The sequence below is a fragment of the Bos taurus genome, chromosome 13 (genome assembly GCF_002263795.3).
Source record: "Bos taurus isolate L1 Dominette 01449 registration number 42190680 breed Hereford chromosome 13, ARS-UCD2.0, whole genome shotgun sequence".
NCBI classification, from domain to species: Eukaryota; Metazoa; Chordata; class Mammalia; order Artiodactyla; family Bovidae; genus Bos; species Bos taurus.
The window spans coordinates 45,760,885-45,832,973 of record NC_037340.1 but is presented as its reverse complement, the minus strand read 5'-3'; the positions used below and the strand labels follow the sequence as shown (position 1 = coordinate 45,832,973).

The window sequence follows — 72,089 nt, the reverse complement described above, 5'->3', positions numbered from 1 at the left end:
CAGACTCTTGCAGGATATTTGTAACTCAAAAGTAGTAATTTGGTGTGGATGTAGATTTATCATTTCATGTTATATCATATCATAGATGATTATGGTGTTTCACTCACTTTCCATTATATAGTTTGGTTAGTTGTCACCTGATGTGATTCTTACTATTTAAATACTTTCCCTGGTATGAATGTATAAAAGTTAAAATGATGCCCAATTTGTAAAAAAAAAAAAAAAAAAGAAAATAGAGCATCAATTCTGTTGACCTAGACTATTGTTGAAAAGAAAAGATACATAGGAATGCATTTAGAAAAGGCCTATGGAAGATGTCTATGCAAAAAAGGAATGAATAATTTTATTTGAGAATTGAAGTCCTTGTATTGCTTCATGAGCTTTCATCTCTTGTGCTGTGATGGCAGTTTCAAGGCAAGGATAATAAGTAGTCTCTCATTCAACCTTGATTTACATTTTTACCTATATATGTTAGATTACAGCTTTGGGTTTGAGTGAGTAATGGCCAACAGCATGGACTCTGTTAGAAAGATCACTAGGGTTGTCCCTATTCCAATCTGGCTGGGGTCCTTCAGAAGGGAAACGGGGACTCACACACACACAGAGGGACGACCTCATGAGGGCACAGGGAGAAGATCATGTTTACACCTGAGGAGAGAGGCCTTGGAGGAAAGCAGCGCTGCTGAGTCCTTGGTCTCTGACTTCCAGCCTCTCGGCTGAAGGACTGTGTCTGCTGTTCAGCTCCCAGTCTGTGGTGCTTTGCAGCTCTGGCAAACTAATACAGATTGTGTTGCTTCCGAAAGCACACGGCAAGTCCTAGTCCCCAGAATGTGACCGTATTGGAAATAGGGTCTTCACAGAGATATTTGGAGACAGAAGCCAATGTGCACAGAGGGAAGGTCATGTGAAGACACAGAGGCACAGAGGCTGTGTGAGCACACAGTGGGGACCAGAGTGATGCAGCCATGAGCTGGGAGGCCAGGAGACCCCAGAAGCTGGAAGGAGCAAGGAAGGATGCGCCCCAAACCATCAGAAGTTCTGTCTCCTCTCTAATTGGCTTCCCCATGCCTTCTCTTCAGGCTTCCCTTGACATTGCCTGGGGGACACCTCTCCCCTCAGCTACACCCCCTGTGATGAGGGGCATGCAAACAGGTCATAAAAGGAGACCACCCCTGACTGACCATAAGTGGGTCCAAGGAGCAAAAATCTTTAGTAGAACACAAGCTGTTTTTCTCTCTTTGTGGATCATCCTTTATTTTTTATTTAGTTTTGAGGAATAGGGTATATTTTATTCTTGTGCCACATTCCCTGTTTCTATGAGAATCTGTATCGTCTTGGTTTCCCCTTACTGATTGTGTGTTGGTGCTGGTCTGGCAGGAATGAATTCCCATGCAGTTTTAAACCTGCCTGAATGTTTATGTAGATACTCAAAACATACGTGTTTTATTTCAGTTAGATGTGCTTATACAATTAGTGATAAATTATTGACCATTGAATACTAAGTTAATAAATGAGGGCTCTATATTGAAGCAGTCTGTACATTTTAAAAATACCCTCAATAATCAGCTCCAGGTTCTGCTATTGTCTTTCTTATAGTTACAGCAAGTGGTCTTAATGGTCATCTCTTTCCACTGTTATGCTTGTAGTTATATAAGTGGAGGTTAGTGAAAAATAAGTTGGGATATCATTATATTTGCATATAACTATACTTTTTTGCCAGTCGTGTCCTTTCTCTTGGTGTATGAGTTTTCCTCCTGGATTGTAACCCCTGCCTTTTCCCCTAACAGATGTGTTTACTTGTGTTGACACACAGAAAAAAACTTTTAAAAAGTCAAAGTGCTCACCTGGACCCTGGAGTACTGTCCATTCTTCTGATACTGACCTGTACCTTCCAGGTCAGATTTACTCAGACACCTGACTCTGGACACCTGAGTGACATTTTTCATCCTCTTGCAGCTTTTTCCTAATAAAATTAAGACCAGCACAGACACAATGGTGGGGAGAAATTTTATTTATTGTTATCACAACTTCCTATACCTCATTCCATTACCAATTGACTCAGATCAGTCCATCACTAATGAGTCACATGAGACATCTTGTGAAACAATCTGGGTATATTAATGACTTAATAAATAAACTTAAAAGCAACTAAAGTGTCCCTCTTTTCAATCATGTCTTCATTTTTCTAATGGAAGCTTTATTTGCAGATTTATAATTGCAGTGAGTTGGCTTTAATTAATAGAATAAATTTTAATGTAATTAATAAGCTGGATTCTTACTGGCACTCTCAGGTGATTATGTACTTTGAGTTGTAAAGATGCAATTTGCATGTTATTAAAATAATCAGAAGGACTTCAGCATTAGAACTAAGGTAACATTTAATTTTAGCTCACTGAAATCATTTTTGAGTCAGAGCAAGATGAATGCAGCTGGTCACATGGTTTATTGAGAAGTTATGGCCATGCAACCCATGAGTTTTTCACTTGGACTCTGAGGGGAGCCAGTAGACACCCTGGGCAGGGTCATCTTTCTCTTTGGGTATTCGCAAAGCTCTGAATTAAACTTTTCTTTGAAATTCACCCTCTTCCCCAAGTTGTCCTCCAGAGTTCTCGTGTTTTTAAAAATCATGATACAGACTTGTACTGGTGGAAGGCAGACATGGGCAGCTGTGATCGTACACCTTCTCAGAGGTGACCTTGAAAAGCAAGTGAGAAGCACTGAGAGGAGCTGTCAGGGTATCTCTGGCCCCAGTGTCATGTGTTTGGGGAAATTTCTCTGCAGTAAGAGTGCCTGCTGCAAGGCAGCCAGGCGTTGTCTGGACAGGTGGTCCACAGTTGAGACAGGTAAAATTTACAAGATTGTGTATAGAGAGGCTCATCTCCTCTTGTGCTATTACACATGGCAAAGGTTTGTGATTATTTTCACACGGGGCTCTCCGCTAGGGTATAGAGTTCTCTGAGGAAAGAAAATCATTTGTTCATCTTTATATCCTCAGTCCCTATGACGAGTCTGACATTCTTCTCAAAGGATGGATCAATGAATGAAAAATTGAACTCAAGCCAGTTTTGGTGCCAGGTTTATTTATGGATTCAGCAAGTGCTCATGGATTATTGAAGCTGATTGTACATTCACTATAGAGGTGAAATTAGACTCAGGGAAAAATAAAAACCTCAAAAAGCTAAGCTTTCGGCTGTTAAAAATTGAGTTATTTCCTATGTTTGATGCACTTCTATAATGTTCTCAACTGGTAAGTGTTGGCCACACTCTGGGGTGTGGTGATCACAGACAGTGGAAACCGGGTCTAGGGATTTCTGATGATAGGTTTGTTTTCCTTTCCAGTTTAGTCTAATGAGTCATCACTGGAAATTCACCCAAGGTAGTGGGGCTTCCTGGTGGCTCAGAAGGTAAAGAATTCATCTGCAATGTGGGAGACCTGGGTTCAATCCCTGGGTTGGGGAGATTCCTCTAGAGGAGGGCATGGCAACGCACTCCAGTATTCTTGCCTGGACAATCCGCATGGACAGAGGAGCCTGGTGGACTACAGTCCACATGGTCTCAAAGAGTCGGACGCAATTGAGTGACTGAGCACAAGCACAAGTGTGAGGACGTTAGCATGTGGCTGTTACAGAAAGGAAGGACGTATTTACCAGAAAGAAGGCCACCACCACCACCACACCACAACAAAGTTATACCCCAGCTGATTCTTAAAAGTGCGATCTCATTGTTTCAGCTGGGTATGACTGAGAGAGTTGCTCGTCCCTCCTGACCTGGGAAGAATCTGTGCCCAGTGGAAGCAGAGCTCCCTGAACCTCAGGCAGCGAAGGGCTGCTGAGACTGAGAGCAAAGAAAATCCCAAATCCCGAGCAAGGGTTCTGCCACAAAATTGAGTTGTTTTGTATTCAAATGATTTTTCTCTCATTTTAGTAAACTGAGCACAATGGATTAAAGTGGAATTAATTCAGTGATCCTTTCTTGAGCGCCTACTCTGTGCAATGCTCTGCAAACCTTGTAGGAAAACCAATAACCAAACCTGCACTCCTGGACCTTTGCCTGTGAATTTGGGAATAGTTTGATCTGATAGGCAGGGAGGAATGGCAAGGAGCCCGCTCTAAACCATAGATCGTGTAATTAGCGTGAAGCTCTTCTCTGGGCTGAAAAGTAATTGTTGGCAGGTGCACATACCACAGGCAATGCCAACATGCATAATGTTGAAGAATTATTATTCTTATTATCACAACTTCCCTCAGTAATTCTAACTGTCAAGTTTTGCTGAGTGATTATACAAAAATAGATAATGATATAGATGTGTTGAATTGTGCCTCTGGATAATTGCGTTGTCATATTAAACCATTAAAATACTGAGTTATTATTTGCAAATCTTTATGGACATAGAAAGATAAGCCTCTCACAGAACCTGGACCAAGGCAGGCTGTCATCCACACATGTTGGGTCACTCTGTGCTGCTGAGGGTGTGTTCATAGGAGGCATGCACACACTTCAGAATGCCGACCAAGCAGGGTACACACACCTCTGAAACTTCACAGTCAAGAACAGTCTACAGGGACCAGGTCAGCTGCACGGAGAGGAGAGGCAGAGCAAGGGGCCAAAGCTCCAAGCCTCTCCTCCCCAGTTATTAAAAAAAAAAAAAAAAAAAAAGAACAGTCTACATATAGAAAACATCCAGACATAGAACATAAGGAGAACTGAAGATCATGTTTATATTAAAAAGTCTTCTTTCTGTGCAAATTGCATGTTACAGACTCCAAAGAGATTGAACTTCATTGAATCTGAACAGGTTCATCTAAAAAAAAAACTTCATTCCTTTGTTCACAATATTTATTAGAAGTGTTCTGCTGTGCATGATGTAATGTTATTTTGTGAACCGTTAAGACAGACTAGTGTATTTTTTTTCTTGCTTGTAATTTTTTTCTGGAACCTCTCCAACTCAGTGTGTGTGTGTCTGTGTGTCTGTGTTACCCAGGACCCTGTGGTATAAATACTTAGATGTGAACTTGCCTACAAACATTTCTGCACAGCCAGAGGCCTTCAGAAGTGGAGGAAGTCTCCCCTCAGCAGTCTCCATGTCTTGAGTTGTCCTCTGTGCTCAGTGGATGAGATTCCACCTGGAGAACAGGGCTGGAGCCAGAAATCTTAGAAGGCGTTAGTCCTTGTGAAAGGAGCCATGAGGTAACAACTTAGGTGCTGAACTGCAGGAATCAGGACTCACTCATCCTCACACCCGATGTGCCCCTTTAACATCGACTCTGCATCTGCCCTCTCCCAGCCTCTGGCCACAGTCATTCCATCCTCTGCCTCTACGAGTTTGCCTACTTTTAGATAGCTCATATAAGTGAAGTCAGGCACTGTTTGGCCTTCAGTAACTGGCTTATTCCACTGAGCATAATGTCCTCCGTTGTAGCGTCTTCATGTCCTCACATGTGGTAGGATCCTTTCTTTCTTTTGAGGCTGAATAGTCCATCAGACTCTTTTACTGTCTGAGTCACCAGGGAAGCCCCCTGAATGTGGTGAGGGAGGGATAAGTTATGGCTTTGAGATTAGTAGATACAGAGTACTATAGAGATAAACAAGGTCCTACTGTATAGCACAGTGAACTGCATTCAATGTCTTATAATAAGGTATACAAATATACTATCTGGTATGTGTGTGTGTGTGTGTGTGTGTGTATACATATATATATATGTCAGATTCTTTTCAGTATGGTTTATGTGTATTAATATAACTGTCACTTTGTTGTATACCAGAAACTGACACAACACTAAAACAATGATACTTCAGTAGAGAAGTAGTTCAGTGTGTGAGTACAACCCATTTTCTCCATCAGTTCAGCTTCAGCCATCCACTGTGAAGTTGGGTTGCTTCTGCATCTCAGCTATTGTGAATAGCGCTGCAGTGAACACAGCGGTGCAGATATCTCTTTGAGATCCTGGTTCCAATTCTTTAGCTACATGTCTGCCTGGAAAGGGGATTGCTGGATGATGATAGTTTACTTTTAGTATTTTGTGGGATCTCCATACTGTTTACCATAGAAGCGGCAGCATTTTGCAATCTGCTCAACACTACACAAGAGTTCCAGTTACTTCACTTGCTGTCTCTGGGTTCTGTCCGTGCTCTACTGTTAAACTGGTGTCTCTGTGTGGGGACAAGGCTGAGGCCTCCTCCTCCAGCGTCCTGTGGATGCTGGGCTCGCCTCCACCTGCCTACTCTGTGGTGGGTCTGGAGTTTTGCAGCCTGAATGCGGTCAGAGGCCAAGTGACTGGGAGCCGCCTTCTGGGCATTTCCTTATTCATCTGACCTGAGATATGTTTTATGGCTATAAGTTATGTTTTTTGAATTAGTTGGATTATATAAAAATATATCTGTCTACCAGCCTAAATATTATTATTTGTTCTTGAAACAAAAGCAAGTAAACCATATGTCTAAATGCTTCAGAAGTTGTTTCTTTTTAAATTGGCCCATCTTGAATAACATATGTGTGTATAATCTTTATTAAGCGAGAACTAGGAAGTAACACTTTTTATGATGCCTTCACATATTGGTGTTTTCCAAATAGGAACGATTTATGTTGTCATAATATATTTATTTGGATTGGGAGATTATTACTCCTTGAAAAACACATGATTAGCACTCTGCTTACTTTAGAAGCCAAATGTGTTTCAAATGAATATATGAGTGGTAGAAAATAAATTATTATTTGAGTGGCTGGTACAAAAATTCATAAACACTATAAAAAATAATTGGGCTTAAGAAAATTCCTAAGCATGCTTTTGATGTCAGAACCTCTAATGAGGAATGTGTGTCCAGTTGCTAAATCATATTTGACTGTTTGTAACATCCATGGACTGAGGCTTCCCTGTCCTTCACTATTTCCTGGAGTTTGCTCAGATTCATGTCTGTTGAGACAGTGATGCTATTTAACCATCTCATCCTTTGCCAACTGCTTCTCCTCCTGCCCTCAATCTTTCCCAGCATCAGGGTCTTTTCCAGTGAGTCAGCCCTTTACCCCAGGTGGCCAAAGTATTGGAGCTTCAGCTTCAGCATCAGTTCTTCCAATGAATATTCAGGGTTGATTTCCTTAAGGATTTGACTGGTTGATCTCCTTGCAGTCCAAGAAGACTCTCAAGAGCCTTCTCCAGCATCACAGTTTGAAAGTATCAGTTCTTGCCCACTCAGCCTCCTTCATGGTCCTACTCTCATATCTGTACATGACTACTGGAAAAACCATACCTTTGACTACATAGAGCTTTGTCAGTGAAGTGATGTCTTTGCTTTTTAATATGGCTTCTAGGCTTGTCATAGCTTTTCTTTCAGGGAGCAAGCATCTTTTAATTTCATGGCTACAGTCACTGTTCACAGTGATTTTGGAGCCCAGGAAAATAAAATCTGTCACTGCTTCCACTTTTCCCCCTTATATTTGCCATGAAGTGATGGGACAGGACGCCATGATCTTAGTTTTTTGAATGTTTAATTCTAAGCCAGCTTTTTCACTCTCTTACACCCTCATCAATATGCTATTAAGTTCCTCTTCACTTCCTGCAATTAGAGTGGTATCATTTGCATATCTGAGGTTGTTGACATTTCACCCAGCAATCTTGATTCCAGCTTGTGATTCATCCAGCCTGGCATTTCTCATGATGTACTCTGCATACATAGTTAAATAATCAGGGTGACAATATACAGCCTTGTTCTACTCCTTTCCTAATTTTGAACCAGTCAGTTGTAAGTATTCAAAAAGGTTTTGCCAATCTAGTTCAATGAGCTCAATGAAATTTGTTGAACAATTAATCAATATTTTATAGAAATAAATACACTATAAAATTAGATATTTTAAAATATTAAAATGTGATGGTTTAAGCAAAAAGTTTAGAGAAGATCTTTAAGGGTGATAGACCTTAAAATATTCCATGAACACAAAGATATCACACCAAGAACAGAAAAACGTGCATTATTTTGCTTGGATAAGAGAACATGTGAGTGCCAGGACAGCTGTCTCATATGGACTGTGTATGAAACAGCAGTAGATTTTATTTCACATGTTTCCATGGAGGGAGGGTAATTTAAAGTCAGCATGTACAGGCTCATGCTTTTTAATACACATGGTCTTGAGATGAGCTGTGACCCCTCTGCTAACCTAGCAGGACTGAAAGCTGTTTATGGATAAGATTTAAACACTGAGTTAGTCATTAATCTTAAGGTCCCTTTCAATCATGAGAGAATCCAGTTTGATCAGTCCGTGCTATAAACACACCCAGAGGGGAGTCATCCTATGGCTGACGGTTCCAGGGTGGGTCACCAGGCAGCATTTATGCCCACCTGCTCATTCTGAGGCTAGTTTAGTGGCAAACACTCTGAGCTGACAAGATGCCTTTGGACATTTATAAATATATCATCTTACTATTTGTAGGATCTCATTCACAGATCTTTGGACAAGTAGAAACCATTATTCACCAAATTCCCCCTTTTGAGAGTTCATATTTCCAAACCTAAAAATGAAATGAAATTTAATACTTCAGTATTATTTTCTTCATCCTTAATTTTAATTACATCTAAGTGGGACAAAAAATCAGCCTTTAGGATCATACATGTAAGTTACATTTATTTCATATGGCAATGAAATCATCAATCAAATCTTTGAGCACTTCTTTCCATTCCAAAAGCAAGAAAAAGTCTTAATTGAGTTCTATTGTGCCTCTGGTGTGAAACAAAGAATTAAAATTCCAAGGCTTTGGGATAAAACTACAAACAGTGTCAAAACACAACAAAACATTGTCAAAGCAAACCTATGGAGACAGTATTAAGATGTCAAAATTAAAATGATGTCATTGTAAATTACAGTAGCACTTTTTAAAAATGAAGCATGAAGGCCTCTATTTATATGAGTGTACACTGCCACTCATTTCAAATTAATTGTTCTTGCCAGGTATGTAGGAGGGATGATAAATGTTCTAACTTCAGAGAATATACATTCCAAAAATAGTTAAGGCATTGCTAAAAGTGAGCTATGAAATTTCTGTCAATTTTGAGTTACTTGAAATCCATTTTATTCTTCAGTGTTATGTGTTCCTATTTTTTCCTGAGTCTGGATTCATGTGTTATGTACACAGGAAACTAAAAATTATTAATATGCCTGCCTTTATATCTTAGATCCTTGCACACAGCCTGGCACATTGTAGGGCATAAATAATGGGTTGTATAGTTGGTGAGTAAATGAATATACTAGTAAAATGGCATTATTTTATGACTTTGGAGCTAAACAGAATGTGAGAACTTATTATTAAAGGGAAATGCTTAATAATGGGAAATTTAGTAAACCTTGTCCAACTTTTTACCTTATTATTTTGTCATCAAGAACATTTCAACCATCTTCTAACTCATCCTCCTTAATTATTATCTGCTCAGTTCTTAAATGTATCTTCCATAGAGAAAGTATGTATGTCATCAGTTTAGTTCAGTCGCTCAGTCATGTCCGACTCTTTGTGACCCCATGGACTGCAGCATGCCAGGCTTCCCTATTCATCACCAACTCCCGGAGTTGACTCAAATTCATGTTCACTGAATCGGTGATGCCATCCAATCATCTCATCCTCTGTAATCCCCTTCTCCTCATGCCTTCAATCTTTTCCAGCATCAGGGCCTTTTCAAATGAATCAGCTCTTTCCATCAGGTGGCCAGAGTATTGGAGTTTCAGCTTCAACATCAGTCTTTCCAATGAACACCCAGGACCAATCTCCTTTAGGATGGATTGGTTGGATCTCCTTGCAGTCCAAGGACTCTTGAGAGTCTTCTCTAACAACCACAGTTCAAAAGTATCAGTTCTTCCACACTCAGCTTTCTTTATAGTCCAACTCTCACATCCATACATGACTACTGGAAAAACCGTAGCCTTGACTAGATGGACCTTTGTTGGCAAAATAATGTCTCTGCTTTTTAATATGCTGTCTAGGTTGGTCATAACTTTTCTTTCAAGGAGTAAGCATCTTTAAATTTCATGGCTGTAGTCACCATGTGTAGTGATTTTGGAGCCTAAAAAACAGTCTGCCACTGTTTCCACTGTTTCCCCATCTATTTTTCATGAAGTGATGTGACCGGATGCCATCATCTTAGTTTTCTGAATGTTGAGCTTTAAGCCAACTTTTTCACTCTCCTCTTTCACTTACATCAAGAGGCTCTTTAGTCCTTCACTTTCTGCCATAGGGTGGTGTCATCTGCATATCTGAGGTTATTGATATTTCTCCTGGCAATCTTGATTCCAGTTTGTGCTTCATCTAGCCCAGCATTTCTCATGATGTACTCTGCATATAAGTTAAATAAGCAGGGTGACAATATACAGCCTTGACAAACTCCTTTTCCTATTTGGAACCAGTCTGTTGTTCCATGTCCAGTTTTAACTATTGCTTCCTGACCTGCATACAGATTTCTCAAGAGGCAGGTCAGGTGGTCTGGTATTCCTATCTCTTGAAGAATTTTCCACAGTTTATTGTGATCCACACAGTCAAAGGCTTTGGCATAGTGAATAAAGCAGAAGTAGATGTTTTTCTGGAACTCTATTGCTTTTTTGATGATCCAGCAGATGTTGGCAATTTGATCTCTGGCTCCTCTGCCTTTTCCAAAACCAGCTTGAACATCTGGAAGTTCATGGTTCACGTATTATATGACATATTGATTATGTATGTCACAATCTCTCAGAAACTTTATATTTGGTGATGTTTGTGTCATGCCCTATAACAGAATTTTTTGAATTGATGATGTACAAACATTGATAATCCTAATAATTAAATGAATAATTCTTACTTTCATTGATTATATATTTTAAAGAAAATTATTTTCTGATATTGAAATTTTAAAACTCATAACTCTCAAAACTAAGCTGTAGAAATACATCATACTCTAAATACACCTGGTCGTTACTTCAGCTGTTATAATAAACATTGAGGTCATACTATTTGTGAGAATTATACCTTCTTCAGCACTGAATACACAAACATATGAATATATAATTATTGTTAATATCAATGTATTATAATAATATTGTAACTACATGATGTATATAATACAGAAAATATGTAATATATTTTAACATTCTTTATGGTATATATAGTTATATACATTATATTCCCATGACTTACTTAATAACTGGAAATTTGTACCTTTTGACTTCCTTCCCTCGGTGGACATGGAACATGCCCACCCACCCTGGCCTCAGTACTTTCTCATAATCCCTAATTGATAAAGCTGATCAGACGAGCACTGACCACCTGATCTCTTACGAAAAATGCAAAACAAAAGGCTGTGGAAACGAGCATCTGCCACAGCAATTTCATTTTAGTCCATTTGCTTAATGTGTTTTTGTTATTAAGACAGCAGATTTTAGACAGATTTAAGTGTAGTATCATTACATAACGTAGCAAAGCATGCTGTGCAAATGATGGAAAGTACAGTCTTATAAGCTAGATTTTATAAACCATAATAACCAAAGCTAGGAAAAAGACAAAAATCAAAGTTACTCATCAAAAGTGCATTTTAGATCCTGAAAAACACAGCTGTTATCAAATGTATTGCTTTTCTAACAGAACAGTGTATTCTAAGTTTGTTATGTGTGTTTTGTTCATTGCTTTAAAAAAAATAGATTCCCTGAAGCTTTTTATGTTACCTTTCCTTTTTTTATAGAGTTTAATTCTTAGCAAAGTTTTAGGTTCACAGAAAATCTGAGCACAAAGCACAAATGGTACTCACATACCCCTTCTCACACATGATCAGGTGCCACACGCCTGAGCGTGGTTCTGCTGCAGTTGGGGAAACTGCGTTGCTGCATCATCACTCAGAGTCCGTACTTTATGGAAGAGTCCACTCCTGGTGGTGTACATTCTGTGGGTTTGGACACGTGTATAATGACACACATCATACAGTGTCGATTCATTGCCCTGAAAATCCTGTGCATCACCTGTTTATCTCTTGGCAACCGCTGATCTTTCTACTGCCTCTGTAGTTGTGCCTTTTCCAGATGTCATAGAGGTGGAATGAGACAGTATGCAGCCTTCAGATAAGCGTTTAAGATTCTTCCATGTCTTATTATGGCTTGATGGCTCTTTTATTTTCGCACTAAATAATATTTCATTGTTTGGATATAGTGCAATTTATTTATAGAATCATGTACAGAGGAGCCTGGTGGGCTACAGTCCATGGGGTCTCAAAAGGGTCGAACATGACTTGGTGACTAAATAATAACAACAACCGAAGGACATTTTGGTCTCTTCCACATTTGAAAATTATGAATAAAGCTGCTATAAATATAAACATCCATGGCAGGTTTTGTGTGGACATGTCTTAAACTCTTTGGGTAAATACCAAGGAACACATTGCTGGATCATATGGTAAGATTATGTTTAGTTTGTAAGAAACCAACAAACTGTCTTCCAAAGTGGCTGCACCATTTTGTATCACCAGCCAACTGCTGGAATTTTTTTTCACTCCACAGCCTTGCCAGCATTTGGTGATGTCAGTGTTCCAAATTTTGGCCGTCCTAATTCAATTGTTAGTTGTCCCAGCACCATTTGTTAAAAGGACTGTCTTTGTTTCATTGGATTGTCTGCTCTTTTGTGAAAGACTAGTTGACTATATTTGTGTGGGTTTATTTCTTGGCTTTATATTCTGTTCCACTGATCTATTTGTCTATTCTTTTTGCCGGTATCACACTGTCGTGATTACAGCATCATGAAAGTAAGTCTTGAAGTTGGGTAGTGTGAGTCTTCCAACTGTTATCTTCTGCAATATTGTGTGGGGTATTCTGGGTCTTTTGCCTTGCCATGTAAACTTTAGAATCAATGTTAATATCCACAAAGTAACTTTCTAGAACTTCAATTGCATTAAATCAAATTGAGTGAAACTGAATCTTCTTATTCATGAATTCAGAATATCTCTTGATTTACTTATTTCTTCTTTTTTTTTTATCGGAGCTTTTTAGTTTTCCTTGTATAGCTTTCATATGCATTTTGTTAACTATACCTAAATATTTCATTTTTTTGATGCTAATGCAAATGGTATTGTGGTTTTAATGTCTTATTCCAACTGTTCTTTGCTGGTATGTAAGGAAGCAATTGACTTTTGTGCATCAACTTTGTATCCTGAAACACTGCTATAATTCCTCATTACACTAATTAATTGATTTATAAATGGTGAACCAACCTTGCATTCCTGGGATAAATCTCAGTTGGACATTTTTTCATTCATCTGCTTATATGTGTTAAAGTTGTTTGCATGTGTATTTATAAGAGGTATTAATTTATAGTTTTCCTTTGTTGTAATGTCTTTGTCTTGTTTGATAGTAGGTAAGTCTGGTAAAGAACCTTCCTGCCAATGCAGGAGACATAAGAGATGTGGGTTCAATCCCTAGAGTGGGAAGATCCCCTGGAGGAAGGCATGGCAACCCACTCCAGTATTATTGCTTGGAGAATCCTATGGACAATGGAGCCTGGTGGATTACAGTCCATAAGGTCGAAAAAAGTTGGACACCACTGAAGCGACTTAAATACATAAATATATATATATATTTACTCTACTTCTATCTTCTGAAACATACTGTAGAGAATTTGTATGATTTCTTCCTTAAGTCTTTGGAAAAATTCACCAATGAACTCATCTGGGAGTGGAACTTTCTATTTCAGAATTATATTAAAATAATTCATTTTCTTTTAGTATGTATTGACTTATTCAGACTGTTTTTGTTCTTGTGTGAATTGTAAAAGATCATGTCTTTCAAGAAATTGATTAATTCTGTCGCGGTTGTCAAATTTGTGGGGAAAGAGTTTTTTATAATAATCCTTTATGATTACTTTAATATCCACAGGGTGAGAAGTGTTGTATTCTCTTTGATTTCAGAGATTAGTTCTGTTATTTCTCTTTTAATATTAGTCAGGTAGCTAGAGGTTTATCAGTTTTATTATACTTCTCAAAGAGCTAGCTTTTGATTTTATTAATTTTCTCAATTGATTTCCTGTTTTCAGTTTTATTGATTCATGCTCCGATTTTTAATTTTCCTTTTTCTGTTTATTTTGGTTTTAACTTACTTTTCCATTTTCAGTTTCCTAAGGTAAAATTTTAATGATTGATTATAGATTTTCTCTTTACTAATTATGCAGTCAGTGCTATTAATTTTCCTCTAAGCACTGCTTTTGCTGCATCCCACATATTTTCATAGGTTATATCTTAATTTTCATGTAGTTCAAAATATTTCATTTAATTGAAGCTTCTCTTGAGATTTATTCTGTTATCCATGTGCTATTTAGAGGTGTATTGTTTAATCTACAAGCATTAGGACTTCTAACTACATTCTGTAGTTAATTTCCTATTTAATCCATTGATATCTGAAAGCACACACTATCATACAATGTGTTATTATTTTTGACTAGATAAAAGGTGGTTTTTGGACCAAAATGTGATCTACCTTAGTAAAAGTTAAATATGAGCTTGAGAAAAATGTACACTCTGCTGTCATCAGATGAAGTAATCTATAGATATTAATTTATCTAGTTCATTGATTATACTGTTCAGCTTAACTATTTCCTTACTAACCTTCTGACGTCTGAATTTATATTTCCATTACTGATAGTGGGGTGTTAAAAATCTCCAGCTATGATAATGGCTGCATTTATTTAGCTTTGCAATTCTATTAGTTTTTGCCTCTGTGTTTTAATTCTTGATTTTAGGCACATTTTTACATGTTAAAGACTGGTATGTCTTCTTGAATAATTGACTCCTCTATCATGTAATACCTGTCTTCTTCTTCCTTTTTTTTAACTTTGACATCTGCTGTGTTGCAAATTATATACCTTTCTTTTCTAAAATTTATTTTTAATTGAAGGATGATTGCTTTACAATATTGTGTTTCTTTAGATCAGTGTTATCGTGGTGTGTTTTTCTTCATCCAGTTAAGTTTTAATCTATATATATCTATTTAAACTAATTTCTTATAAACAACATTTTTGGTACTCTCCGACAGGCTCTGTATTTTAATTAGTGTTTAGACCATTGATGTTTAAAATAATTATTTATATGGTTGAGGTAATATCTACCGTATTTGTTAGTTTTTGTTTGCTGCCTTTGTTCTTTCTTTTATCATCTTTCACTTATTTTCTGTCTTCTATGACTTCAATGGAGCATTTTATATGATTCCATTTTCTTATTTACAGCAGTTATATTTCTACTTTTATTTTTATTAATGATTGCACTAGAATTTACTTATGCATTTCAACTAATCCAAGTCTGCTTTCAAATAACAATGTATTTCTTCATGAGTAGAGCAGATACCTTATAATGAAGGAATAGTTCTTGCTAGAAGGGAACATCCCTTCTACCATTGCTGTCCTTTATTTCACTTATCCATATTCTGTAATAATCAAATACATCGTTTATATTGTTTAGAACACAGTAATATGAAAAATTATTTTATTTTGCCTTCATTTAGTCTTTCTCTAACCCTTTTCCTTTCTTAAGGAATATTTTCTAATTTTGCAGTGATGGTGCTGATAACCGTGATGGTACTTCTGATGGTGATAAATGATAGTGTTGAGCATGAGTATGTGCATAATTCTTGTGATGTAAGTTAGATTCAGAGTGTTGAACTAAAGACAAGTAAGATATGTGCATCGTAATCTACCAAATAGGAGATACAGGAGGATGATTTGACAATTTTCATTTTCATATCACATTATGGTTTGGCATCTAGAAGACTTGACTGTAGTAGATTAGTGGGAAAATAACTCAGTTTAGGATAAAATTATTTCTCCTGTCCTGTAAACTTACTTATTATTTGTAGGATGTTGTTCTATGTTGTTATATTCAGAAATTAACTTCAAGCAAAATCAAGTGTTTTGTGAAAATCTGAATGATTATACCATGAATCTTAATACTTCCTAAGAAAAAAGTATCCCCTTTTTAGAGGAGAGTTAGAGGAGGGAGAAAGAAGTGAGTCAGTGAGCTTAGTCACTTATATTTTGTGGGGAAAAGCTACACGGCTTCAGGTGCATCAGCCTTCTCTGGGTTGTGGCTTGCTTCTTCAGAGGCTGAAGCACCTTTATCATTAACATGCTGCCTGTGCTTCATGCTTGACTTTTACATTATTGCTCTAGCTATTACCATGCATGCATTATTTATGTGGTTGGCTATCATGGAAAAAAGGCAAGCAATTTACTTGTCAAAACACATTAGAATGCATGACTTTAAATCAGAGTCGCATGGGTTGGTAAAAAGCTGTAATAAATGCACTTTGGCTAATATGTTAGTGTCGTCCAGTTTGAGGTCACTATTGACTGAGAAACCAATAACCATCCCTAGAACTCTTCTAGTTGAATAGCACTTCAGAATTTATACTTTTAATTGCTCGAGAGTAAACTCTGTTATTACAATTTTTCTTTCCATAGTTGAGTTTTAACATTAGAAAAGCAAGTGAGTGCAAATTAAATTCTTAATGACAGAAGTCTTGGAGTTAATTGTATTATTTATTTAGGCTTCAAACAGGATCTGAAATGCTTAAATAATAGAATTATGTCATATAGCTACGTGTTTCCCTTGCTTTTCTTGTCAGTTAACCATTTCCACTGTTGTAGTAATGAGAGCATCAGCATTACCTGATGCTCTCATTACTACACAGAAGTCCCCTTTTGTACCATAGCAAATGTTTAAGTAAATACCAGCCACCTTGCTAGTTCTCCAAGTGCTGGTAAGGCCAGCTTCAGACTTCATGGCTTTTGTAAGATGGCTGCCATGCCTAAGAGCAATTGGAAGAGGTCCCATCAGAGCAGTGGTTCAGAAACTTTATTTTTCTTAAAAATCATTCTGTGACAAGTGAGTTGGATTTTGAAGAGGTCAGCGTTATTAGAGGATGTTATCTTGTGCAGGGAAATAGTCAAGTCTGTGCTCAGCATAACTTTCTCCTGTCTGTTCGTTATCTGATATTGTCCAACATCTTACAATTCTAATAGGAGTCCAGAGAATTGGACTTTATGAGTGAAAGCAGTTGAAGAAGACAGAGGTTGACTCCTCAGGTGTCAAATATCATTTGAAATTAGTATCAGAGAAGAGACACCCTGAGTTCTTTTACTTCCATTTGCTTCCATTCACGTCTTTCCCATAGATTCACAGGCCACAGGATGTTATTTCATCAAAGTCCTACTTATTAGAAAAGATGGAGTAACGTGAGGTCCAGAGGAATTAAGTCACCCAACCCAACATTCTCAAGATCTGGGGACCCAGGCAAGACACAAGAACCATGTGTCTAGTGCTCTGATAAAAAACAAAACAAAAAAAAAAACCCTAGTCTTACAAGGCAAAGGGTTAGGAAAATACCTTTAGGACATCGTGACAGGGGAGTGGTTCTTCAGGCATTGTTCTTCCAGGTTGTTTTGATCTACCAAGATGGACTTGTAGGGCATGGACTAACCAAGAGGAATGAGGCTTTGGAGGACTGGAGCCAGCTTTTGAGGTTCGAGCCTTTCTGGAGGCTAATCTCCTATTAGATTCTTAAGATGTGTTGATGTGAGAGGCCAGAGTGCCTGATGATCAGACCTTCTGGAAACCCATGAAAATTTAACCAAAGTGATGATGGGTCTATAAACTGAAAACTAGAAGATGTTGATGAGAGAAATTGAGAATATACAAGAAGTGGAAAGATATATCATGTTCATGTATTAGAATTAATTTTGTTAAAATGTCCATCCACCCAAAGCACTTTAAAGATTCTATGCAGTCTCTATCAAAATTTTAAATGGCTTTTTTTTTTTTAAAGAAATAGAAAAACAATCCTAAAAACTTTTAAGTAGCCACGTGCTAAGTTGCTTCAGCCGTGTCTGACTCTTTACAACCCTGTGGACTGTAATCTGCCAGGTTCCCCTGTCCATAGCATTCTGCAGGCAAGAATACTAGAGTGGATTGCCGTGCCCTCTCCGGGGGATCTTCCTGACCCAGGGACTGAATCTGCATCTCCTGCATTGGTGTGTGTGTGTGCGTGTGTGTGTGTGTGTGTATGTGTTAGTTGCTCAGTTGTGTCCAACTCTTTGCAACCCCATAGACTTTAGCCTGCTAGGCTCCTCTGTCCACGGGATTCTTCAGGCAAGAGTACTGGAATCAATTGCCAGTTCCTTCTCCAGGGCATCTTCCTGAACCAGGGATCAAACTCTTGTCTCCCACATTGCAGGCAGATTCTCTCCCATCTGAGCCACCAGGGAAGCCCTACCTGCATTGTTAGGTGAGTTCTTTACCACTAGCACCAACTGAAAAGCTCTAAATAGCCAAAGCAGTCTTGAGAAAGAAAGACAAACCTGGAGGCATCACATTTCCTGATGCAAAGCTGTATACAAGTTATAGTAATCAAACCAGCATGGTGTTGGCTTAAAAATAGATGTGCAGATCAATGGAACAGAACAGAGAGCTGAGAAATAAACCCATGCATATGTGGTTAATTATTTCATGATGAACCAAAATTACTCAGTGGGGAACAATGTCTTCAATAAACGGTACTGGGAAAACTAGACCTTTATCTTACATCATATAAAAAGTCAACTCAAAATGGATTAAAGACTTGAATGTAAGACTTAAAATTCCTACAAAGAAACCATCAACAAAAATGAAAAAGCAGCCTCCAAATGGAAGAAAATAATCATAAACCATATGTTGGCTGTGGACTTATAATCCAAATATTCAAGGAATTTGAGGAGATATGTGCACCCTCATGTTCATGCAGCATTATTCACCTTAGTCAAGGTATGGGAGCAACCAATAAATAAACTGATAGAGAAATTTTGGAATATATGTACAATGGAATAATAGTTGACTATGAAAAGAAGGAAGTTCTGATTTTTATGACTGCAGGATGGACCTGGAGGGCATTATGCTCACTGAAGTAAGCCAGGCAAAGAAGGGTAACTACTGCATGGTATCACATATGTGAAATCTAAAAACAAAAAGCATAATTGAAGAAAACAGAGAGTAGAAAAGTGGCTGCTAGAGGCAAATAGGGAAAGACTTGTAAAAGGATACACAATTTCAATTATAAGTTGATCACGATCCGAGGATCTAGTGAAAAACATGACTAGATCTGCCTATAGTTGATAATGCTGAACTATAGTTGATAATGTAGAACTGAAGTTTGCTAAGAAATAGAAATTAAATTTTCTTTTTTGTTTGTTTTTTAATTTAAATTTATTTATTTTAATTGGAGGCTAATTACTTTACAATATTGGTTTTTCCATACATCAACATGAATCTACCATGGGTGTACACGTGTTCCCCATCCTGAACCCCCCTTCCACTTCCCTCCCTGTACCATCCCTCTGGGTCATCCAGTGCACCAGCCCCAAGCATCCTGTATCCTGCATCGAACCTGGACTGGTGATTCGTTTCTTATATGATATTATACATGCTTCAGTGACATTCTCCCAAATCATCCCACCCTCTCCCTCTCCCACAGAGTCCAAAAGACTGTTCTATACATCTGTGTCTCTTATGCTGTCTTGCATACAGGGTCATCGTTACCATCTTTCTAAAGTCCATATATATGTGTTAGTATACTGTATTGGTGTTTTTCTTTCTGGCTTATTTCATTCTGTATAATAGGCTCCAGTTTCATCCACGTCATTAGAACTGATTCAAAATTTTCTTATAAAAAAAGGTAGATGTGTGAAGTGATGGATGTATTCATTAACCCGGTGGAATTCTTCACAATGTGTAGGCATAACAAATCATTGCAGTATACACTGTACATATCTTACAGTTTAGTTGTTCATTTTACCCAGGTAAAGTTTTAAGAAAGGCACATAGGATATAATAGGAAGAATCCACATAGGTGGCCTCTTGGGTCTATGAAATGAGAGTTCAGCTGTCTTTACATTGTATTCCTTTACAGAAATTTAAAAATCGAGCAGCTTAAGTAATTTTGTAAGTTGTAAGATATTTAGAAAATACTAAAAATGGAAAATGGAGAAAATGCCCTTATAAGAGCAAGTAGTTATCTTATAGAGTATATGTTAATACCTAGATTATATAACACTAATTTGACATCTTGGAGAAGACATTAGGATCTGGAATGAGCAGATTCAATACAATAGACTATCCTTTACCACAGTATCTTTGGGGGTATGCTCTGAGTCATACTAATTATTATTAATGGCAAAGACCAAAGGCAATTGCAGATTCACTAATGCATAAAAATTCCTGTAACACCTATTATTTCATATAAATTCTAAATTGAGTAGGTCTTAAGGCATTTATTTTCATTGTACAGTTATGTTACTTTAGACAAATAAGATAGTGCTTTCGGTGAGTCTTAACTCTCGCAATTAAGAATTTTGGCCTTATCTGTCATTCAACGATATTTGAAAGTCAAAATAAGATAAATCATCATAAGCATTTTATTTATAGATTCAAGAGTCCACTGCTGCATAAAGGAAGGGAAATTAAAGCTGGAAATTAATATATATCAATCATAAGACTTGCTTTGGCTTATGTTAATTTGGAGAAAAATCTCAGAAAAATGTTTCCTGCAGATGTATGGTGAGTATTTGCATAATTTATATATGTAAAGTTGTGAATTTAAATCACTTGTTACTTAGGCAAATGCATAGGCTAAATATTTGTGTGTATTTTCAGGATGCATGCAGAATTATTATAATTATTATTACAGAGTGAAAAGAGATATTCACTGAGTGTCTACAGTATGCAAAGTTCTTCAAAGTTTTATAGGCTTATATTCTTATTTAATCTTACTCAAAACCCATCAGCATTCCTCACAATAGCATGTTTCATTGTTACTAGATTCACACCGCTAACATTTTATAGCAGTTAGAGTGGGGGTGGATTGTCTTGGAACCTAAGTAGAGCACCCAAGTGCTTGTTCAAGTAGGATTCAGAAATGGGCTGGACCCTGACAGACTTTGGGGAGCCAAGGGCACAGAACTAGGAAAGGTTACCTGGTTCATGTCGTGTGTCCTTTCCTTGTCATGGTGTGGATGCCTGCAAATGGTGAAGACCCATGAAACTGGGGGAAAGGAAAGGATGCTACCTACAGAAAAACTGGAATTAAATGATTTACAAGGAGGTTTCACTGGGAATTAAAAAAGAGGCAGTTTTGACTCAGAAGCTGGAAAAGCAAGACCATTTGACTCACAGAAATGAACTGTATGTGGCAGAGCTGGGGGAGAACCCATAGGATGCTGGACCCTGGGGGTTGGGGAGGAAGGGGAAGACTTGTAGGTAACAATCATGCAAGACAAATCATGTCCATTCTGAATACTTGCTTGCAAACTTTTGCTTAACCTCTGTTACATGCAGAAGATAATTCAGATAAACGTGTAACATGGCCTCCTTCTTGAAGGCAAAACAAATACAATAATTTGTCTGGAATAATTCAGGAATGATGTAAGACCACCCGATCAATAAAGAATGCATGAGAGTAGTCTGAGTTAGAGCAGTGGACAGGGACAGGTATGGAGACGAAGTAGGAGAAGCCACCAGGATCTTGGATCAGATTCAAAGGAGGTGAAAGATGAAGGCTGCTGTGGTGTGGGCTGGGGTCAGGGCTGACTGAGCAGAGGCCAGTGGTCAGAAAGCAGGGGGACAGTATTGAATGGGTGGGCACAGGCTCCGCCTTCAAGGGCATGTGATGGGGTGATGTGGGTGAGAGGCAGGACCAGGCCAAGGCCGAGGCTATGGACTGTAGGGACCTGCGCTCACTTGCAAGATCTGGTCCAGGAGCAGCTTGCACCAGGAACAATAACCCTGGTCTTCCTCCTGTGTCTGGGAGGGGCTGTTACCATCTTAGGTGTTGGCTGATAGGGTTGGTCTTGAGTGTTCCCACCTCCCTCTAAAAATAACTGTGAAATGATGGACTTGTCAGCTTACTGTAGTGATTGTTTCATAATGTGTATATATGTGTGTGTGTCTGTGTATCAACTCATCAAATATTATACATTAAAATATACAACTTTTAGTTGTCAGTTACACCTCAATTTAAAAACATGAGGGAAACTTGGGGTGGTTAACTCTTAGTCCCTGCTTCACTTCTGAAATAAAAGCAATTCCAGTGAGACCAACAGTGGAGGTGACACTTGGATTACCCCTTACTGTTAGCATTAAATGCCTGATTTCCCTAGGCTGAGCTGAAAGTGACTTCTATCCCACCTTTGAAAATGAAGGCATATAAAATATCTGATTAAAAAGGGATTCTAGGTGTCTTTGAGGGTCAGGAGGTTTGGCTAAGTATGTGACCACACTGTCCAGATCTTACTCTTGGTCCTCACATGACAAGGCTAGTCTTTGGGCTCTTCCACCAGAAATCAAGTTTAAGGTCCATGGTTTAAAGTCTGTGGGATTGTTTCTGACTTTGCATTTCTGTACATACATCCAGTGTGGGGTACATCGTTTTTGAAAATTAGCTTATTCTTTGTTACCTCCTCCTTCAAAAGAAGAAAAAAAAAAAGATACCTAAATACCTTTACTTTGGTGTGTCCTTATTAGGGACAGTAATAAATACAACGTTTTCCTCAAACTTCCCATGGTAGAAAGTTACCTGTGGCAGATTCATTTTGATATTTGGCAAAACTAATACAATTATGTAAAATTTAAAAATAAAAAAAAAAAAGAAAGTTACCTTGGCAATATTGGTGGAAAAAACCGCTGCCACATATCTGACCACTAACTTTTCACTTTCAGAAATAATAAGGGATTCTATTTTAACGCTTCTGCAGACTTAGACAAAAGAAATGACTTGTCTCAAGATACATATGTTTTAGCTGATAAGTTGTTGGGTGCAAGAGAATGACCTTAAATCATACATAGAGACAAACTGTGTTTTGAATGTGTTGCTTTCCCAGATTAAGTTTATCAAATTGATCAGAATTCCTTTGCCATCAATTCTACTCAATTCCTCTTCACACCATTTGCATCATATGTTTTTAAAAACCAATCTTTGCTAATCTGCCACTTAAAAGTGATGCCTGTGGGAAGTTATATTGTGCATTTCTTTGTTCAGCAATTAGAACTTTGCGGATGGTCTGCAAACACCCCCGACAGTTCCAGGGGGAGAGCCCACCCTCCTGCCTCAGGTGTCTGCCCTCCCTGCCCCACAGCCCAGGCCCAGGCTCTGCTCTTCAGGAGAGGCCTGGATAACCTCCCCTGGAACCTGCCCTGGGTCAGATTTCCTACTTCATGCTTAGTGGGCTCTCCCAGGAAGAAATCAGATAAACATTAAGCAACATTTCTTTCTCTTTTATGGTTTGATTTCCCTTTATCTTTTTAGTCTATCTAGAATTAGATTGTGAATGGTGTGAGTACTTATTTTTTCATAAAGCCAGTATTCTAGCCACGTTTATTAAATAATTCAAGCCCTGCACGGGTTTGTGCTGCTGCATTTTATGTCTGAAATGAAGTTCATGTTTAAAGTAAGGTCTCTATATAAATGGGGCTTCCCTGGTGGCTCATACGGTAAAGAATTGGCCTGCAGTGCAGGAAACCCAGGTTCGATCTCCTTGTTGGGAAGATACCCTGAAGAAGGGAATGGCTACCCACTCCAGTATTCTTGCCTGGAGAATCCCATGGACAGAGGAGCCTAGTGGGCTATAGTCATGGGGTCACAAAGAGTTGGACATGACTGACTTTCACTTTTATTGTAACACAAAATTGAAAAGATTTTGTTACATATTTTTCCACTTCTTTCTCTGCTGTGTTTGCTTTAATAATATAATATTTTAGAATTTAAAAATTTTTTCTTACTTTTATTTTGTTTTCTATTTGTCAGAATAAGGCTTTCTTTTTCAAATACATATATATATATATATATATATATATATATAAAATTTGAGAGGAAAGGTCCTCTTTAAAATAGTTGATCTTTCTGAATTTAAACATTGATGATTTAATTTGTATATTATTTTATAAATTTCAATTAAGTCACATCATGTAGTATTTTTGCATAGTTCTTGCCGTAGTTTACTGAAGTTATTCCTAGCTAGCACATTCATTTTATTTCTTTTGTAAATGAGTTGTCTGATGTGCTTTATTTTAATTGGTTGTTTCCTTTGTGTGAAAAGCTATTGAATTCTTATGTATTTGTAAAATCCCCAGTGATACTTTGAAGCAACAATACACACAAGACTTAGTTCATGCAGTTGTTGCTAACAGGACCAGTTTATGTTGAGTAGCTGACTGAAGAAGGAAAGAAAGAGGAGCGAAATCCTGTAGACCTGACTACCCCTTGAAAGCACTGCGTGGCACTAACAGAGGTCAGTGCTGACACTCACTCAGTGGGTTGAGACAATCAGATGAACAGTCATTTGGAAGGAGGAGACAAAACAAAGCCAGGTTAAATAAATGGAAAGATACATGATGCTCATAGTTTGGAAAGCTCAAATTTGTAAAAATATTCAACTTTACCAACTTATCTATAGATTCAGTAAAATCTCAATCAGAATCCCAATGTGCTTATAAGATGTGTGAGCATATGTGTTTAGCAAGTTAAAAATCAGTGCCAAGAATAACTACAACATTTGAAACAGAAAGACCAAGGGCAAGGGGCTATATACTTGACATTCATTTTTAATTCTTCAGTATGACAACTGTAGTGTTGATACAGCTAGAGACGTGTACAGAAAGAAAGAGACTCAAATGTATAGATTTTGTACAGCAGAGGGAACTCTACTCAATGCTCAATAATGGCCTAAATGAGAAAAGAATCTTAAAAATAGAATTGGATATATGTATCTAAATAACTGATTCACTTTGCTGTATACCTGAAACTAACAGTACATTGTAAATCAGCTATACTCCCATAAAAAATAAAAAACAAAAGACATTTGTTAGCTGCACTTTCAGTACAATTGCTGAATATATCTACTACATAATACCATTTAATTTTAGAAAATATGTAAATGATATAGTTTGTAATTGTCGCTGAGCTCACTAGCTGAGCTCGGGAGGAAAATTCTTGAGGGAGGTGGATGAGAAGAAAGAGAAAGGGCAGTGTTTACAATTTGTTGCATTGATGATGTTTGCCAATAAAATGAAAAAAATAAATTACCTAAATTCTAGTAAAGGAAAAGAAATGTGCTGATGTGAAGAATGGGAGAATTGTACAGTAAAAAAATCTCTGATAAAAATAAAGGGAAAGGAAAATTCATTAGTCCTACTGGAGCAGGTCTTTCCAGTGTTACACTAGAGTTTACATGTTGTTTCAGTTAAATTCCAAATTGGCTTATTTTCCCGAAACTTGGCAAAATAATTTTGATTTCATTTGTATTTTTCTATGAGAATATTCATTATGGCATTATTTAGTGTTGTATAATTACATACAACTCAAGTGCTCCAAGTAGGATTAAATAACTCAATAAATGAATTACTTTGTATGATGTATGATGGAACATTAAATAGCTATTGAAATGAGATTTAGGAAATATATTTACTGGTAATAAAAACTTTTCACACACATAAACACATATTCACACCTAAAAATGTTAACAGATTTTATCTCCAGATGTCCTGACTATAGGTGACTTTTTTCTTTGCTTATCTGGCATTTTTTGCAACAAATGTTCATAACTAGTATATTAAAATGTTGTTGTTCAATTTCTCAGTTGTATCTACCTCTCTGCAGCCCCATGGATTGCACCACGCCAGGCTTTCCTGTCCTTCACTATCTCTTGAAATCTGCGCAAACTCTTGTCCATTGAGTTGGTGGTACCATCCAGCTATCTTGTCCTCTGTTGTGCCCTTCTCCTCCTGCCTTCAGTCTTTCCCAGCATCAGGGTCTTTTCAAATGAGTCAGTCCTTCTCATCAGGTGGCCAAAGTATTGGAGCTTCAGCTTCAGCATCAATCCTTCTAATGAATATTCAGGGTTGGTTTCCTTTATTCACTGGTTGGATCTCCATGCAGTCCAAGGGACTCTTAACAATCTTCTCCAACATCACAGTTTAAAAGCATCAGTTACTCAGCACTCAGCTTTCTTTATAGTCCAACTCTCACATCCATACATGACTACTGGAAAAACCATAGTTTTGATTAGATGGACCTTTGTTGGCAAAGTAATGTCTCTGCTTTTTAATATACTGTCTAGGTTTGTCTTTTTCTTCCACTTTTGATGATAGCAGCTTATATTAAATAGAAACCTTCCTGGATGTTCAGAGCTCAGATAACAATAACAAGTCTTTTCTTAATCATGAATGATTTTATGAATTCATCTCTGCAAGATGCTCAAAGTGGCGACTGGCACAGAGTAAGTGCTGTATGCAAGGTGTTGCTGTCAGTATACTTTCTGCTATTACTGTTATCATTGTTACTGCTTTTATTATTTTTTACTATGGTTTGGGACTTTTATTATGCAAAGAAAAGTGTTCCTTAACATTTCCAAACAACCAACCTGTTCCTCTTTTTAAAGCTATTTTGGGAAAGTCCCTAGTGTAACCCACTTGCCCTGAGCACATTTCCATCTGTTCTGAGCTTCTCTGTGTGTCCTCAAACCACACTTAACTGCTTTTCCAACTTTGAATAATTCCTATCCAGCAATGAGTTATTTCAAATTTTATTCCATAATTTCTTTGGAATTCCCTATGTTCCAGGAAAGGACCATTAGCTGCCTAAAATCTGTGATATTGTCTTTGTCCCCAGCTTTAGCAGTTGGATTCTTTGTGCTGTTTTTGTCACTCACTCACAGATATATTGTATATGGATGCCTGTGAATGATCAGCAGAGGGGAGGTTAGAATGCAAAAGCTAGATGGTCGGAGTGGTTAGTCGTAGTAGAGTTCGTCACTCAGTCGTGTCTGACTCTGCAACTCCATGGACTGTAGCCCACCAGGCTTCTCTGTCCATGGAATTCTCCAGGCAAGAATACTGGTGTGGGTAGCCATTCCCTTCTCCAGGAGATCTTCCTAACCCAGGGATTGAACCCAGGTCTCCTGCATTACAGGTGTGTTCTTTTTTTTTTTTTTTTTTAACTTTACAATATTGTATTAATTTTGCCAAATATCGAAATGAATCCGCCACAGGTATACCTGTATTCCCCATCCTGAACCCTCCTCCCTCCTCCCTCCCCATACTCTCCCTCTGGGTCGTCCCAGTGCACCAGCCCCAAGCATCCAGTATCGTGTGTTCTTTACCATCTGAGCCACCAGGGTCAGAATGGTTAGCTAATCATAAAAGATTATATTCATTTTAATTTACAAGAAGCTATCTACCATGTACCTGTGGGACACTTGGAAGTAGTCAAAACTGGAAATAGTAATTTTTAAATTCTCAGGATCTGTTTGCTTTATATTGAAGTGTGGTTTTATATTCTAATTATTCAGCAAAGTATGCCTTGCTTCCTTGAATGCATATTTTGAGTTTCTGAGTTAAATCTTATGCAACCTGTTGATTTATTTCAATCTTATGCAGAAAGTGCTGCAAACAAAAAGAAATCAACTAATGAGAAATTATAAAAACGGACATAGTTGTAACACGGATAGAATAATGCTGCTTCTCAAACTGGAAAACAGCTTTTGCTTAAGTCTTCCAAATTTTTATTTCAGATGGGGAAATACTAGTTTTATGTTTTATTTGTCACTGTGTTTAATGAAGTAAAAACAGAAAATATTTCAGATAAGCTATTATTTTTGCATTTTTTCCTCCTTTCCAGAACATATGATTATTGAAGGATCACCGAGAAGAGGGTCTGGCATATACTAGTGTGAAATAACGGTCAATAGATTAGAGAACAAGTGAGTGGTTATAATTCATGGGTGATCCATCTTCATAAAGCGCTGGGCTCTAAAAACCAGGGAGAATAAGTAAACGGGACGGTGGAACTTTTCCAGGTGGCAGAATATACTGTTTGGCGGATGCTGGAGGGAATGTGTGTCTGTGTTAAAGAGAAGAGAAGAAATACCTTAAAAGGGGATCAGGATACTGAGAGTGAGGTGGTTGGCAGAATATTTTCAAAAGCATTTTATTGCTTTTCTTCTCACTGTGTATCGCATTTTACAACATTTTTAGATGGTGTGTATTTATGACTTAAGTCACATGAACATGAGTAAAAACAAAATCTGACAAGAGGTGCAAATCTAGCAATGCAATAGCAGGAAAACTCTGCTGGAAATTAAATTCACACAAAAATGAAGTATTTTCTTTGTAGGCAGTGATGTCTCCACCCAGCCATCGACCTCAGAGTTTGCTCTGTGTGTGTGCGTTTGTGTTGTTGCATTGAATTTACTTACACACAACCAGTGGGGCTCTTCGAAATATTTTATGCTTAATTCCATTTTAATTAGAGGGAATATTACTGTTTTTACTTGTGATATCATGAATAAGTAACATTGATGTTTGCTTTATTTCAACTTTCCCTGAGAATGAATTTGAATAAAACCATCACATTTGTGACCTAAAGTAATCTCTTGGGCAACAGGCATAATGGCAGAGTTCATCTGTGCCAGGTTGCAGGTTTGAAACAAATTGACGGCTCAAGTGATAAATTCCTGGAATTGGAGGAGGGGTCAGCACACATAAAAACACTCGCATAACCTTCACCACAGCAGCACGAATGGTGTTCCACGGCCGTGCTCACCTCATAATGTGCAGGAGGGTTTATCAGGCTAAACAGACCATATGGTGAAATGAATCCTTAAATTGAAAAACAGAGAGGCATTTTAAAAGTGTCAAAGAGGAGATAAAGTCATCTACACATTTCTGTAGAGAAGGTGCAAAAATGACAAATCTGAAAAGTAAAAATATGGCTTGATGAAAAAAAATTAAAAATTCAGAACCCTGATGATGGTGAATTTCAAAATTTCGGAAAATGTACATCCAATTTGGCTTTCACAGATTTATTATGTAAGAAAATTATGTCAGCCATTTTTTTGTTTTAGAAAAATACGATTTATGTCATAACTAAAAGCATAATTCTGTCTGGTTCTGTTCAGTGTTTTGCTCATGTTATGATTTCTTCAAAGTGGAAAGAAAAGAAAACACAGCTTGTTTCATTGACAGGAAGCACAAGTGGGCTAGAAAATTTGGTTGTCACCATTGAACTGTGTTAGTTGCCAAAGCATGTGCCACTCTGGAATGATTTTAGAATAAAAAAGACCATGTAAAAATTGTTTGAGGATGTCAGTGAAGCTCAGTCTTAAAAGAGATAAGCATTCCAAGTTCCTTGATTTTCTCTTCCTTAATCAGGAACAAACAGACTAGGAAAGAGCTGGGTGACATTGTCTGCGGTGTCTACCTACTCTTCAAATAAACAACTTCACCTGACTATAGAAGGGACAGGTGTTTGTCAGTCTTTTGTTTATTGGGAAATAAAGGACCAGAGAGCCCCAACCGCATGAAAAATAGGCGACTGCGTTGAATATGGCATCTGCTCTCCGCTAATGTAATTTCTTCAGCTTAATTGCTTTCTGACAGCAAGCCCTGGATTTCTCAGAAGCCTTCTGTCCAGTATTTAGCTGCAGAAGATTCTCCCAGGCCTCTTTATTGATGCCACAACCAGAACATTTAAATTATATAACCATGTACATCATGTTTTTGTTCTAAGTATTTCAGATTATATGGATATAGGTATAGCTATGAATGTACATACATGTGTGTCTGTTCTCAATAAATAAATCATCACAGGCTAATGGTGGAACTTAGAAATACGTTTGAACATGCATAAGTATTAATTCCTTGTCTGAAATCTTTATTCAATATACAGAATACATGCACACAACTCTGCTATTCCATCCTCATTTTTGGAACTTGAAGGTTTGCCTATAGTACAAGGACTATTTCCCAGTGGAGAATTGAGCAACATGGTGAAATTATAATGAAAATTATGGTCATCTAGAGTCACAACATGTTCTCTTATAATTAATTTTGATGAAGAAATATATGAGGGCTTTATTTCTAATTCTCTCTGTAAAGAGAGTAAAAAATATTAAATTATGGAACAACATTGCTATGGGCACAGAAGAATTTAGATTAAAACCACGTTCCACCTTTAGAAGTGTCTGGGGTTCTTTCAGAATTTAAGTCTTTTCAGACAATAGAATCACCATGCAGTGTTCTCTTACTCCCCTTATTCTGTCCTGAAATATATTTCTGCATAATCTCAGTGTGTGTACTGGGTCATATGTGCCTATTTCAGAATGTTGGAAAACAAAATGTCTGTGTTTCAGATTTTCCATAACTTTAGGAACACATATTCTGCTGGTTGTCTGACATGCTCTTTTTCCATATTTTGATTTTAGTAGGAAATATCTCTTTTCTGTGATGTAGGGGGAGCGATGCAGCAATTCATTTAGTGTTTAGTATTCTCAAATATGAGGCAGGTAAAATATCTACCCAAGGAATAGGAATGCTATCAAGAGTGATGGATAGTAGCCCACTTGTAAAACTAGGAAACACACACAAATACATGCATAATTACAAAACTTTGGAAAATTAAAATAATGGAATTTGTTAAAATATCCTAAGCAATTGATGACTTATATACATTTATTTATTTTGGTAATCCATCTGAATTTTCTCTCCCCTTCTCCACCCCATCACCTTTGGTTTCACTCTCTTTATAAACAGATACTCATTGGGAAAGATCTTGATGCTGGGAAAGATTGAAGGCAAAAGGAGATAGCGGGCAGCAGAGGATGAGATGGTTAGATCGTATCACTGACTCAATGGACTTGAATTTGAGCAAACTCCAGAAGATAGTGGAGGACAGAAGAGCCTGGTGTGCTGCAGTCCATGGGGTCACAAAGAGTTGGATACAACTTAGCAGCTGAACAGCAACAACAAAAGCAACAACAAAAACTAAAAAGATAGTCTATTGATTGGAACTTATGATCAGGCAAAGTTCTTAAATTTTTATACTATCATTTTAATTTTGCAATCTCTATTGATTTATGACTCTGTAGCATTTAAACATATAGATTAGGAACAAGAATTATGGCAGCAAATACCCTCACTCAAGTCCCTACTCTTTTGTTTACTACCTGTGTATTCTTGGGGCTTCCCTTGTGGCTCATCTGGTAAAGAATACACCTACAATGCAGGAGACCTGGGTTGGGAAGATCCCTTGGAGAAGGGAAAGGCCACCCACCCCAGTATTCTGGCCTGGAGAACTCCATGGATTGTATAGAGTTCAAAAGAGGTTGCATGAACCATGGTTGCAGAGTCGGACACAACTGAATGACTTTCACTTTCATTCTTGCACTATCTCCTTTCCTTCTCTGATCCTCACTCATTATCTTAAAGTGTGTTTGTACCCATTGCACCAGGAATGCTTGCAGACTCCATGGCACAGATCCTGGCACAGGTAAATACCCACTACCTGTCAGCCAGCACCAGTAGTCATGATGAGGCTGATGGCAACTGTATGGTAGAGATGAAAGATTTGACCGACTTTTCTCACTCAGTTGTATTTGGCCCTTAATTTCCTTTACCATCTCACAGTGGAAAGAGGAAACACTTGTCTGAAAAATATTTGAGCCTTTATTTCCTACTGTTGTAGTCGAGATGTCTTCGACAAATTTACTAATCCACAGACCCTTCGTTTTCTGTCTGAAGAGGCCATTCCTAGTCTCTCTGTGTAATGGGGACTATTGGTAGCACATTGTTTAAGGGACTGTATTGAAAACTACATGAACTAGTGCAAGTAAAGATGCTTTGTAAACTGTAAGATTCCAAAAATTTAAAATTATTTATTTTGTCTCAAATGTTTAAGTAGATATATAAATTCTTAGACATAATACATAATCATGACCGGAGGAGTTGTTGATATGTAAATATTTCAGTCCCTGTGAGTTTGGGGAGGGATGGTGTGATTAATACATCTGCACTTTAAAAAAGGAAAAACAAAATAGCAGTGTGGTTACTAGAGAACATTTAGAGGATGCATGAACTACAAAGTAGAAATACCCTGAAGCCATGGGGGGAAGGAACAGCAAAGAAGTTGCTAAGTGATGGGGATAAAAAGAGGTCTAAGATCAGTGATAGGTCCTGAGATTAAATTATGACTCATGAATAATCTGAAGATGGCAGTTATCTTCTTCACAGGTTTGCCCTATTGAAATAAAATTGATTTCTGAATATTCCTGTTACATTTGACCCAAAATAAAACCAAATGAAAAAATTCATTCCAGACAAAAATAAATATCAGCAAAAGAAAAAAACATAGATATATATAAGGGTCTTACCTGTAAGTTGAAGGACTGAATATTAGAAGATCTCACACAGAATACTCTCAACATTTTAACATTCTTTTCTGTAAATAAAAAACTAAAATTAAGGTAGTGTAATGATGGCTATCTGTTCCATTTACTTTAAAATCTTTTTTCCCCTTTGAGGTGGTCTTGGTAAATTAAGAGTAATTTGGTGAAGATGAGTTGTCACTGTCATCATTAGTGAAAAAATTTTAGTCAATTACATTTAGTATCAAATTATTTTAAAAGCAGTTTGTTAAATGACAGAGTTAATATTTTTCAACTTGATTGTTTATATTCAATGCCGAGTTCAAGAATGAAACAGTTTAGTCAGACAACAGGATTCTTGTATTTACACAAAACTGTACACCTGAAAATGGTTAAAATGATAAATTTTATGATATGTGTATTTAACCACAATGAAAAAATGAAAAAACAAGAATGTTTTTGCATTTTGTATTTGTATTTTACTATAAAGTTTGAAGACTTGTATGATTAATAGCAGTTCTTTAATTCCAAATTAAAACATTCTCAAAAAGGAAAAAGAAAGTATTAAAAGCATGCCTGTAATAGTTTAGACAAAATACTCTAAATCATAGAAAATTACTTGTAAAATATTAATTATAAGAACCAATGAAATATATACTGTAGTATTAGGGTTTCTGCTCCTTCCATCTTGTCATTTCAGCCTTAATGTTGAATTCAGAAAACCTAGAAAATGATTCACTTAAAGGAAAAAGGAGACAATGTAAGGACATTACTAGGCTCAGTTTCATCGTGTGAATCGGTGGGTGGCCAGGAACTGAGCATTTTGGGAGAAGCAGCCGAGCTTGTCTGGGGATGCCTGGGGAGAGCTGGTCAGTCTTCAAACCTGCTAAGCCGCAACCACAGACCAGAGGCAGAGCCTGGAGTCAGCCAGAGGACAAAACAAGCCAAGAAAGGAAGCCATTTCCTCTACTCAGTGCCTCCACCTGCATCACAAACACTTAGAGCCCTTATTATGTCCAGCTCTGAGCTGCTCTTGTGAACTTACAGCAGCTAACTGAATGGGTGAAGGAAAATCTCAGAGGCAAGCTGGTCAGGAAACTGGAAACCCAGCCTGTTGGATAAGTCATCCATGTAAATGATAAAGGAATCACAATTATAGATATGAAACTTGAGATATGGAAACCTAGACACATATTCATCTCATCCCTAGGGAAAATAAAACATATCATGAAAGAGAAGGGAAGAATGAGGAGAGAGAAGTGGGACGTTACTAAAGCATCCAGTTGAGTTGTCCCAGAATATTTACTTGAGTAGCATCTCAAGGGACTAGTGATTTAAGGAATCCTGTTTGGAAAATGCTGTACTGGATGTATTACCATTAAATCCTGGGGAAAAAAAATAAAAAAACAAAAATACTTTCTATGTCACTGACTTTACTTTCATTTGAAAATACTGGACAGTGCAAATAGAAGGTAAAATAAAATAAATGTTGGGCTGGTTGAAGTACAGTTATCATTAATATATAGTTAAAAATTGATTTTCTAAATTGTAAACTCAAGATATTTTTTTAACATTTCCCTGTGCTTTTTTCTTTATATTGATGTTATATTTTTTAAAATATAAAGATTAACAACAATGTCGAATTTATGTCAAAATACATTAGATGGTGCTGTGCTGTGTTGCGTCTGACTCTTTGGGACCCTATGGACTGCAGTCCGCCAGGCTCCTCTGTCTATGGTATTCTTCAGGCAAGAATACTGGAGCGGGTTGTCATGCCCTCCTCCAGGAGATCTTCCCAACCCAGGGGTAGAACCCAGGTCTCCCGCATTGCTAGGTGGATTCTTTACCAGCTGATCTACCAAGGAAGCCCAGATTAGATGGTAATTAAAGGCAATTTAAACTTTTTGAAATATGTTCTATACTAGACGGGGGATCCTGGAAGGCTGCAGTCCATGGGGTCGCTGAGGGTCAGGCACGACTGAGCGACTTCACTTTCACTTTTCACTTTCATGCATTGGAGAAGGAAATGGCAACCCACTCCAGTGTTCTTGCCTGGAGAATCCCAGGGACGGGGGAGCCTGATGGGCTGCTGTCTATGGGGTCGCACAGAGTCGGACACGACTGAAGCGACTTAGCAGCAGCAGCAGACTGCAAAGAAAATAAATAACTAATCAAAGTAGAAAATAGACTCACTTGTAACTTTGATAATTATTATGCTAACTACCTATGCACGCATGTGTGTGTGCTCAGTTGTGTCCGACTCTTCGTGACCACATGGACTGTAGCCTACCAGGCTCTTATGTCCATGGGATTTCTCAGGCATGAATACTAGAGTGGGCTGCCATTTCCTTCTCCCCGGGGACCTTCCTGATCCAGGGATCGAAACCCAAATCTCTTTATGTCTCCAGCATTGGCAGGTGGGTTCTTTACCACTGCACTACCTGGGAAGCCCTATGTATGAAGAATAAAATGTAATAATAAATCCAAAAACATGTTGAATATATTCTAATAAATTTCTCTCTAAAAATCTTGAAGTAAGTGTAAAATAAAGAAAATCTAGAAATCAAAGACCAGAAATAGTCAAAATAATAATAAAAGTATTTGGTGTAAGAACTTAAGAAAATAGCCTTCCTTTTCTGGTAAGCGGCCTGAGGTGACCCCTAAAAATGGTGCGCTATTCACTTGACCCAGAAAACCCCACAAAATCATGCAAATCAAGAGGTTCAAATCTTCGTGTTCACCTTAAGAACACTTGTGAAACCGCCCAGGCCATAAAGGGTATGCATATCCGAAAAGCCACCAAGTATCTGAAGGATGTCACTTTAAAGAAGCAATGTGTGCCATTCCGTCGTTACAACGGTGGAGTTGGTAGGTGTGCATAGGCCAAACAGTGGGGCTGGATGCAGGGTCGGTGGCCCAAAAAGAGTGCTGAATTTTTACTACACGTGCTCAGAAATGCAGAGACTGATGCTGAACTTAAGGGCTTAGATGTAGATTCTCTGGTCATTGAGCACATCCAAGTGAACAAAGCCCCCAAGATGCGGCACAGGACTTAGAGAGCTCACGGTCGGATCAGCCCCTACATGAGCTCTCCCTGCCACATTGAGATGATCCTTACTGAAAAAGAACAGATTGTTCCTAAACCGGAAGAGGAGGTTGCACAGAAGAAAAAGATATCCCAGAAGAAACTGAAGAAACAAAAACTTATGGCCTGGGAATAAATGCCACAAAAAATAAATGCAAATAAAAGTAAAAAAAAAAAAAGAACTTAAGAAAATAATAACAGCAACAAGTGAATGGAATTAATTTAAGAAAAAAAGCAGAAATTTGGGGATGAGTTCATTTATAGTATTATTATGTTCAACCTATCATGAAATGAAAGAACATAGAACAAGACAAAGATACACAGTATTTTTTCCAATATTGTCCTATCACCTAAAAATACATAACAATAAAAATTATAAAAATGCATTTCTGAGAAGAAAATTATTTTAAATTTATTATTCTATGATACATTAACTTTCTGTTTATAAAACCAATAAATTAAATTTAACTATATTAGATTTAATACTGATGTTTTGAATGAATATTTTGCAAAGTAAATATGCAGCAAATTAAAATTTTGTACTTTCCACTGATACCCAATTCAGAATTGTCAGGGTAAAATAGCTTTCTTAGTAGTGAAAGGAATAGTACAAAGAAAACTATACCTAGGCACATTATATTTCTGTAAAACAATATCAACTAGTCAAGGCAGAGTTGTTTTAACTGAAAATATTTGCTAAGTAGAAATGCATTTTAAAAATGAAGTCTAAGTTACAGCATCTTCAAATGACAGTGGATAGAGTTTGTCAACAGAAAAACTACTCAAAAAGAGATTTAAAAAGTATATTATTAAGAGAGAACCAAAATTTTCCCTGGAGGAGGTAGAGGATATATGAACAAATGGGAAAGCTTAAAAAAATCTTTGAAAAGGAAGTATTTGGATTTCCCTTTTGGACAATTGTGCACTTAAAACAATAATATTAATATTTGATGGGATATATGCATGTAAAGTAAAGTATACAACCACCATAGTTAGAATTTCAGAAGTTGGGTCAATGGAGTTGGAGTTGGATTTGAATGTCCTGTATTTTTCTGATTGTACTAAAAGTTATATTTTTCATTAGACTTTCCTAAGGCAAGAGTGCATATCTTGTCAAGATGTCCACTAAAAAAATATGTGAAAAAGACAGGCCAATGAAGAAAAAATAAAATTATAGTAAGTAATTAATAATTAATGGAAAAGTACAAGGAAAGTGAGAAAAGGAAACAATATATATATGGTGTTAATAGAAAGAAAACAGTAATGTGATCAATTTAAACCCTAAAGAGTAGTAATTGTACACATTCAGAATGAATTCAGGAGAAAAATTATGTGATTCTTAAATGTAGATATCTTTGTTTCTTAGCTTCAGCTACTGGAATAAAATATCATGGACTGGGATCTTAAAAGATTTATTGATTTTTTTTTCTTTCATGAAAGTGAAAGTGAAGTTGCTCAGTCATGTCCAACTCTTTGCAACCCTGTGGACTATAGCCTACCAGGCTTCTCTGTCCATGGGATTTTCCAGGCAAGAGTACTAGATTGGGTTGCCATTTCCTTCTCCAGAGGATCTTCCCGACCCGGGGATGGAACCTGGGTCTCCCGCATTATAGGCAGATGTTTTACCATCTGAGCCACCAGGGAAGTCATTGGTGCCATGTTTAAGAATGCTTCACTAATTTCTCTTTCTGTTTTCTCATTATTAGTGTATAGGAGTGCAAGGGATTTCTGTGTGTTGATTTTATATCCTGCAACTTTACTATAGTCATTGATTAGTTCTAGTAGTTTTCTGGTGGAGTCTTTAGGGTTTTCTATGTAGAGGATCATGTCATCTGCAAATAGTGAGAGTTTTACTTCTTCTTTTCCAATTTGGATTCCTTTTATTTCTTTTTCTGCTCTGATTGCTGTGGCCAAAACTTCCAAAACTATGTTGAATAGTAATGGTGAAAGTGGGTACCCTTGTCTTGTTCCTGACTTTAGAGGAAATGCTTTCAATTTTTCACGATTGAGGATAATGTTTGCTGTGGGTTTGTCATATATAGCTTTTATTATGTTGAGGTATGTTCCTTCTATTCCTGCTTTCTGGAGAGTTCTTATCATAAATGGATGTTGAATTTTGTCAAAGGCTTTCTCTGCATCTATTGAGATAATCATATGGTTTTTATTTTTCAATTAGTTAATGTGGTGTATTACATTGATTGATTTGTGGATACTGAAGAATCCTTGCATCTGTGGGATAAAGCCCACTTGGTCATGGCGTATGATCTTTTTAATGTGTTGTTGGATTCTGATTGCTAGAATTTTGTTAAGGATTTTTGCATCTATGTTCATCAGTGATATTGGCCTGTAGTTTTCTTTTTTTGTGGCATCTTTGTCAGGTTTTGGTATTAGGGTGATGGTGGCCTCATAGAATGAGTTTGGAAGTTTACCTTCCTCTGCAATTTTCTGGAAGAGTTTGAGCAGGATAGGTGTTAGCTGTTCTCTAAATTTTTGGTAGAATTCAGCTGTGAAGCCGTCTGGACCTGGGCTTTTGTTTGCTGGAAGATTTTTGATTGCAGTTTCAATTTCCGTGCTTGTGATGGGTCTGTTAAGATTTTCTATTTCTTTCTGGTCCAGTTTCGGAAAGTTGTACTTTTCTAAGAATTTGTCCATTTCTTCCACGTTGTTCATTTTATTGGCATATAATTGTCGATAGTAGTCTCTTATGATCCTTTGTATTTCTGTGTTGTCTGTTGTGATCTCTCCATTTTCATTTCTAATTTTATTGATTTGATTTTTCTCCCTTTGTTTCTTGATGAGTCTGGCTAATGGTTTTTCAATTTTATTTATCCTTTCAAAGAACCAGCTTTTGGCTTTGTTGATTTTTGCTACGGTCTCTTTTGTTTCTTTTGCATTTATTTCTGCCCTAATTTTTAAGATTTCTTTCCTTCTACTAACCCTGGGGTTCTTCATTTCTTCCTTTTCTAGTTGCTTTAGGTGTAGAGTTAGGTTATTTATTTGACTTTTTTCTTGTTTCTTGAGGTATGCCTGTATTGCTATGAACTTTCCCCTTAGGACTGCTTTTACAGTGTCCCACAGGTTTTGGGTTGTTGTGTTTTCATTTTCATTCGTTTCTATGCAAATTTAAAGAGGACACTAATAGATGGAGAAATATACCATGTTCATGGATTGGAAGAATCAATATAGTGAAAATGAGTATACTACCCAAAGCAATTTATAGATTCAATGCAATCCCTATCATGCTACCAACGGTATTCTTCACAGAGCTAGAACAAATAATTTCACAATTTGTACGGAAATACAAAAAACCTCGAATAGCCAAAGCTATCTTGAGAAAGAAGAATGAAGCTGGAGGAATCAACCTACCTGACGTCAGACTCTACTACAAAGCCACAGTTATCAAGACAGTATGGTACTGGCACAAAGACAGAAATATAGATCAATGGAACAAAACAGAGAGCCCAGAGATAAATCCACGCACATATGGACACCTTACCTTTGACAAAGGAGGCAAGAATATACAATGGATTAAAGACAATCTCTTTAACAAGTGGTGCTGGGAAAACTGGTCAACCACTTGTAAAAAAATGAAACTAGAACACTTTCTAACACCATACACAAAAATAAACTCTAAATGGGTTAAAGATCTAAATGTAAGACCAGAAACTATAAAACTCCTAGAGGAGAACATAGGCAAAACACTCTCCGACATACATCACAGCAAGATCCTCTTTGACCCACCTCCCAGAATATTGGAAATAAAATCAAAAATAAATAAATGGGACCTAATTAAACTTAAAAGCTTCTGCACAACAAAGGAAACCATTAGCAAGGTGAAAAGGCAGCTTTTCACTTTTCAGCTTTTCAGAATGGGAGAAAATAATAGCAAATGAAGCAACTGACAAACGACTAATCTCAAAAATATACAAGCAACTCCTACAGCTCAACTCCAGAAAAATAAATGACCCAATCAAAAAATGGGCCAAAGAACTAAATAGACATTGCTCCGAAGAAGACATACAGATGGCTAACAAACACATGAAAAGATGCTCAACATCACTCATTATCAGAGGAATGCAAATCAAAACCACTATGAGGTACCATTTCATGCCAGTCAGAATGGCTGCGATCCAAAAGTCTACAAATAATAAATGCTGGAGAGGGTGTGGAGAAAAGGGAACCCTCTTACACTGTTCGTGGGAATGCAAACTGGTACAGCCACTATGGAGAACAGTGTGGAGATTCCTTAAAAAACTGGAAATAGAACTGCCTTATGATCCAGCAATCCCACTGCTGGGCATACACCGAGGAAACCAGAAGGGAAAGAGACACATGTACCCCAATGTTCATCGCAGCACTGTTTATAATAGCCAGGACATGGAAGCAACCTAGATGTCCATCAGCAGATGAATGGATAAGAAAGCTGTGGTACATATACACAATGGAGTATTATTCAGCCATTAAAAAGAATACATTTGAATCAGTTCTAATGAGGTGGATGAAACTGGAGCCTATTATACAGAGTGAAGTAAGCCAGAAAGAAAAACACCAATACAGTATACTAATGCATATATATGGAATTTAGAAAGATGGTAACAATAACCCTATGTACGAGACAGTGAAAGAGACACTGATGTATAGAACAGTCTTATGGACTCTGTGGGAGAGGGAGAGGATGGGAAGATTTGGGAGAATGGCATTGAAGCATGTATAATATCATGTATGAAACGAGTCGCCAGTCCAGGTTTGATGCACGATACTGGATGCTTGGGGCTGGTACACTGGGATGACCCAGAGGGATGGTATGGGGAGGAGGAGGGAGGAGGGTTCAGGATGGGGAACATATGTATACCTGTGGCGGATTCATTTCGATATTTGGCAAAACCAATACAATATTGTAAAGTTTAAAAATAAAATTAAAAAAAAAGAAAACAAAGAATAAAATATGACAGACCTAAAAAAAATAAAAAAGAATGCTTCACTAGTTTTGAAATCCTGAAGATTTTCTCCTATGTTTTCTTCCCCAAATTTTAAAGTTTTATTTTAAATCCATGATCTATTTTAAGTTCTTTTTTTTCCCTTAAAAGTGTAAGGTATAGGGTTCATGCTTATTTTGTGCCTGTTCAGTTTAGTTCAGTCACTCAGTCGTATCCGACTCTTTGTGACCACATGAATTGCAGCATGCCAGGCTTCCCTGTCCATCACCAACATCCCGGAGTTCACTCAAACTCATGTCCATCGAGTTGGTGATGCCATCCAGCCATCTCATCCTCTGTCGTCCCCTTCTCCTCCTGCCCCCAATCCCTCCCAGCATCAGGGTCTTTTCCAATGAGTCAACTCTTCGTGTGAAGTGGCCAAGGTATTGGAGTTTCAGCTTTAGCATCAGTCCTTCCAATGAACACCCAGGACTGATCTCCTTTAGGATGGACTGGTTGTACCTCCTTGCAGTCCAAGGGACTTTCAAGAGTCTTCTCCAACACCACAGTTCTAAAGCATCATAATTCTTCAGCGCTCAGCCTTCTTCAGAGTCCAACTCTCACTTCCATACATGACCACAGGAAAAACCATAGCCTTGACTAGATGGACCTTTGTTGGCAAAGTAATGTGTCTGCTTTTCAATATGCTATCTAAGTTGGTCATAACTTTCCTTCCAAGGAGTAAGCGTCTTTTAATTTCATGGCTGCAATCACCATCTGCAGTGATTTTGGAGCCCCCCAAAATAAAGTCAACCACTGTTTCCCCATCTGTTTCCCATGAAGTGATGGGACCAGATGCCATGATCTTTGTTTTCTGAATGTTGAGCTTTAAGCCAACTTTTTCACTCTTCTCTTTCACTTTCATCAAGAGGCTTTTTAGTTCCTCTTCACTTTCTGCCATAAGGGTGGTGTCATCTGCATATCTGAGGTTATTGATATTTCTCCTGACAATCTTGATTCCAGCTTGTGCTCTTCCAGCCCAGCATTTCTCATGATGTACTCTGCGTATAAGTTAAATAAACAGGATGACAATATACAGCCTTGATGTACTCTTTTTCCTATTTGGATGGTTCCAATAGGCTGTTGTTCCATGTCCAAGATGTCCAATTTTTAGTATTCTTAAAAAGGTTATTTTCCTACATTGAAATGCTTTTGCACATTTGCCAAAAGTCAATTGGTTAAAAACATCTGTTAGTCATAACTGTCTATCTTGATTTCTCCATTATATTCTTGTAATCTATGCTGCAACTCTTCTATAATGCAAAAATATGTTGATTACTGTATCTGGGTAGGAAGTCTTACAAGTGGATGGTGTGAAATCTATTTTATACTTTTGCAAAATTGTTTTGTCTATTCTAGTCCCTTTGTCTTTTCATACAAACTGCAGAATAAGCTTTATCTATGTCTGCAGTAATTGTGGTTGGAATTTGATTGGCCTACTTTGAAACTGTGCCTCAATTTGGAGAGGACTGGTGTCTTTACTGTTCTGAGTCTTCTAACTGTGAACGTAGTGGTCCTCTGTGTGATGTTCTTCAGTTTCTTTCGTTAGCATTTTGCATTTTCTTCATATTAATCCTTTACATGTTCTATTAGATTTACACTTAAATATTTCATTCTTTTGAAGTGAATGTAGTAGTGTTGTGTTTTTAAATTTGATTCCCACATATTCATTGCTAATACATAGAAACACAATATTTCATATTTGGGGATTTTAAAAAATAATCTTAGATTATTCTTCAGTGAGTCAAACCCATTACCATCTATTGCAGTGTAAGAAATATTGGGTTGTAATTTATAAACTTACCTCATATTTTATATTTTAATATCTTCTTTTTTTGTCTGACATACTTTTTCTTTGTATTTTTTCTCCAGTAATTTTCAAGGAGTTATACTTGGTAATTCAAATACTATAAATATATAGTATTATAATATTAATATATGTTAATATTTATATTACTCTAAGTTCAATATAGGAAATAAAATTGTAGCTATTAAATTCCTATCAAATGTGGAGATGCTTTCATACTAACACTTATAGCCAGCCTACTGCCTGCTAATATGTAATGTAATTTTCCTCAAGCCTTTCCTCAGGACTGAAATCTGGCATGCTGCAGTCCATGGGGTTGCAAAGAGTCAGACATGACTGAGCGACTGAACTTGAACTGATCTGAATTTTCCTCAATTATTTTAATTATGAAATTGTTCATAGTGGCATTGTATACCTAATTTTTAATTTTTAAACATTTATGTTGTTATAAAGAGCTGATTTGAAGAGCAAGTGAGTTGATCTTCATTAAATACTTAAAACTTGAGCTTTCCAGGGCAGAAACTCAATAGATGATGACAACTGTTATTAATAAACATATGTGGAATTTGTTTACACTTTTCACTATCAGTAACTTAGTTTCATAATGCCACTAAAAATCAGCCAACCAATTAACAAACAATAAGAAGAACAACAATAATAAGCTCCCTGTTCATCTTTCAGTTTACTGGAATATGACTTCAGATAAGTTTTCCAGAGTAAGTTTATACATAGCATACAAATGAAGCGTGGTCTTGTTTATATTGTTTAATATAGTTTGAATAGTTTTTTTCATAGTTTTAAAAATGTATTTATATTATATTTTATACAGTAAAAAGTTAATTAAAATTAAGATATTAAAATGTTTATAGTTTTATATGGTTTTACATGGTATAATTTTTGTTATTATAATTGATGTAATGAGCTATGAATTCCTTATTTACTTCAGCAGTCACAATTATTTCTCATGATTCTATAGATATTATTCCATGGTACCCTATCATCTAAAAATGTGCAAAAAAACTGAGGCTAAACTTCTTTTTTTTACTCTAGGGTATTAACTATCTAAAATCTTAAAATAACAGAGAAAAATGAGGGTTTCTCTTTGGTTTTGTAATACAGCTTTAGTTAGAGAGCACAATTCCACAACATGGACTGAATGTATTTGTCTGTCGATTCATTAGGCAATGAGACTTGTATAATGTGAACAGCTATTAGTCAAAATGCAATTGAAATCAGTAATTAATACTGCCATCTGGAACCAGTCCTGATTACCATGAAACAAAAGCTTCTGTACGTGGAACACAGCTGCTACGTTTGAGTGGATTTGTACTTATCCTAACAACTGGCACAGATATTGAAAGAAATATAAAATATACTGTACCGGTGACCAGGCAGTGAGAAGACTAGAAAAGACATCGAACATGAGCAAAACCTACATGTACATAAAGACAGGGTTTATTTGGTATTGTAAGGTCATTTAGATCTACTGGAGAAGGGATAGGCTACCCACTCCGGTATTCTTGAGCTTCTCTGGTGGCTCGGATGGTAAAGAATCCACCTGCAATTGGGGAGACCTGGGTTTCAATCCCTGGATTGAGAAGATCCCCTGGAGGAGGGCATGGCAACCCTCTCCAGTATTCTTGCCTGGAGAATCCCCATGGACAGAGGAGCCTGGCGAGCTACAGTCCATGGGGTCACAAAGAGTCGGACATGATTGAGCAGCTAAACACAAGGTAGTTTAGCTTTAAATTGTTTTTAATTGAAATTCTTGCTTTACAAAATGAATTTGTGTGTCTGAAATTTGATTAAGTTAACCTCAACTTTCCAATTGAAGAAATTGATTTTATAAAGCACTTTTGTTAAAACATCTTTATAAAATTATAACCTGCATAATTAAAAATAATTTGTGATCTGTGTGTATGCATATAGTTACTTCCTAGTTTATTCTGCTTTTAAAAGGGGGCAATTTCCCCATTCAGTGATACTCCAAAGTTCAAGGGGGTCTGTTTTTTAGATGTCTTGTTTTATAGGTTCAGGTTGTTTTTCAGTGCAAAAAAGTTTTCTTTGTTATTTTAATAAAATTTTTTCATTTTGCTTCATCTAGTTTAAAAAGTTATGAATGTTTATATTCCTGTCACTGATTTGAGCATCTTCAATGTGGATTAATCTCTTTTCATCTTTGATGCCATTTCAGTCTTTGCTGCATATTTTCCCTTCATTCTTTTAAGACCATCATATCTGTCTTCACCGCAGCCTGTTCCTGTTACAGCTGACCTGTCCTTTCCAGTTTCATTGAGCCCACTCTCCTTCCTAACAGAGTACAGAGAGGTGCTATCTACATGTTTAATGTAAATATTGAACAACAGTATGATATATCTCATCATGCTTTTTGTGATAGATTATCTTTTAATACCCTAGCCTTTTTTGGGGAGGCTCCCTTTTTAATATTTCTGTTTTGCTATATTTGAGCAGAAAAGAACTTAAAATTAATGTTTATTTCAAAATGATCATGGATTCTTATTTTCCCACATTTCTCTAATGCTATTAAACTTTTCATCTGAGATTTTAAACTTTATTCTGAGTTATTAATATATAGGCATAATAGCTTAGGCAGCCATAAGCCTTAAATAACAGACATTTATTTCTCACAGTCTTATAGGCTGGATGTACAACATCAAGGTGTTAACAAGGTCAGGTTCTGGTGAGAGCTTTATTCCCGGTTTGCCTTCTTGCTGTATCTCCACAGGGAGGAGAGAGAGCAAGTAAACTCTGTGGTGTCTTTTTTTCATAAGGTTCATGATCTCATTGTTAGGGACCCACCCTATGACCTCATCCAATCTTGTTTTCAAAGACCTGGCCTCCTAGTACCATTACAAAGGATGTTAGGGCTTCAACATAACAGCGTTCGTGGTGGGGTGGCAATAACATGCAGCCTATAGGAATAAGTTTAGTTCATTTAGCGCAGGATATACTTTGGAAAGGAGTGAGAGTTAATTCTATTTCTATGTAGTTTTCCAGTCTCTGTTTAGTAAAGTCAATTTCTTTGTGATTGCTTCAGGTTATTGCTTGCCTCTTCCTGGGCAAAACCTGTGAGCCATTGATCTGAGCTTGGGTGGCGACATTAGAACATTTTCCTAGACTTTATATAATTTTTTAAAAATAATTTTTACTAGTTAAGTTTATTTCTATTTAATTCTTTTTTGCTGTTGTAAATGGATTGTTTTCCTAATTTTCTTTTCAGATAATTTTTACAGGTATGTAGAAAGGCTACTGATTTTTGTAAGTTAATTTCGTATGGTGAAACTTAACTGAATTTTTAATTAGTTCTAACAGGTGTCTTATTTTTTGTGGAGTCTTTGGAATTTTCTACCTAGAACATCACACTGTGTAAACAGGGACAGTTTTATTTCTTCCTTTCTGATTTGGATGATTTTTATTTCTTCTTCTTGTTTAAGTGCTGTGCATAAAGTTCCACATATTATAGTGAATAGGAATGATGAGAGTGTACTTCCTGGTATTTCTCTTGATCTTTGAGGGAAAGCTCTTATTTTTTTCCACTGTTAGCTCTGGGCTTGTCATGTATAGTGTTTATTATGTTGGCATATTTGCTTTCTTCGACCAATTTGTCAAGCGTTTTTATCATGAAAGGATGTTGAATTTCATCAAATGTCTTTTCTCCATCTACTGAGATGTTTTTATCCTCAATTCTGTTTATGTAGTGTATTGTGTCCATCGATTTGCATATGTTGAGCTATGTTTGCATCACAGGGATAAATTTTAAGTTGATCATTCTTTTAATGTGCTCTTGGATTCAGTTTGCTGGTATTTTGTTGAGGATTTTGCATCTGTTCATCATGGAAACTGGCCTGAAGCTTTCTTTTCTTGTGGTATCTTTCTCTAGCTTTGGTATTAGGGTAATGATGGCCTCATGAAAGGATTTTGGAAGTGTTCCTCCTTTTCAAGTTTTTGGAAGTGTTTGAGAAGTTTTGTTGTTAATCTTTCTTTAAAAGTTCATTAGAATTCATCAGTAAAGTCCTGGGGTTATCTGTGTCTGGAAAATTTTTATTACTGATTTAATTTCTATACTGTCTGTAGATTCGTTCAGACTTTTATTTTCATGATTCAGTCTGGGTAGGTTGTATGTTTCTAGGAATTTATTCATTTCTTTTGGGTTGTCCCATTTGTTGGTATACAATTGTTTATAGTTGTCTCTTATGGATCTTTTCCTTTTCTTTGGCATAAGTTGTAATATCAGTTCTTTCATTTCCAGTTTTATTTGTCTTTTCTCTGTTTTACTTAGCCCACTTAAGGGGTTGAAAATCAGTTTATTTTTTCAAAAAAAAACAAGTCAGTTTTGTTGATTTTTTTCTATTGCTTTTCTATTCTCTTTGTCTTTTATTTCTACTCTAATCTTTGTTGTTCCCTTCCTTCTGCTTCTTTGGTGGTAGTTTGGTCTTCCTTTCCTATTGCCTTGAGGTGTGAAGTCAGGTTGTTTGTTGGATATATTTCTTCTTTTTTAATGTAGGCTTTTATCACAAGAAACTTTTGAGTATTGCTTTTGTTGCATGTCATCGATTTTGTTATTATGTTATCATTTTCAATTTTTAATGTTTTTATTTTATTCTGTTTATTTAGTTTATTCTTTGATCTTCTGGCTCTTCGAGAGTTTGCTATTTAATTCCCACACTTGTAAATTTTCCAGTTTGTCTTTTTTGGTTTCCATTTTCATTCTATCATGTGTAGAGGAGATGCTTGGGGTGATTTTAATTTCCTTAAATTTGTTAGCACCTGTTTCTTGACCTAACATGTGATCTATACTGGAAAAATTCTCTGTGCTTTTGAAAAAAGCTTGTATACTTCTGCTGTTAAGTGGACTGTTCTGTGTATGTCTATTGGGTCCACTGAATTATAGTGTTGTCTTCTGTTTCTTTATTGATCTTATGTTTTGATGTTGTATCCATTAAGAGACAAGAAAGGATAATATATAATGATAAAAGGATCACTCTACTAGAAAGATATGATAATTCTAAATATATATGCATCCAAGATCAGAGCTTCTCAATATATCAAGCAAACATTGACAGAACTGAAAGGAGAAATAGAAAGCAATACAATAATAGTAGGAAACTTCAATATCCCACTTTCCATAATGAATACATTTTCTGAAGCCTTTTATGTCTGAAATTGTGTTTCTTATGGGTGATAATTTGGTTTGATATGGAATTCTATCTTGAAAATTACCCTCCTTCTGAAATTGAGATAATGTTCCTTTGCCTTAAAGAATGACTATTGTCAGTGTTGTCAGTCCCTTTTTTACTCTTTTGAAGGTGAGTTTTTTGTTTTTTTCTTTCTGAGAAGTTTTTAAGAGCATCACTTTGTCATTGACATTCTGAGTATAGCTTGTGAAAGTCGCTTAGTCAGTCCGACTCTTTGTGACCCCAAGGACTGTAGCTCACCAGGCTCCCCTGTTCATGGAATTCTCCAGGCAAGAATACTGGCGCGGGTTGCCATTCCCTTCTCCAGGGGACCTTTTGGACCCAGGGATTGAACCTGAGTCTTTTGCATTTCAGACAATTCTTTACCATCTGAGCCACCAAGGACACCCTTACTCTTTTAAAGGTGAGTTTTTTTTTCTTTCTGAGTTTTTAACAGCATCATATTGTCATTGACATTCTTAATATAGCTTATTAACTCATAATGCTTGTTGTTGCACTCAACATACTCAGCATACTGAAAACTCATGTTTCTTCAGTATTTAAAAATGCAATTTTTATTTTAAAAAAATAGTTTAACCATAATTTATTCTCTCTTATATTTTCTCCCTTCTCTCTCTGCTTCTCCTATAAAATGTGTATTGCCATTCTTCAGTTAATTGTTTTCCTTCCTAAGATTTTTCTCATCTGTTTTCTATGTTTAACTTGTGCCAATTCTATGGTTGTTTTTAATTTTATAATTTAGTATTCTATTGATTTTTTAATTTTAATAATTCTATTTTAGGTAACTGTACATTTTGCTTTCTCACTAATTATTAAAATCTCTGCATATTTCCTTTCTTAGAGCAATCATTTTTATTTATTGTATGTTTATCTTCCTCAAGTTTTCCATGAAATATTAAATTAACTTTTTAAGAATTCTTTTGGTTCCTTAGTGACAGGTTTTTCGACTTCAGTATTTTTTGTTCTTTTCATATTTATCTTTGTGATGCTTGTTACCCTGCTGCTGCTGCTGCTAAGTCGCTTCAGTCGTGTCCGACTCTGTGTGACCCCATAGACGGCAGCCCACCAGGCTCCCCTGTCCCTGGGATTCTCCAGGCAAGAACACTGGAGTGGGTTGCCATTGCCTTCTCCCACTTATTACCGTAAAATTTTGATAATAGATGTGTACTTATAATTTAACTTGAAAAAAATTGTTTGATATATAATAATGACATTTTTTCCCTTTTCTATCCATTCTGGTAAATCAGTTGTTTATAATAAATAGGAGGCTGTGGGAACACTCTCTGCAGAGAGATTGCCATGTGAATTGCTAAGCTTTTGTTCAAGTTGGCTACATTGGAGGTTGGTAAATTGGTTGAGAACCCTCTCTCATGCCAAAGTAAGGGTTCATCTACCTGGTGTGCCAGCCTTTCTGCTGGGAGCAGAGCCCTCCACAGCAGATTAGCCAGTGCATTTTGAACACACACCTTCTTTGTGTGTGTGCAAGCTGCTTGAATTTGACGACTGACAGTCATGAGTGTATTAATAAAAGAGAACTTGGACAGCCCTTCTGCAGATAATCCACTTATTAAATAACCATCCTGATTCCATCTCTATCCTCTCTGTACACCAAACAATAAGTTGAGGCCTTCTCTAAGAATATTTCCATTTACTTTGAATTTTCACATATTTGTGCATATTTGAGACATTCCCACTTCTCTGCATTGAATCAGTTGAAGATCTTGGGTAGTATCAACATTTTAATAATATTAATTTTCCCATTCCATGAATAGGAGATATCTTTCCATTTATTGTGTCATCTTAAACTTCTTATATCAGTGTCTTGTAATTTTCAGTGTATAGATTCTTTCACTTCCTCACTTACATTTCTTTTTTATAAAAATAACTAGGAACAAATATTAACCTGCTAATTCTAGCAACAGAAATATAAATATTTGAATTTGTTTGTATATTTTTCAAATTTAACAAAATGTTTTCCATATAATTATGAAGATTATTTAAATTTTTCTAAGGATCAAAAATAAATCTTACTTTATGCTTTTTTATATTTGTGTTTTTTGGTTCACATTTGAAACTAAGCTGATGATATGTTATGTGAGTTTCCTAATGAATTTTCTCTTCATTGAATTAATGAAGTGATAAAGTAAAACCTAGTGAGACCTTATGTAGTTAAGCATGTTTCCATTAACAGACATTGAATTGTTACAGAGAAGGAAGAACCTATCAAGGTTCTAAGGCATATGCATGTTGGCTTAAGTGGTAATGAATTTATTATAGAAGCAAGGTTTGATAATCCGTCCTAATACATGTCCTAATACAGTCCTAAAGAAGCTGTCTTTACAAAGGCATGTGGTCATACCGACCTCTTTTCTGGTTTAGGAATGTATTTTCTAGGCAGGGAGAGTTGATACCTACATGGAGAGAGACCATCATCCTCTTTTGCCCAGGTATCTATCAGTCTGAGTCAAATAAATAGATTGAGAATCAGGTGACTTTAGATTTAGAGCATTTGCGTTGTTGAAGCCATACTGTGGAGACTCTAAACTTCCAAGTTCCTGACTTTCTTTCTGGAAATGCCCTGAGATGGAACTGGGGTCCTTCTGTGTGACAATGTGTGTCACCGGCCTTGTAAATTAAATTCCTGAGCATTATCACCTCCCAGCTCTATCCCGCCCACTTGGAAAGATTGAAACACAAGTTTGATACTGCAAACAAAAAGTTCCATCTTGGGGCAGAGATGTCAGCAGATGTATTTAAATTCACAAGACATAAATATCATATCACATTTTCAAAAGAGCGTTTGGGGGCCTATTCTTCTGTTTCATTTCATAAATTCCCAAAGACAGTGAAAGACAAAGCAGATGAGCTTAATTATTATCTTCTGCTTGAGCATGCTGTGAGAGGAGATTAGGGGGAGGGAGAGGAGGAAGAGATGAAAAATCCCTGACACAAATGAGTATTTAGCTTACATTTTGAAACCATGCTGTTTCTGCCAGCTTCAGTTCTCTCTCTTTGGACACAGAACAGACCCAAGCTCTTCATTTTTAGCTCAATTATGTCACTGTCTACATTTAAGGCACGTTTTCTCCTAGGTTTCTGATATCTCCAAATGTCCTACACTGTATAATTCTGCATAGAAGGAATTAAATATGATTAGGTTGAAACATACAGAATCCTGCTGTAAGGACTAAAACATACCCTTACCATTCTTGCCATTGTGCTTTAAGCATGTGAAATTCTAAGCTTTGAACTTAGCAGTCAAATAGGTACCACGATATCATCGAATTGCCAAATTCAATAAGAAATAAGTCCATACAGACTGCAAAATGAGCTGCCATATTTAGATAGCTATTTCAATTCTCATAGAAATAGCTTGGTGAAAATACTTTGTTTAGTGCTAAAATCTAAGAATGACTCAAAGTAATGCAAGCCAAAAATTATACATATCCATGCCAACCAACAGCAAACGTTTGAAATCAATGCCCTCTTTCATTCCTCAACAGCTTCCAAGCAGTAACTGGCATTTAGAGAAGGCCCATAAAGAGAAAGGCAGGGGCTTGTACCCTCTTTCTTGGAGCACTCCCGGTGTGCCCTGCTTCTGTCCTTGAACCTTTCCAGTAAAGCCCTTGAGGGACCTGCAGAGTGGGCGCCTTTTCACTCTGTGTCCCGCTGAAACTTTGGTGTGTCAAAGACCCCAGTGTCTGTATGACTTAGGAGTAAGCCCAGTCTCAGACCTTGATAGTGACCTCAGAAGTTCAAATCTGGGATCTGGAGTCACAGTGAAAAGTGAAAGTGAAAGTCATTCAGTTGTGTCCGACTCTTTGTGACCCTGTAGACTATGCAGTCCATGGAATTCTCCAGGCCAGAATACTGGAGTGGGTGGTGTTTCCCCTTCTTCAGGGGACCTTCCCAACCCAGGGATCGAATCCAGGTCTCCTACATTGCAGATGGCTTCTTTACCAGCTGAGCCACCAGGGAAGCCCAAGAGTACTAGAGTGGGTAGCCTATTCCCTTCTCCAGTGGATCTTCCTGACCCAGGAATCAAACAGGGGTCTTCTGCATTGCAGGCAGATTCTCAGATGTTGATTAAGGTGCTGTGACCCAGACTGAAGAAGCAAATACCAGCAGAAAATGTTGTGAGATCTTCACCATCCATGCTCATGTCCTTTTCATGGCTACTTCACATGGAGAAGATGAAGCATCCAGAAAATTGTGAAATTTTGCTTTGAAATTAATTGCTACTTATATGCCTTCTTTCAGGCTTCCCAGGTGGTGGTAGTGCTAAAGAACCTGCCTGCAGGAAACATAAGAGACACCAGTACTATCCCTGGGTCAGGAAGATTCCCTGGAGGAGGCCATGGCAACCCACTCCAGTATTCTTTCCTGGAATATCCCATGGACAGAGGAGCCTGACAAGTTTCAGTCCATGGGATCTCACAGTTGGGCACATTTGAAGCAACTTAGCACACACATACGCCTTCTTTATCTCCTTCATCTTACACGGCATCCCCTTCAGACGCCTTCACGCAGTGCTCTCTGTCCTGGAGCAGTGCTGAGAAAATACTCCAGTGTCTCGGGTAGGGTCCCCTGGGATGGCAGTGCACCCATGTGGCTCGCTCTTTATTCCCCCGCCCCTCGAGCTCCTCATGCAGCAAGGCCGCTCTGCACATGCAGGAAGCTGTGGTCCTCCGTGGAGATGGCATTATCAAGAGCTCTGTGAGGTACAAAATGTCTAGTCCTGCCGCCTGCATCCCTGAGTCAGCAACAGCTCTGTAAAGGTCCCCTCTGCCTGCTGGTTCTGCAGGTGGGCCCTTGTTCTCTCAGCCACAGCCCTTGACAGGTGACCAGACTGAGTAGCCAAGGAGTGCCCCCCAAGTCCCTTATAAGAGCTTGACATTAGCCCTGTGCCGTGTCTGGGAGAAAATGGGGACCCAGGGGGCTTTCATTTCACTGAAAGAGCAGACTTACAAGCCAGTTTACCATGGGTGCAACTCAGACGACAGTCATTTCCTCCCATTTGTTTTCCACAGACTCACCTCTAGCTAACTGTTCTGTTGTCTGCTAACACCGTGCAGACGTGTCCATTCTGTAATTTTGCTGTTAATACTGAGCAGGTAATGAAAACTCTGGACATTTACATGAATAAGCAGCTGGAAGGAGTGAGACCTAACTACTCCATCTCTTGTTGCCCTCAATCCATGAAGGGGAGCCCTGTCAAACATATTTCCCGTTTGGTAAAAAAGATCTTCCTATAGAAAGCTATGGGAAAAAAGGAAAACTGTAAAACATGAATAATTGGAAGTGAAAATAATTAAACTTTAAAAGTTCATTCAAGAGAGTGATTAACATAAGGACCCTGATATAATTTTAAATACTGAATTAGGAGACCATATTGGGAGACTGCTCTATGACATGGAATAAAGTGATTAAGAAAAATGAATATTATGAGAGAAAATGTGAGGGCTGTGGAAGAGTGTAAACCAAGGCGTGTAAATCTCTGCAAGAAGTCCAGATGAGAACAGAGTAATCAGAGACATGGTAATCAAAAACACAATGAAAAAACACTTTTCTGAGGTGAAAGTATACTCAGTTTTCCAAGTTGAAATGTTTCACTGAGTGTAGTATTTTCACTTGAAAATAAATAAGATAAACATATTCTGGTAAAATGCTTTTAAGGATGAAACTTCCAAATAGAGAAAATACATTATGTACAAAGGGAAGAAGATCAAATTAGCATCAGTCTTAGTAATTATTAACTCTGATAACAGTAACACCTCGCAGGAAACCATGAAGGTTGAATTTATATAAATATCCTAGTTCATTCATTGGTTAAAAAAAAAAAAAGGCTGTGCAAGTTTTGCATTTGTTATTGTCATTAACAAACGGTAATTGCCACAGTAGAGAAAATAGTGTTTGTACCAACAGGAGATTGCCGAGTTGTGGTCTGAGCATTTTAGGACGGGTTACAGTGTTCTTTACATCTTTCAGGGGAAAAAAAGACATTTCAGATGAACATTAACCAGACACACTTTTAGAACTGCAGATACTTGTGAAATAAGCATCTGAAATCTGTCAAAGTAAAACTGAATCAGGAAAAAGAGCCAAAGGCAATGGCTGACATGACAGAGTAAGAGCGATGAAATGAGTACATTTCTGATGTTAAATTTAGAAAAATTGATAACAGTAATTTTAAGCATAATGAAGTTGTTAGTAATGTGCTATTGCATTTTCATAATAAATATATTATGAAAATGAGCCATCATCTAGCACTAAAAGTCTGGATAAGTTAATAAAATAGGGATATAGGATGAGAGAGCAACAGCCTAACCTCTTACTGAAGGTCTCACAGCGGGATATTATGTATTTCTTGATTTTGTAATTATAAGGTGAAAAAAGTGAAAGTGTTAGTTGGTTAGTTGTGTCCAACTCTGCTATCCCATGGACTGTAGCCCACTAGGTTCCTCCGTCCATTGGATTCTCCAGGCAAGAATACTGGAGCAGGTTGCCCTTTCCTTCTCCACGGGATCTTCCCAACACAGGGATCGAGTCTTTACCACCTGAGCTGCCAGGGAATACTTTTGTTTAATTATGCTTCACTCGTAATGCAGTCCAATAGTGAAATAAAAATAGTAAAAACCATTTATGGAGATATTCAACAACTCAGCCAAAGCAAGGGAAAGAAACTGATGAAGAAATGTTAAGAAGAAAATATAAAACATGCCATGAATAAGTCCTAGTACAAAAAAATTTTACAAAGGGAATTTTTTAAAAATAAAGGTATAGGATTTATAATATGAGTATTCCATGTAAAGGTGTAATTATTTTTTAATTTATGTATCAAAGGCAATAGTACAAAATTATTAGTATTTTGTTTTACCTCACTAGGATGTGAAATAAAGTCTATTTTATTCTTATTAATATGCAATTTTTGTTGTTCAGTCTCTAAGTCATGTCCAACTCTTTGTGACCCCATGGACTGCAGCATGCCAGGCTCTTCTTCTATCCTCCACTATCTTCTGGGGTTTGCTCAAACTCATGTCCATTGAGTCAGTGATGCCATCAATCATCTCATTGTCTGCCTCTGTCTTCTTCTCCTGCCTTCCGTCTTTCCCAGCATCAGGGTCTTTTCCAGTGAGTCACCTCTTCGCATCAGGTGGCCAAAGTATTGGAGCTTCAGCTTCAGCATCAGTTGCAATTTTATGTATGTTTGGCTGTACATGTCTAGGCTGTACAGTTTGGTTAGTTTGTATTCACCTGTAAAACCAGGACCCAAATCAAGATAACTCAATCTGGTTTATCTCAGTATGTAAACCATGGTGACTTCACCCGTGAATCTCCCTAACAGGGTGTGTCCCTCGGCCTTTATCCTTCTTAGATTGGGAGGGTTTGTTCCCTAGGGCTGCTGTGACTCGTATCCTAGCCTGGGTACTTTAGATGTCAGAATTTACTGTCTCACCATCCTCAGCCTAAAACTGAGGCCAAGCCATTAGTAGGGCTGCTTTCTTCCGAGGCCCCTCTCTGTGGTGTGTAGATGGTCATGTTCTCTCTGTGTCCTCTTGTGGTCTCCCTCTCTGCATGTCCTCATGTGTCCTCATCTCCGCTAATAAGGACCCAGGTGATATGGGATTAGGGCCCCACCCCAGTGACCTGATCTTAACTCAGCCACCTCTTGAAAGACTTGGTCTTCAGACGTAGTCCCATTCCGAGCTCATGGGAGTTAGACTTTCACATCCGACTTTTAATGGGACATAATTAAACCCATAACAGTAGGGTTTCCCAGAATCCCAGTTTATCTAGTGGTCGTGTTTTATACCAGCCATCAATCTTAGCTCACTACACCTCAGCTCATTCGCTGGCAAATGACTTGGTGATTACTAATCACTTGTTCCTTCCTCACATGCATTTATTGCTTCTGAAAGCATTCCACTTAACCCAAGGTTGCTGAGTGTTTGTGGAGTCATGGAAGCTGAGTAGAGAGGGACCTATGCTTGGAATCCTACATACTCGGACCCTGAAGTCAGGTCTTTTTGCAGTGGGGAGAGAGGGAGGAGGTGAGGACCCCACACCCTAAATACTGAGAAATTTCTTGGTGGTTTAATACTTAAATTCTTAAACTCTCACAAGTTAAAATTGAGCTTTACTATAAGTTGTTCCCAGTCCAGTAGAGCAAACTCACGCAGCCTCCTCCTAGATTTGGGAGAAAGTGTGAGTGTTGATTGTTGTGTAGCAATGTGGGGTTTGTGGCTGCATGTGTGGCATCATCACACTCTAGCTAATTACCTAATACAGAAGCTGGTTCTAAGGAGTAAAGAGTTGACATGACAAACGTCCTTCATGCATGGCCTGGCATTTGGGCTGGAGATGGGAGTGTAAGAAAAGCTATGAGCAAGTTGTTGGAAATGATTGAGGAAAAGATGCTGAGCAAAGTGTCACTGGAGGCTGCAGAATGGTGAGCCTGTTATGTGGTTGAGAAATAATTACTGTTCTGCCATTTGCAGTAACTTGGAAGATGGAAAATATCCCTATTGAACTGTTAGAATTGGCTAACAGGACCTCCAACCAAAGTGTTGAAAGAGCTTGATTTCAGGTGACTATTAGAAGGTTTGAAAAGCAAAAGATGAGTGAAATAAAAAGCTGGCCAGTTTTTAATTCAAATTTAGAGGGGATGTATAGAGGTCTGCTCTTGTGGGTTTGGAAAATAAAGCTGTTTCTCATCTTTCATCTCTCTCCAGCCAGCAAAGGGCTCTCAAAATAATATGTAGCCTGGGGCACAGATCAAATCAATGGTGTGGCAGTAAGAACCTTTGTTAGGATCTCTGGAAGATGTGAGGCAGTGCCTAATAGACGCTTTGAACCAAACAAAGGACCTCAAAGGCTGACCCCCAACGGCCTGACAGGTCCAGGAGAACACAGATCAAGACTAAAGAGAGAGTTTGTTTAGGAAAGAATTGTGAGTTTGTCCTTTTTTTTCAAATGGATTGAAATTGAATCAGGTACAAAGACGTCTGCAGGGTTTTCATGGGAGTTTCACAGGCCACAGACATGGACTGAAAGGCACTGAAATTATCCAGATACAGAAAGAGCTCTGGGCTCCAGCTTTCCTTGGACAGGAAGCAGACTGAGGCATCTGCTCAGCTGCCAACATGAAGCATTTCTGTAGAATGAGTCTTTTAAGGTGATGGGAAGGAAGGACAGATGTCTCCAAAACTGAATCCAAACAGCAAAGAGGCCATTTCCAGGACAAACAGGACCTGACTAAGGCACAGGCATTCCCAGAAAGGGAATCATGTCAGCGTTTGCCCTGCATGATTTCAGACTTCCTAAGGAACAGAGACTGCTTTGTGCTTTTTCTTTTCTCCTCCCCCCACCACCCCCTTTTAGGCAGTCTTCAGTCGGGCCTCTGTCCATGGTTGTTATGTCTCCTCACTGTGTGTTTGGGCGGAGGGAGGCAGAATACATCGTCTTTTCAGCTTTCAGGTCTCCAAACCATGGACTGTCTCCAGACGGTGGGCTATGCACCTTTTTTCAACCATGTTTTCAGGAGCTTCACGTGGGTGCCTTGAAATCAGCCATGGCAGCAATATTTCCATCACAGAGATCAACCGATGCTACAAATCAGGGTTGTTTTCCCCAGAAGAATTAGTTGTTAAATATTTATGAGCACACCACTCACTACATCTAGATGAAGAAGAGCCACTTCTGAACCTGATAAAGATTATAAGGTCTTCAACTTCAAGCCTGACACAGTGATTGAATGAGACTTTAGAAGGTCTTAGGAGTGTATTTTACACAAGGGAGAGTGAATAATTGATGCCAGAGCAGGTGATGGTAGATTGATTGAATGGCCTCCTTGGCTCCACTCCCTTCTCAGTATGAGCATTTCATCCACCCCAAGGCAGATGCTGTTTTCTCAGCCCTGAATCGGGTGTAGAAGGTAGAATGGTACACGGGGGCCCTACGGGTCTTGTTCCTTCTGCCAGCCAACTTGCACGGTTCCTTTGATTTCACCTGGAAACCTTTTCAGATGGTCTGCTGGAGAGTGAGTGTTCACATGAGCTACAGTTAGATTGTCTCAGTTGGGTCCTCCTAGGTAACTCTTCCTAGTGACCAGTGAGCTGGACAGACATGTACCACTAAGCCCAACCCAGAAGACCAGAACAAGCTGTCCCATATAATCTGAAATATTTGTGGATAATTATGTGGACATCCTTTGATTCTTGAGTTAGTCTATACATAACTGGAAAATTGCAAGTGAGTTAGAATTTTTCTATTTTGAAACATTAGACTTGTAGGGACTTAAAAGTTGTCTGGTAAGTTGTTGTGTATATATTTCTTCCTAAGGGAGGACTAAACTATTGATCACTATATATTATGTTCGTCATCATTCTACATATTTTAAAAGCAGCAATGAAAATATTCCAGCCTGAAGGATTTTTAGCTTTACCTGAACAAAATGTTTGCAGCAGAACTGAAATATTCTTTAAGATACGTGTCTCACTTTGGTCTTTCTGCAATTACAGATCCAATTCTTCACCCAACTTTATAATCTTTTACTCTAACTGGAAGTGATATTTCCATGCAGACTCAATTCAGTTCAGTTGCTCAGTTGTGTCTGACTCTTTGTGACCCCTGGACTGAAGATTATGTAAATACTATTAGCTTAAATTCTAGATAAACTATTATACTGTATTGAACATTCACTCAGGGTAGAGTCTTTTCAAAAAGTAAAATTAAAAAGAAAACTTATACCCACCACCAAACACAGTTATCCCAAGCATTCATTCCATGATTTGGGTGTTTTGCTGTCTAATTAACAGTGCGTTTCTCAGAATTAGATCCCCAGGTAGTATATTTTTAATATCAATTACTTTACAGGCTAGATTTAGAAAAGGCAGAGGAACCAGAGATCAAATTGCCAAAATCTGTTGGATCATAGAAAAAGCAAGGAAATTTAAAAAAAAATCTACTTCTGCTTCACTGACTACACTAAAGCCTTTCACTGTGACTCACAACAATCTGAGGAAAATTCTTAAAGAGATGGGAATACAGACCACCTTATCTGCCTTCTGAGAAATCTATATGCATGTCAAGAAGCAACAGTTAGAACTGGACATAGAGCAATGGACTGGTTCAAAATTGGGAAAGGAGTACATCAAGGTTGTATATTGTCACCATGCTTATTTAGCTTATATGCAAAGTACATCATACGAAATGCTGGGCTGGATGACTCATGAACTGGAATCGAGATTGTTGGGAGAAATATCAACAACCTCAGATATGCAGATGATACTGCTCTAATGAAGAAAGCAAAGAAGACCTAGAATCTTTTGATGAGGGTGAAAGAGGAGAGTGAAAAATCTCGCTTAAAACTCAACATTGAAAAAACTAAGATCATGACATCCAGTCCCACCACTTTATGACAAATAGATGGGGAAAAATTGGAAGCAGTGCCAGATTTTATATTTTTGTGCTCCAAAATCACAGTGGATGGTGACTGCAGTCATGAAATTAAAAAGACTCTTGCTCCTTGGAAGAAAAGTTATAACAAACCTAAACAGCATGTTAAAAAGCAGAGACATTACTTTGCCAACAAAGGTCCACCTAGTCAAAGCTATGGTTTTTCCAGTAGCCATATACAGATGTGAAATTTGAACCATAAAGAAGGCTGAGCACTGAAGAATTTATGCTTTTGAATTGTGATACTGGAGAAGACTCTTGAGAGTCCCTTGGACAACAAGGAGATCAAACCAATCAATCCTAAAGGAAATCAACCTTGAATATTCACTGAAAGGATTGATGCTGAAGCTGCAATACTTCGGCCACCTGATGCAAAGAGCCAACTCATTGGAAAAGACCCCAATGCTGGGAAAGATTGCAGGAGGAAAAGGGGGTGACAGAGGATGAGATGGCTGGATGCCGTCACCGACTCAATAGCCATGAAATTCAGCAAACTCTGGGAGATAGTGAAGGACAGGGAAGCCTGGTGTGCTGCAGTTCATGGGGGTTGCAAAAGTCGAAAACAACTTAGTGTCTGAACAATAGTAAAAATTGTAAAACTGGTACTAGAATTGGGGATAATTTATTATTTCTTATATATATTATGTCTTTCTTGAGTAAGTCACTCAGTCATGTCCGAATATGACTTTGCACTGTAGCCCACCAGGCTCATCTGTCCATGGGATTTTTCAGGCGACGATACTGGAGTGGGTTGCCAATTCCTCCCCAGAGGATCTTCCCAGGCCAGGGATAGAACCAGCATCTCCTTTGTCTCCTGCATTGCAGGCGGGTTCTTTACCCACTGAGCCATCAGTGAGCCCCTATTATTTCATATATATATATAATAGGGATTTCATATATATATATATATATATATGAAATAATAGGGGATATATATATATAATATATATATTATGCCTTGCTTGAATCTCTAAAAACAGTTCATTATATATATAAAACATATTAATGTATATATAATATATATTAAAAGCATTATATATTATATATATATATCATGCCTTGCTTGAATCTCTAAAAACAGTTAACCTCCTTTTTCCAAAGGTAATATTACCATTCTGATTACAATTAAGTGGCAGTTAAGAGTAGGTAAGTATACAGCATAAAGTGAGTTATTTCAGAACAAATTCTTTTTTCCTCTCTTTGTACCTCTCAGTGTGTCATGGAGTCTTCCTTTTTCTTCTCTCCTTATAGTTCATTTTTGTTCTTACTCCTGTTAAATCTGTGTAGGAGAACTGTGGTGATACCAGGTGTAAGAAATACAGTTCTTGAGATGAAGATGGCTGTGTTTAGTGACCTCCACACTTTTCAGCCTGATCATTCTATAGTTTCCAAGATGAGTTATCAGCACTTTCTTTTCTTAACTTCTGTTTCTATGGCAACATTTCCTCCTAGCTCGCCATCTGTATGCCATTTATTATTCTGTTACCTACATTTACTTATTACCTGTTATTTTTTCACATCAGTGCATTACTTCTTTTTCTGTTCCCTCTTACCTCGCTCCTGGCTCCAGGGTTTGAAGAATTTGGCTATCTACACACCAGCAACTCCAGAGTCAATATTTATAAAGATGGGCACATGCTTTTCCTGGCCTAGATTCTTCTCCACTTTCTTCTCCAACCTCTTCATTAATAAAAAACATTCGTTGTAACCTGTAATTTTGTTCAATGTAATTTAGCTTGTTTCTAGCTCAGTTTAAAAGTCCCAGTGTTGACACATAACAGCACAGGAGTTCTGGGTACTGTTACTAAGAAACACAACTCGAGTTCATATGGTTCAGTTCTTGACTCTTACAGAAATTATTTTCTGCTGAACACTCTTCTCTTTGCCAGCAGTAGGGTTTTTTTAATTTTTATTTTTCTCCTCTAACATTTTGAAGAAGAAAGGGGAGGGGAAGCTCTTCGTCTCTGACAATTTTCTAGCTTTTCCAGTGAAGGCATGTGATGCTGTCAGTTTATTTCTAATTAACCTCCCACACTCTGAGTCTGTGTAAATGGTTTAGCATGATTCGTGGTCTTGAACTTTTATGGAGGTTAGATTATTTTGAACTTCAACCACATATGCTAAATATAGTCAATGCGCTTAGTGCAACCATCACAGATTCGAACAAAACACAAGTTTTATACTGTTTTAGCTGGTAAATGGTGCTTTGAGCAAGCGAGAGAATCCAGTTCTGAGGAGACTTGGCAGGACACTGAGTGGTGCTGACCAGTGAGAGGCTCAGAGGGACTCGACTCACTGGGCATCTTCAGGGCAGATAGAGGAGGGAACCCGAGGCAGCAGTAGGTGGCCGTTATCCATTGCAAGAATAATTGCAGTAAGATAGTCCTGGCTGCAAGAAATTGTCAAGGGAGGAGTTACCTAAAACGAGTGGTGGTGATAAAATCAACCCACCAAGTGAGTTACAGAATCCAGTAAATAGCACTAGACATTTATAGACACATTCAGATCAATTTGCAGAACTTTGATGGTTTCAGTTCAGTTGAATTCAATCGCACAGTCATGTCCAACTCTTTGCAACTCCATGAACTCCAGCACGCCAGGCCTCCCTGTCCAACACCAATTCCCGGAGTCCACCCAAATCCATGTCCATTGAGTCGGTGATGCCATCCAACCATCTCATCCTCTGTCGTCCCCTTCTCCTCCTGCCCTCAGTCTTTCCCAGCATCAGGGTCTTTTCCAATGAGTCAGCTCTTTGCATCAGATGGCCAGAGTATTAGAGTTTCAGCTTCAACATCAGTCCTTCCAATGAACACACAGGACTGATCTCTTTTAGGATGGACTGGTTGGATCTCCTTGCAGTCCAAGGGACTCTCAAGAGTCTTCTCCAACACCACAGTTCAAAAGCATCAATTCTTCAGCACTCAGCTGCCGGGGTCCAGCCTCGGTGGATCCAGGGAAATTAGAAGGAGAGACGGCATCGGTGAATACACTGGCTTTAATTAGATATTAATTAGAGATATAGAGAGTAATAGAATGAGGATAGCTCAGCAGGAAAATTCAGTGGAGAAAAGAGGCTGAGTAGCTTGGTTTACGCGGGAAACCAATAAAACTTCAAGACAAGAAGCTTGCACCACTTACGTAGGCTGCAGGCATCCTTCCGTTCTCCAGAAGGAGAGGAGACACTGAGGCCTCCCTGGTCAGATCTTAGAAGCCCAGGCAAAATTAGTAAGCTTGGTGGGCTCCGCGCTCCAGATGGAAACTCAGCCAGAGTTTGAGAGAGAGAGAGAGACATGGGGAGACCAGTATTTCGAGGAACTGATCCCCATCCTTTATTTTCCAGGGTCTGTTTTTATACACTGAGGTGTTATACAAAAGTCACGTGGGGTCAGCAGTCCTGACTTTTATTAAAGTCAGGTGCTTCATACAGATGTATACAGAGGTCTTAGGGGTGTTACATTATCTTCTGGCCAGGGGGCCTGCTGACAATTTATGACCCTCTCCTTGTGACAGCAGTCAGTCAACATTTATTTCTCCAGGGGTGATTATTCTTAAAACAGACGCCACCCAAATAAAGTTACATTCCTATAGGGTGAGGGTGTAGTGGGTTTTAATTAAGGAAAGAATTTACTTAGCCTGAGGTCTAACGTGATTAATATCAAAGGTTAATACTTATTTCTTCTATATATTCATTAATGTGTGTAAGGGCAGGGGATGTGGAGACTTAGCAACAAACATTGGCTCAACAAATGAAAAATCCTCACCAATACAGTTTCTAATCAGCCCACTATACTTATACTAATAGTTTTCTAACTTCTCTAAGGAGCCTGTTTTTAGAAGGTTTAAAGCATCTCATGCCTCTCACGGTTGGGAGGCTGTGAGCAATCACATGTGGCCAGACAAGCCTGTCAGGCAGGCTAGAGAACCTTCAGAGGAGTTTGTAAGTTTGGACACTCCTGTCATGCCCAGGAATTATTATTAACTGGAGCTCTAAGTTAACTCCTTCTCTGAAAGAGGTGGTGGAGGACAGCCCCCTGTAAAGTCAGAGGTGTAAGTGAGAGCACAAAGTAGTAAAATAGGCAGGCTCTGGTTATGGGGGTAGATGCTCGAGAATTTCCAGGGGGACTCCTGAGGCTCGATCCCGCCTTTGCTATGTCGAGCCTCCTTCCTCATGACCTTTGCCATGGGCGGAGTGCCTTACACTGGCCCCCAACACTGAGCTTTCTTTATAGTCCAACTCTCACATCCATACATGACTACTGGAAAAACCATAGCCTTGACTAGACCGTCCTTTGTTGGCAAAGTAATGTCTCTGCTTTTTAATATGCTGTCTAGGTTGGTCATAACTTTCCTTCCAAGAAGTAAGCATCTTTTAATTTCATAGCTGCAATCACAATCTGCAGTGATTTTATGCCTATATTTTTCTTCCTTTTTAAATTTGGGTCTTACCATGACACCTGCCACCCTTGAGGTTGGGGGCTGCCGTGTGAGTTGCTTGACCAATGAAAACATGAGCAAATACAAAAGACATCACTTCCAAGGGGTCAGGTTAGAACCAGAAAGCATTTTCCATGTTTTTTTTTTCTTTTCTTTTGCTTGACAGTGGAGAGCAAATATTGAACATACATACACTTGTGTTGTATAAATCCATTGAGATTTGGGGATTTTTGTTACTGTAGCTGACTATGCGAGTATTGACTAACACATTATGTTAGTTCCCTATAGAACAGAGAAGTCCTTTCATTCATGATTGTGTTCCAAACCTAATGTTTTCCTGATTGTTCTGCCCCAAATCAATGCTCTGAATTATGTATGGTAATAGGAGGTTTGAATTTCCATTTCTCAAATGTACCTTTTCCCGTTTCATTAATTCTAGTCTTTAGAGTAGTTAACACCATCTTGACAGTCTTTCTCTGTCTTTGAAAAAAATATTAATCATGCCCTAAAGACGTTTTTCTTCCCCCATGAAGTGGTAGAAAACACAATGTGTTAGGAGAACATGGAGATCTCACAAAGCGCCTCCATTCTGTGGTCTTTATTTCTGGTGACCATTTTGGTAACATTCACCCATGGGCTGCTGAAGCCTCAAATTGTAAACATTCTTGCTGTGTTCACAGGGTCAGTTCAGGACTGTGTGTTTGACTCCTGTTGAAGACGGGAGTTATTTTCAGTGTCTCCATTTCCTCCTTATGTTGTTGTCTTATTCTCTTTGTTTGATGGTTTTTATTCTTATGCACATAGTAATTTTAAAATATTGTTAACAGTAGTCTGAAGGAATTGAAGAGAAAGATGAAATACAAGACATTCACAATGATTGGGGTGAAATCATTCCATTATTAAAAATTCAATTAGTTTTCATATGTAATTTATGCCAAATTCATCAAATATAGTCTTTTTCTATGTGTCTGAACCAACTACAGTGTTAAAGGCTCGACCACTCCTCTGGATGTATTATCTGTCGCATTTCATTTGGCTGGATCCACGTGGCCTGGTTCAGTTTTAGGAGGTGTCATTTATAAAACATATGATTCCCTACTATTTGGGAAAACTTCATCAAGGGGTTATTAATATAATGCGTTCAATAATAACACCTCCAGATCTGGTACAATTCACAATTCCTGTGTGTGTTAACAGTGATGAAGAATAGGCATGATAGCTGTGCTACATTAAGGGAGATAAAACGCCCCATTGGGCTTTCAAAAGGAGCCCAACAAAATGTGACATTTACTTAACTAGAGCGGCATGAATGGTAATGTACAATTATGTTAAGAGCTGGAGAAGTATTATTAAAATCTTTTAAAACAGCCCGTCTCCCGACCCATGGCTGCTCCCTTCATCCTTTTATGAGTTGCTTCTGTGGAGAGTCATGGCTTTGGGTGCAGCGGCCATGGTGTTATTGTTATTGCAGATCTGGTGACTGCTGTCTGGAACCTGAGGTAGTTGGGTTGCAGTAGGAACATGAGGTTCCCCTGAACAGTGTTTAGGTACCGGGCATATCTGTTCATACCCCCCATGGTGTTATTCTGTGTAGTTCTGAATTTGGTAAACATCTGATCTTTGTTTGTATGTGCTTTTACTGTTGTTCTGGTTTCAGTTTTTGGTTTGCTTTTACTTAAATTTTTGCTTGCTTTTTTACCACACTTATAATTTTATAATACAGATAATAAAAGAGTATCTCTTTATTTTGAATATGGCATGTAATGGAACTGAATATATACTGAATATCTTTTCATGAGGAGTCACCAAAGTCAGCAAAAAAATATATTCAAGTCCCCTTTTTTCTGTATATGGTTAGAAATTACAACCTTTTTTGAGAATTTTTTCAGTGAGTAACTATTGAAAGCAGAAGAAATATTGCATAGATAGTCTGCATATCTATCCAGTATATGATTGCTCTAAAATCTATAAATTAAAATTAATAGTCATTGGTCAAATCAAAGTTTGAAATTAACATGGAGCATTTATTTTTATTTTTGTGTGTTATGGTAAATGATGTCAGTTCTGGACTAAGATTCTTCTTATATTTCTTTCTTACTTGGTCATTTTAGTCAATAATACCTTGTGTTTACATCCATGGGATTCTAGGATAATTTATTTTTAATGACACTGAATAACAAGTCAATATTGTCATACATTTGGCTGGTATTCTACATCAGGAGGAAGAAACTTTTCTGCATTAAATCAATATAATTAGCTTTTGTTAAAAGAGGGAACAATCTTTTTTATTTAAGTTGCAGTTTTACCCAGGAAGTATTACTGGGTTCACATTTTATTAACTTTGACATTTTCTTAAATGAGTATTTCCAATAACCATTGCAAACCTTAATAATGAAGAATATAAAACATCCCAGAATATCAATATCTGAGTGCTTATCTAAGCTATTTTTAGACACTTAATTTTGATATGTCTCAAATTAATATCAATAACAAATGGACTCATTACATTGTAATAGCAATAATACCTATTACTTATAACTTTTTGAAGAGCTTTAACTTTTCCCTCCTAATATATTATATGTGGCATATGAGATCTTTGGGGAAAAGGAAGGTTTTTGGTTTTTTGTTTTTTTTTTTGATGGGGTAGGGGGAATCAGTAATCATTTTCATTGATCAGAGAGGTAGAGATGCAGAAATCTTTAGGTTGCTTCCAAAGGTTGATTCATTTCCACCCATTTCCAGTACAGGAGTGATATTCTATACCCTTAACAGCTGGTAAAATGAGGGTAAAATTAAGTTTTGACCTCAAAATAAGTTAGAAGTTTTAAATGCATTTAAGTTTCCTTTTAGTTGTTGTTACATTTATTTATTTATTTGTTTGATTATGCTGGGTCTTTGTTGCTACATTAGCTCTTCTCTAGTTGCAGCAAGGAGATCCAACCAGTCCATTCTGAAGGAGATCAGCCCTGGGATTTCTTTGGAAGGAATGATGCTAAAGCTGAAGCTCCAGTACTTTGGCTACCTCATGCGAAGAGTTGACTCATTGGAAAAGACTCTGATGCTGGGAGGGATTGGGGGCAGGAGGAGAAGGGGACAACAGAGGATGAGATGGCTGGATGGCATCACTGACTTGATGGACGTGAGTCTGGGTGGACTCTGGGAGTTGGTGATGGACAGCGAGGCCTGGCGTGCTGCGATTCATGGGGTTGCAAAGAGTCGGACACGACTGAGCTACTGAACTGAACTGAGTTGCAGCAAACAGGGGCTACTCTCTCATTGCAGTGCATGGGCATCTCATTGTGGTTGCTTTTCTTGTGGATCCTGGGCTGTAGAGCACAGGCTCAATAGTTGTGGTGCACAGGGTTAGTTGCTCTGCGGCATGTGGGATTTTCCTGGACCAGGGATTAAACCCGTGTCTCCCACATTGACAGGTGGATTCTTTACCACTGAGCCACCAGGGATATCCAAGTGTCCTTGTTATTAACAGTTATTATTAACTAACAGCATGCAAAATGCCAGAATGGATGACTCAAACTGGAATCAAGATTGCCAGGATATATTTCATATCTCAGATATGCAGATGATACCACTCTAATGGTAGAAAGGGAAGAGGAAATAAAAAGCCTCTTGATGAGGGTAAAAGAGGACAGTGAAAAAGCTGGCTTAAAACTTGACATTAAAAAAACTAAGATCTTGGCAGTCAGTCCCATCACTTCATGGAAAATATGGGGAAAAAGTGGAAACAATGAAGATTTCATTTTCTTGGGCTCCAAAATCACTGTGGATAGTGACTGCAGTCATGAAATGAAAAGATGCTTGCTCCTTGAAAGAAAAGCCATGATAAACTTAGACAGTGTATTGAAAAGCAGAGACATCACTTTGATGATGAAGGTCCATCTAAGTCATATATGGATGTGAGAGTTGGATTATAAAGAAGGCTGAGTGCCAAACAATTGATCCTTTGTGGTGCTAGAGAAGACTCTTGGGGGTCCCTTGGACTGCGAGGAGATCAAACCAGTCCATCCTAAAGGAGATCAACCCTGAATAATCATTGGAAGGACTGATGCCGAAGCTCATGCTCCAATATTTGGCCACCTGATGCAAAGAGCTAATTCGTTGGGAAAGACTGTGATGCTGGGAAAGACTGAGGGCAAGAGGAGAAGGGTTGGCAGAGGATAAGATGGTTAGATAACATCAATTACTCAGTGGACAAGAGTTTGAGCAAACTCAGGGAGATAGTGGAGGACAGGGAAGCCTGTTGTGCTGTAGTTCATGGGGTCACAAAGAGTCAGACACAACTGAGTGACTGAACAGCAACAACAGTGATAACTTTATCATCTTAAAATATGAGGTATTGAGATGACATAGTTTCTGATACTGGGTTTGTTTTCTTTTCCTCAAAAGGAACAAATAACTCTGAGTGAGATATGGAAATTAGCAAGGCTAGAAATTAAATATCTCTTAACTCCTTGTTTTCCAAGCTGAATCCTTCATTTACACATAGTTTCTCTCTCTGCCATCTGAGCAGCTCTCCCAGAAGATGGAGGGCTATGAATTATCCTTCATCATCGGGGAGAAGCAGCACAATCTGGCTTGGACCTGTGTTTATTTGTGATCCAGTGGGAATAAGCCCATCACTAGACAGGGCTCCTCTGCCTTGAGGAGCAAGGTGCTTTTCCATAAAACACAGAGTGGATGTTGTTTGGGGTGAGGCTTATTCTACATGGCAGACAATGAGAGTTTGTTCTCAGGCAAGCCTACTACAGTCTAGTGAGTCCATCCAGTGATCTTGTCAGTGCAATGAAATACCATAATCTGGTACCAGATAGCTGGATAACAGTCGATCCTTGTCTCACTACTTCAACCTGACCATGAGTGTGTCTGTCCATATTCATATCTGTATCCTTGTCTGTATCTACATTATCTGTCTATATCATCTATTTATCTAACTCTCTGTATAAGGATAGACAATAAATAGATAAATACATACACATATATACAGAAATATTAAAATGTTTTATGAGTCCAAACATACACACACTGTCTCTTACTAGCTCCATTCTGAAGAGGACTGTCTTTTCACAATTTCTTTGTGAGTCAACCTCTATAATTCTAATGAATATGTTTACACATACGATAGTCATACATCCTAACTTCTCACTATTGTCCTGATATTTATTTTTCTGGTTTAGAATTTGCTCCATTTTATTTTAAAAATTGTTTTAACAATATACAGTCTTAAATTTCATTAAAGTAAGGATAGGTATAACAGATATCTACTTTGTAGTTCCAGTTTCTGCTGTGAAGAAAGATACTACTCTTAATTCTCTATTAACTCTGAAGAATTACTGGCTGTGCTCTCTTCTCCCCATTCCCAAGATTCTGCAGTGACAGTCTGGGCTGCAGCTGCTCCAGCTGACCATGCCAAGTGTTTGATCCCCACAGAAGCCTGTGGAAGGCTGCCAGCAGGCAGGGGAGGCCAGAAACTGTGGGTTAACTTACCTTAGACTAGGTGGACAGTTGAAGCCCAGCTGACATTCTGAATACAACAGCATTGCCATTTATTGTGTGGTATAAATCTGCAGTGATTTATCTATTTGGGCAGCAATGAGCTAAAAATGAAAACAGGCGTTTAGTGAAAAATCAAACACTATGTATCTTCTAGAAAACACAGAAGGTAAATATGCACCCTGAAAAAAATGTTGGCTGACAATCATCACCCATCACTCTGTACCCTGTGGTATACCACTGACATGGTTCCACTGACACCATGAAACCCAAAGGCCATAAATCTGCTGAAGACATGTCAGGACTGACTGCAGAGGTCCTCTGTTCCTTTAAGAACTCTGTATTCAGAGAAGATGATTTAACACCTGCAGCTGCAGATCTACGGTTAACGTCAGGCATCATCTGTCAGTAAAGCTTCATGATGCTTGTGTTTTTGAGTTCTTTTAGCTGACTGACAGACTCCTCATATTGCCCTGTGAGACTCCTGGTATCCCTGGTGAACCTCTCCCGGGCCTTTCTGAGTGGTTGGTAACCAGCTCTGTTGAAGATCCTTCAAGTCTATTCCGAGCTGTGCCCCTTGTCTTCCATTTCATCTCACCCATTGCAAAGAGTCGGACACGACTGAGCGACTGAACTGAACTGATGTCCTGCCACCTGGGGCTGGCAGAAGTCTGTTCCCACTCCTGTTCTGTTTGTAGTTATAAAGATGTCTGTGTACTTTCTGTACACTTATTTCCATGGGGTTTCATGAAAGTAAACCCAGTAATAGATTCTTTGGGATGGTAATCTATTTAGTCAATTGTCATGAATCAGAATCCTATCTATATTTTAAAATTTAAACTTATCATTTGCACATACCTACAGTGAAGTATGAAAAATCTTAACCGTGGAGTTGGGTAGGTTGGTCCTACCTATAAACTCCGGTGTCCACCCCCAGGTCATGATGTAGGTCATTTTCAGAGCCCCAGGGGGCCCTCACGCCCTTCACGAAGGTTGTACACACAGGCAGCCACTCTCCTGACTTCGCACAGGGCGGGTGAGGAAGTAGTTTCCTATTAACTTCCATCTGTCATTTGCTGGGGCTGCTTCTTGGGGCTCTGAGTCTTTGGAACAGTCTTGGCAGGCTGAGGATTCCTTTCAGCCAGAGAAGTCCCTCAGGCGGGGGTGCAGGTGCTGGTGAGAAGATTGGAACCGACAGCTTGCAAGGGAGCCGTGAGGTCTGAAGGCAAACGGGCAGAACGTCGGCAGAGACAGCGGGGGCCCACCCCCTGCGCTGCCACGATCCCTGTTTGCCCCACACCATAGCCACTCTGTCTTGTTCCTGGCTCTCCAAGGAGGTGAAAGTCAGTTATTTTTAAAAGATAGCAGACAGACTAATGGCCAAACACAAGTGGTAATCCCCACCTCCAGTTTAACCCACTTCGTCTTTTGCGTCCGTGTTCTCCACCACCGTCTGCAGCATCCCCTCCCCTGGGGCAGGAGTTGGTCTGGGTCACCTGCCTTGGGGGGGTCCATCAGGCCTTTATCCTGTAATGTGGGTCCCTGCTCAGGGGCCAGGCCAGACTGTGGCTGCTGAAACTGTCTGTTGGCAGTGATGTCGGGAGTGGAAGCTGCTACGTGAGGCCTCTGTGCATCCCACAAGTATACACACGAGGCCACGAGGCCGGTGCTCACAGTCACAGGGCAGTTACTGATGGCTGAAGTAACACCTTCCTGCCAATGCGGGTGATTGTAGCTTTATCACACTCTGAAGTGTGATCAGCAAGGAAGGGAAGAGTCCTGTCATCCTGAGGACTAAACATAGATGTTTTCAATTTAGTTTGTATGTTTGTAATATTTGAGAATTTTTGAACCTGTGGATTGTATTTTTTCATCTTATTGTAAAAATACATGCCTTCTCTATGAATAACAGGTTGTCATGTACAGAGGAAACTTCGCAATTTGGTGCTGACATGAGGGGTAGGGGACGAGGAAAACACACGCATCCATGCCCACAGTCACCATGTGTAGACTCGCGGCCAATGTGTCCAGTGGCATGTACTTTGTCCTGCCACTGAAATTGCCAAATAATTTTAGTAAATGAAATTCTAGCATAGGCACCCCCTACACACACACACACACACACACACACACACACACACACACACACAGAGGCCTCAGAGGACTCAGCAGCAGCCAGACCTTCAGGTTCAGTGGACCACCTCAAGTGTCTTCTGGTTTGGGAGTCGTTTCCCACTTGAGGAAGGAGAAGACCTCACACTTCAGAGCTCACGGTTGGAGGACAAGGAGCACAGACTGCTCAGTGTCCCTGGGGTTGTGATGAGAGAGGCCCTTCCTTCGTCCACTGTCACTGTCTGCTCTGACTCCCAGGGACTCAGCACAGAATAAACATATGGTGCATGGTTCTTAATGCACAGTGCATCCTGAAGAACCACACCTGGGCCTTGGTCACACATTGCCTGTTTCTCTATCGCATGACACTCTGCACTCTTTTGCCTCTAACATCTGCCACTCAGCATCAAATGTGTAAGTTTCATTTGGTCGTCGTGTGTTCTAAGAGTTCATTTTCTCATTGCTATGTTGTGTTTGGTTGCATGACTATGTCACAGATTATTTACCCTTTCTGTTCCCGGTGACATTTGTGTGTTTTGGATATTGATTCATTAATATGGCTGCCATGGAAGGCACATATGTACCCTTGGCGGACATGCGTGCTCATCCCTCAGGGCACGAGTGTAGGATGGCAACACTGGGAGACAGGTGCTGCCAGGTGCATTTTTTTCCAGGTGCTTTCCCAGGAGCCGTGTGGCGGTGTCTCACCAGCATGCAGTGCTGCCAGTCCTTTCAGTCCTGGTGGACGTAGGGTGTTCTGTCTTTGCCGTTTTAGTTTTCATTATAATGATGATAAATTATGTTCAGGATGTTTCAGATTTTTTTTCTTGGCTATTGGGTAATTATTTTCTTAAAAGAGTCTGTATTTTTCCTTACTTGGTGAATTTGTGTGAATTTTCTTTTCCATCTTTTTTGATTTGTGAAATTTCCTTATATGTTCTGGATATGATTCATTTGTCAAGTTTTGAAAATATTTTATCCCTGTTTGTGGATCACTATCATACTCTCTTAATGGTGTCTTTTGATAGGCCTGAGGTTTAGAATTAAGAAAGCTGAATTTTTCTTATATATGGAGTCATTTATGTTTGCTATTTTAAAAAGTTTATCTAATCCAAGGCCACTCATGTATTATCCCCTTTTGGGTGTTTAATTATATGATGTGAAATTGCATTTATATATCAGTTCAGTTCAGGTACTCAGTCATGTCCGACTCTTTGTGACCCCACGGACTGCAGTATACTAGGCTTCCCTGTCCATCACCAACTCCCAGAGCTTGCTCAAACTTTTGTCCATCGAGTCGGT

General features: G+C 38.2%; 1 long non-coding RNA gene and 1 pseudogene across 1 annotated transcript; one reads left to right on the top strand and one right to left on the bottom strand.

The window, feature by feature from the left end:
* Positions 1–28,260: 28,260 nt before the first annotated feature.
* Positions 28,261–60,463, bottom strand: LOC132346914 (uncharacterized). The gene is made up of 3 exons (XR_009496913.1): positions 59,940–60,463; positions 32,199–32,266; positions 28,261–28,650 (listed from the first exon to the last, which is right to left on the bottom strand). It is a non-coding gene; the product is annotated as an uncharacterized lncRNA (long non-coding RNA).
* Positions 34,834–35,435, top strand: LOC104973803 (large ribosomal subunit protein uL22-like; annotated as a pseudogene).
* Positions 60,464–72,089: the final 11,626 nt, after the last annotated feature.